The sequence below is a fragment of the Spinacia oleracea genome, chromosome 4 (genome assembly GCF_020520425.1).
Source record: "Spinacia oleracea cultivar Varoflay chromosome 4, BTI_SOV_V1, whole genome shotgun sequence".
NCBI classification, from domain to species: domain Eukaryota; kingdom Viridiplantae; phylum Streptophyta; class Magnoliopsida; order Caryophyllales; family Amaranthaceae; genus Spinacia; species Spinacia oleracea.
In genome coordinates, this window is record NC_079490.1 from 187229638 (window position 1) to 187288367 (window position 58730).

The 58730-nt window shown below is 34.5% G+C and overlaps 4 protein-coding genes across 8 annotated transcripts; 3 read left to right on the plus strand and 1 right to left on the minus strand.

Annotated features, from left to right (window-relative positions):
- Window positions 1–1146: 1146 nt before the first annotated feature.
- LOC110782673 (SH2 domain-containing protein B) lies at window positions 1147–18396 on the plus strand. 4 transcript variants are annotated; one of them, XM_056843346.1, is made up of 14 exons: window positions 1148–1556; window positions 2753–2929; window positions 3731–3940; window positions 4020–4109; window positions 5852–5929; window positions 6238–6402; window positions 7377–7751; window positions 8190–8467; window positions 8617–8779; window positions 10236–10579; window positions 15286–15363; window positions 15463–15546; window positions 16145–16224; window positions 17871–18396. In XM_056843346.1, exons 1-12 carry the CDS (start codon window positions 1407–1409, stop codon window positions 15488–15490), a joined length of 2136 nt encoding a protein of 711 aa, XP_056699324.1. In that variant the 5' UTR covers window positions 1148–1406; the 3' UTR covers window positions 15491–15546; window positions 16145–16224; window positions 17871–18396. The 4 variants fall into 4 exon arrangements, with proteins under 4 accessions (XP_021842571.2, XP_056699324.1, XP_021842569.2 ...); XM_021986879.2 differs by lacking the exon at window positions 16145–16224 and having other exon boundaries at window positions 1147–1556; window positions 7377–7613; XM_021986877.2 differs by lacking the exon at window positions 16145–16224 and having other exon boundaries at window positions 17860–18396.
- Window positions 18397–22175: 3779 nt separating this feature from the next.
- LOC110782674 (40S ribosomal protein S11) lies at window positions 22176–25505 on the plus strand. The gene is made up of 6 exons (XM_021986880.2): window positions 22176–22317; window positions 22432–22472; window positions 22570–22670; window positions 24805–24949; window positions 25041–25130; window positions 25227–25505. The coding sequence occupies exons 1-6, from the start codon at window positions 22306–22308 to the stop codon at window positions 25315–25317; spliced, it is 480 nt and encodes a 159-aa protein (XP_021842572.1). The 5' UTR covers window positions 22176–22305; the 3' UTR covers window positions 25318–25505.
- Window positions 25506–29676: 4171 nt separating this feature from the next.
- Window positions 29677–32146, minus strand: LOC110782604 (peptide methionine sulfoxide reductase B1, chloroplastic). 2 transcript variants are annotated; one of them, XM_021986767.2, is made up of 5 exons: window positions 31883–32146; window positions 30476–30581; window positions 30322–30387; window positions 30034–30231; window positions 29677–29877 (listed from the first exon to the last, which is right to left on the minus strand). In XM_021986767.2, exons 1-5 carry the CDS (start codon window positions 32067–32069, stop codon window positions 29838–29840), a joined length of 597 nt encoding a protein of 198 aa, XP_021842459.2. In that variant the 5' UTR covers window positions 32070–32146; the 3' UTR covers window positions 29677–29837. The 2 variants fall into 2 exon arrangements, with proteins under 2 accessions (XP_021842459.2, XP_021842458.2); XM_021986766.2 differs by having other exon boundaries at window positions 30476–30587; window positions 31883–32145.
- Window positions 32147–33617: 1471 nt separating this feature from the next.
- Window positions 33618–41343, plus strand: LOC110782675 (ribokinase). The gene is made up of 4 exons (XM_021986881.2): window positions 33618–34431; window positions 40011–40196; window positions 40286–40481; window positions 41017–41343. Exons 1-4 carry the CDS (start codon window positions 33763–33765, stop codon window positions 41106–41108), a joined length of 1143 nt encoding a protein of 380 aa, XP_021842573.1. The 5' UTR covers window positions 33618–33762; the 3' UTR covers window positions 41109–41343.
- Window positions 41344–58730: the final 17387 nt, after the last annotated feature.

Here is a 58730-nt window from a genome sequence, read left to right on the forward strand (position 1 = left end):
AGTAACTATTTATAAAACATAGTTACTGTTTAAATTTATATTAACATTTTAAGAAAGATAGTAACTATTTATAACAAATAGTTACTGTTTTAAAGTTATAATTACTTTCTAAAAAAGATAGTAACTATTTTAAACAAATAGTTACTGTTTTAAAGTTATGATAACTTTCTAAAAAAGATAGTAACTATTTTAAAAACATTGTTACTGTTTTAAACAAATAGTAACCTTTTTAAAAATATAGTTACTGTAAAAAACTACTACTAACATAAACACCACGAACATTCCAGTCACTAATAAAAACACTAAAAAAACTTCGTAAAATAAAGTAAAGTAAAGGTAACTATATCAAATATACACTAAATGTATGAAACACTAACCCTAATTTCAACAAAACCACAAACATTTCAATAATTCAAAATCAAAAACATGTAATAAGTTCAATCATACCAGGAATTATATCAGAAGCTTGATTTGGCCGTCTTCCTCGCCTTCGCGGACCTTCAACTGCCGTTTCTAAATTCGAAACGGCGACATTATCGATTTTAGGAACTTCAACCGCTTTCTTCACTACCGCTTTCTTCACCATTGGGTAATTTTATGGAAATTGATCGTGAAAACGCTGAAATTAAATTTGAAATGGAGAGAGAAATTCAGAGAGAAGTTCAGTGGGAAGTTCAAAAGCCGGAAAAAAAAACATATATATATATGGAAAGAAACAACACGTGGCAGTTATCCAACATACCAACACGCAAAGACTATAATACCTTAGTCCATAGCATGGACCGGGTTTATTATAGTGTAAATATATATATATATATGGTTAAGAAAAAAACATTTGTAAAGAGGTTAACAATAATTCTATTGGATTTCTATCAAAAATAAAATAATAATTCTATTTTTTTTTGTTCTACTACGAGTAGTTGGCGGTGGATTAATCCATCGCGGGAATTTACATGGGTACCTCAATGAGCAGCATCCAAGAGACACTTAACCGCTCATGCCAACCTCAATTGGTTAAACAATAATTCTATTGATTGATAATACTGTAATCGGCTACTCCGTATTACGGAGTAGTTGGTTAGTTGGGGTCCAACCGCCCAAGCAGATGGAGAAAAATAAAGAGACCCAACAACCGTTTTTAACAGCCGTGAACGTGATGGCCCGTGAAGCTGTCTAACCTCAAATACTGAAATAAACAGAAAAAGGCGTTTGTAAATTCCCCCACTCTCGTCGGCTACCAAGTAAGCAACCCGCCAAAGGAGTTCACTTTCGGAGTTTTCGGGTTCCAATCGTTGTGGGTATTTTCTGTTTAATGTTTGCAAAACCCTCAAAAATCAAAGGTTTATTTTGGGATTTTGAATTTTGAATTTTGAATTTTGATCGAGTGAAAAAAAGTGAAAACAAACATGGGTTCTGAAGAAACACTTGATAATTTGGGTTACTCGTTGTTAAAAGATCTAAGGTTTGAAATTGGTGAAAATCAGACTTGTTTTAATCTCTGTTTCTGGGTTTTTCTCCCCAGTTCCACCCCAGTTCCTTCCACAATTCTTCACCAGGTGAACTGCAGCTTCAATCACTAGTATATTTATTCTTTTGTTTATTTATTTATTTTTGGTTTTGAATGTGACAATGGTGAGCAATTATTATGATTTTATGTTCATAATTGTAGGTATATTGCTCATTTTAGGTGTTAATTGATGTTTATGTTTACTCTTTGATTGCTTAATTTTGTGAGTATATCTCAGTTTGTAATTGTGGTTGAAATGCCAACTAGTTTAGTTGCTTAAAGTGTTGGGCTTTTATCCGAGACCCGGGATAAACGACCATCTTCATCACTGAATTTTGTGGCTCCTGCTGACCCTAAACATTAATTGTGATCAAAGGAGTAATTCGTGTTTTGAATTGTTATAAAAATAATGGTTTGATGGATATAACTCCACATTTCTGTTTATAATGACAAGAGGATCTGTAAGGAGTAAATACAACTCCAGTTTTGCCTTTTGTTATACCTTGATTTGGATATTTGGTTTGTTAATTTCTGTTGTATGTTGTTCCTCTATTTTTTAATAGTTTTTCTTCACAATATGTAGTGTATGTTAGTTATCAATTGATCACTAGCTTTGTTGAGAAAATAAGGTGATGTATAGGATTAGTTATACATTTTCCATCCCAGACGGTGGTGTACCTTTTGCATTCTCCAGCACGCGTGGAGGAGAATGTAGGATGGACAATTGGACGTGTTGGCTTAGATATGCCGTTGAGCCAGTGAATCTTTTAGGTAACAAATACATTTTGTAAATTAGAAGCTGTACCTTGTTTTGATTGTCTTTGCATTGTTCTGATTTTGGAGCATGTCATTTTCTAATTACCTTCAAAGTGCCAGAACTGCTGATCCTCTATGTCATTTCTTTTTCTTTTCTCTTTTCTCTCTTTTTGCAGTTGAGCCTATTGCCTCGGTTACCTTGAGCCTTTTAAGACGTTGATTAAAATTTTCATTTACTGAATACTTAAATTTCAATTTGAAGAGAACAGGACTTATTTATGTGTGCTCATTCTCCAGAGAAAGTTTAGCTTGAAGAATTTCATTCTCTAAGTATGACAGGTTCCTTCATTCCTAGATTAGATCTTGAGACAGTGCTGGTTATTCCTACGTTTTAGTTTTTAGGGCGCTTCTGTTGTTTTGTCTCTTATGGAGCTGTGGTAGACAGTCCCACTGAGTCACTGACTAAAGCAATTTTCTTTCCACTTGCAGTTACACTCTAAAAATCCATTTCTTGCTTTGAAAGAAGACAAAAGGTTAGTGCTTTCGCCTTCAGTTTTGTTGCAAAAAGAATCTTCTGATTCAGAGGGAATTTCATCCGCGAAAGTTCCTTGTGCCGTTTCTGACGTGGAGTTTCCTCTAGCACGATGGGCTCATATCGGTTGCCAGGTCTGTGAAAATTCATAAAGTACCTGCTATGCGTCAGCCATGTCTATCCTTCAGTTTAATGCTGTTGAATATACAAATTCTTTTTATCTTCTTGTCTTGGTCAACAATGTGCCCCTTTTTTTTTTGTTGATATGCTTTGTTTTTAGCATCCAGGTTATATGGAGCTGTCTAAGATTCTGAGATCTGTTGTGTATTATTTATTGATAAATGTCCGATAGTTTATGTAGGGAAGAGGGAATGGTTCTCTGGATCTAGCTTGGCCTTTTTGTTTGATACACATTTTATCTGGCTGAGATTTATACATATGATATCTAGCTTTAAGAAATCAGGGACCTATTTTCTGGAATAATTCAGTATTCTGTGGCTCTTTGCCTTATATGTTGGTTCTTTGGCTTGGCCTTTTGGTTTGTTTAAATTGTTTGATAGTTTGGCATCATAGATCAGGCTTTCTTTTATCACTCATTTAGTCATTTGGTTTTGATTTATACGAAGTACTCCCTCTTTTATTTATTTATTTTAATAATTGCATCATTTGGATTTTAACACTATTCACACACTCTAACATGACCATCTTTTATTAATTTATAGGTAAAGAAGAAGATAGTCCTTTGGGGTCTTGTTAAATTCGTCACGATACATACTTTCAAAATATCAACTTTTAATATATTGTTTTAATAAAAAAATGTATAAGTAGAGATATTATCCCTCTGGTTCGGAGGAAGTATCTTCTTTGTATCTGACTACTTCATATGATATGTGATTTCCGGTTGATATCCTTTTTTTCTTTATCTCCAACCTAAGGTGTTCAACAACGTCATACGCATTTATCTTGATGGAAAAGTAGTGGGAGAAAGGCATTTAGATTCATCAACGGACAGACAAGCTGACCTTGAGAGTTTCACGAAGGTGACTATATCTGCTGTGGGCAATGGACTTAAGTGCCTTGATGGTTATGTACACAATGCAGTTGTTTTGCCTTCTTCAACATCTATTGAGGGTCATCATGTTAAGGTATATCTTTGACTATATGTGCATGTATTTTGGGTCCAAGACTTGCGTAAAACTTATTAATCATGTTTGCATGCTGCAGGATCCTCCTATGTGCTTATGTATTGATAGTTCATCTGTTTCTGACATCGAATTGGAAGGTGATGGCATTTGGAAAGTTTTTGGCGGCAAGGTTGATAGCATCTTTCTCAGTTTCTTCAATTGGTTATTGTTATCATTTGAGTCTGTGCTCTCTTAGGCTCCTTTTGGTAGGGCGTAGAATGTTTTCATGGAAAAGGATTTTCCCCTTTTCAATCATTTTACGTTGTTTGGTTGGGTAAGAGATGGAAAACAATTTTCCATAACTCTCCCCAAGGTGGAAAACCTTTTTCCATTTGAAAGGGAGGGAAACCACTTTTCCTTCTTTCTTCCTTACCTCCCTCTCCTTTCTTCCCCTCAATCTTCACCATTTTCTCCCATTTTCCTTTAAGGTACCAAACAAAGGAAAACTAGTTTGGAGTTGTGTTTTCCCTTGAAAAATGTTTTTCATTGAAAATCATTTTACAATGGAAACGTTGTACGCCCTACCAAACGGAGCCTTACTCTGTTTTAATTGTTTATTTTGCTTTTAATGGGAGGTGGAGGTAAGATGTGGCTCTGTCCTTAGTACTCTTTCTCTTGCACAACAAATGAAGGTTTTGTCCTTTTCAAATAAGCAAGTAAAAGAGAAAACAACCCCAGAAAAATGAGAAAGGTCTTTTATTTTCTTTACCTTTCGCCACTTGTTCAGGGTGTTTTCCGCTGACAATAAGCTATATGAAAGCCATGTTTTCAAATACAAAAGAAGCAAGCTTCTTTATCCCTCTTTTTGTGCAGGATATCTTTCTCGCTTGATATCTTGGCCATTACTAATGCTTAACATGACCACTTATTGCAAGTAATTCTCCCTCATATTTTCTTTAGTCAAAGAAAATCTCTGCATGTTATCTGAATTTTTTTTCTTCACCATCATAAAGCTTTATCTAGTCTGACATGATTTCACCTTTTTTGCGGCTTGCCTTCTTTTATTAAGAACCAGTCACATATCCCAAGACAGAGGTTGTTCGTGACCTAGTTGCATTGGGACACGATCCAGGTTGGGAACCCATCAATTTATGGTTCATATCTCTCTGTCCAAATGAATCTACCTAATTGAATCTTTGTATTAGAAACATCAAGATAAATGAATAATAGGAACAACCAGTTGTAATCCTACATATGCATAATCTTGTATCATTTGAGGAATAGGACGGACTATAGCATTTAAGCTTGTTTGTTGGAATGAGTCCAGTTTGCTCTTCTCCCAGGAGGGAGGGGAAGGTGGCATGCATGACTCAAGTAATTGGCATGGAGAATTCAAGTAATGGCTCTTTGTAAAATAACGTTAGAGTTGTAGTTCTTTCTCTCCCTCATAAGGCAGCTTTGTCCTTTTCTAGTTCATTTGTTTAGATGACCGTAAGTAATACTCATTCGTTATGTGCACACATACGCATGATTGTTGTACCTATAACTTATAGAAATACATATTACCCGACATATATTTCTGCAATATTGTATGCACATACGTATATGCATGTATGTGAATGTACATCCTAATACATGCAAACATATACGTACATATGTGTCTGTGTAGACCCAGCAATTCGATTGGTCTAACATTCTCTGCTCCCGTACCATACCATGTATAAGTCGTGTACTTGGTAATGCTGATTCAAGGTTTCTTATGTCTGAGAGTGTGGGATATGGAGAGATGCTAGGAGATCACAGTGGAAACAAGATGACTCTCGAATTGAATGATTTAGTGATTAGAGAAATTTGTCTCAGTCTCGCTGTTTAATGTTTTCAGAAATTTATCTTAGCAAATCTTTAATATCTACAATGTGTGACCTATGGCAGGCATCTTGTCGTAAAATGTTTTCATCGGATGTGTTACTATTAAATGCTTTCGGTGAGCTTGTAGACAAGGAATTGGAGGTATGTGGCTATCTATATTTCTACATAATTTATGGATTTGAAAACCTTACATAGAAACAGAAAAAAAACTCTACTATGAAACTGATTTTGGCACTCTACTAGTGAAGGGAATAAGAAATTGTGCTCTACTCACATGAGGTGTGCCAAAATCAACCAAGTGGTGTGCCAAAATCAATTCCCTTCTACTTACATTAGAACATGTATGTACAAAAGGGAGGCCCACTTAATTTATTGATCTAATTTTCTCTTTGTAGTACATGCCATTTTTCTTATTGTGAATTGGCATTCAAATATTCTGGGTTGTTCAGGTTGTTGCATCTCTTACCTATGCTGATAATCGGGCCCCTGTTGAGAAATCAAAAGATGACGACGCTCCACTTTTGACAACTTGTAACGGACTCGAATTTCCATCTGATGATAAACCCAGAAAATTATTGCGAGGACGTGCATCTTTTCAACTGAACGTATGTCGGGTACGATATTCTTAACTATACTATTTAGACATTTGATTATGTTGTGCATTAAAGGGTGGACTTTTGATTTAACCAAACTGGATTTATTGATTTATAATTAAGGGGCTGCTTTCTATTTGGGATTATGTCTCAGCTTTTATGAATTTGTTTAGGTTCTGATAAGTGATTTAGAAGGTAGTATCATGAAATTGAGTTGCGTAATTGATGTGAAAACGAGACCACTTTGATGATGTTCACGAGTACAACTAGAAACGAACCAATATTTCTCCTTGTTAGATCACTCCTAATCTCACAATTCGAATCACCATAGAATTCTAAACGGAAAAGAAGACCTGTGCCTTAAACAAGAAAAACCTGTAGGCTAACTCTAAGAAACCATCTAAACAACCGGACCATTGGACACGGCTCAGCCCATGACGGCACGTGAGCAAGTCCCTGGTCAAGTCCCTGGTCAAGTCCAGACCCTCTAGGCCCAAGCGCCCAAGTGAGGTGGTGTGTGAGCTCAGTAGCAGCATGTGGCCCATTGCAATCTTCAAAACAGCCCATACTTATTTAGGAGCTCGTTTTGCTCTAAAGCAGCTCGTACTTGGACTGAGGCTTGTTTCTAGTTCCACATGAGTCCCATTTTCTTAAATGCCATTAGATCCAAGATTAAAGAGACAGGATCTTCAAAAGAATCCCCCTTTGCATTCTCATCAGTAATGGAAGGAAAAGTGTACATCATGATTCAGACTGTTGGATTTAATTTTCTGTTTCAGTGAGTTAGTGCCCCATATGAGCAAGACTTTGTGTGTATTCTGTGGACATTGCACAATGCATAAGAAGTTATTAGTTCTCCTCATTTTCAATACATTGAACTTCGATTGTCAATTTCATGTACTCTAGTTTAATCAATATTACAAACATTTCTGATTGTAAATTTTGATCCTGATTTTCCGAAGTTCAATTAACTTTTCTTCTTTTCTCCTTGACAGCTTTCATCCGAATGTGATAATAAAATGTTCAGTATTAAGTTTCATCTTCAGAAAAGGAGAAACTTCCCTTTTTTTGAGGCATTTACTCCACCAATTCGCTGCATCTTAAAGACATGTGACACCAAGATATCTACTATCACATGGAAAAAGTTGCCATCAGGCTTTCATCTATTTAATGGATCCAGCTTACCTCATTATGGTGTTGGGCACTCAGAGCTACAGCTACAGCAAAATCCTGTATGTGAAGCAATTCCAAGTCCTCCATCAAAAAGAAAGAAATTAGAACAAGATTCTTCATTGCCAGTCACCAAGGCTGAGTCTAATCTGCAAAGATTTGATGAAGAATGTAGTTCACAAACCTTATCCGTAACTAAGGTCCTTTATGTTTTTCTTTCAACATTATTAAGTTCTTCTGAGTTCAGAATATGTTGAAGTGTATTTATCAGCATAAAGTAATCCTAATCATGATATTTTGATTGTTTCCTATCACTAAGATTACATGTTTGAGTTTATGTGGTACAATTCCTTTTTAGATGTTTATTCATGGTATTAAATGGTCTCCTTTATAATGTTTCATAAGTTAATCAAGGGCCGTTAAGTGTTTGTTAATGCTAATATGTATGTATGGTGGAAATGTCACACATGTCCCCTCAAAGCAAGGTCTTTAGTACTAAATTAATGAATTAAACAAATTTAAACCTACAATCTTTCTGATATGTTGAAGGCATGTTTACTCACTTTTTCTTAATCATTATGTTTGTTTTCTATCATAATATCTATATCTTACTTCTTAACTGCAAATACAAAGTGCAGAATGCTGTTGGGACCAGTTTGGAGAGTATCCAGGAAAACTATGGAGAAATAGATAATTCTGGTTCAGATTCCGAAAGTGTCGGTGCAAGAATTTCAGAGTTGAAGAGCATTCCTTGCATCAGAGATCTCACTTCAGATCTTACAATATTCAGATACTGCCTTGGAGGCTTATCTGAAAGGTCACTCATGCTTAAGGAGACCTCTCTGTACGCTTCTGAGCAAAAGATGGCTGAAATGGCAGAAAAGATTTCATTCTTTTCTGGATGCTCTCACCACAGGTACTAATTGGATTAGTTATTTGATAAATTCAAAAACCCTATATTCTTCTTGGAAGACACTGTTGGCACAAGACCTATTTATTTCTTAATCAACCTTTGATACATAATACTATCTTGAGCATGGAAAAAATTGTTTTGTTCCCTCTCAGGCAGCAAATTATGATTGCAAAAATACTGTTGGAGGAAGGAGAAAGAGCTTGGAATTTGATTTCACGAAATAGCCATCGTGTTCAATGGGATAATGTTGTTTTTGAGATAGAGGAGCAATTCATGAGGATTACTGGCTGTAGCACGAGATCTCTCACTCAACAGGTACTCCAATATGTTACATATAAGAGCTTTTTGCTACACTAAGTTATTTCATCTAAGTATTCCCTCTTAATATGTACAAAGTCATTGGAAGAGGAGAAACTTATCAATTTATTGTCTCTGAAAATCTTCCAAGATATTAAGTCAGGTAATGAATCTTTATAGGTTTAGGAAGATATGTGAACATCCTGTAGGAGAATAACTTTAACCCCTTCTCTTTCCTGTGTGCTCAGTATGTGCGTCTTGTCATGCTAAGTCATGTTGAAATTTGACTTCTAAAGGATATTAAAGAATAATTGTCTTCTGTATGTTTCTGAAGTTGCTTGCTCCAACTAGATTCACTCAAGTGGCTGCTCACAGTCCTAAAACACGGAAAACAATAGTCACTAAAAAGGACAAATTATTTTTTACCACCTAAAAAAAACCGAAAAATTGTTTTTTACCACCTAAAAAAATAAAACTTGGACCACCTAAAAAAAACATAAAAGTTATTTTTTACCACCTAAAAAGGAAAAAAAATTAAGAAACCGTTATGTGGGGCAACTACTCATGTGAATTGTTTCGACTTGACATCGGCTATTGCTGCTGCTTTGCATTTGCTATACTGAATCTGCTATTTGCTTTGCTTCTCCCAAAGATTTACACCATCATGGCACCTGATGAAATAGGCATAACTGATTATCATATTTCAAGATGAGGTGTTATTATTTGGACATGTATATTCATAAAGGAATTTCCTCAGCGACTCTAATAGCTATTAGCTTTAATTAAAGTAGACATTTGCATTATGTAGCCCATGGAATACAGCCTCAGGCCATCGTATGTCTCTGTACAATGCGTTTCTTGATGAAAATGCATAACTCCTTCTCCCAAAGATTCACAGCAGATAGCAGATTAAGCATAGTAAATGCAAAGCACTGAAGCAGTAGCAATAGCCGACGTCAAGTGGAAACTATTCACATAAGGAGTTGCCCACATAGCGGTTTCTTCATTTTTTTCCTTTTTAGGTGGTAAAAAACAACGTTTATGTTTTTTTTAGGTGGTAAAATACAAGTTCTATTTTTTTAGGTGGTAAAAAACAAATTTTCGATTCTTTTAGGTGGTAAAAAACAATTTGTCCCACTAAAAAAGCTGGTCCGGATTGCATACGATATATAGATTGGTCAAGCTAAAACTTTAATTTCTAATTGTCTGCTCCTTTCTAAACAAAAGCAGAATAATAGTTTTGGCAGAGAACTTCTGTATGCTTATAAATTTGTACTACGTTCTACGTAAACATTTAATATGTTAAACACTAGATGGGTAGTATTAGGCTGTTAGCATGTTGCCAAATAAGATTTGTAAGCTAATGCATTAGTATGCTAATTGTAGATTTCATTTTCATTGCCTGAAACTGCTTGTTAGGGTGAATTTGTTTACATGACACTACTTCAACTAATAGTATGAATTGACATGGCAGGACTTGAATTTTCTTAGGAGAATTTCGGGTGGCCATGAGTATCTCACCAAAGATAACTTCGATAAAATGTGGCGTTGGTTGTATCCGGTGGCATTTACCATATCAAGACAGGGAATTAATACATTGTGGGCTACTATGTCACCTAAGTGGATCGAGGGATTCTTTACAAAGGAAGAAGTAGAGTATGCGCTTCAGAGTCCGGTGGGAATTCAAGAGCCTGGAACATTCATCTTGCGGTTTCCAACAACCAGAAGTTGGCCTCATCCAGATGCTGGTAGCTTAATTGCATCCTATGTTGGCAGCGATTTCTCTTTGCACCATAAACAGTTATCTTTGGACTACAGGTATTTGTGGTTATTTCCTGTCATCTAACTTCATCAATTTCTCTACTGTTCAACATCAGCTGGCTTTGCATAATGTGGTTCTTCAGTGGTAAAATGGCTACTTCTTTTATCTGTAGATTAGCTTAAAAACCCTGAAATTTCCTTCCTTATTCTCTCTCTATATGCGCATCAATTTTCGGACTTGTTCAAACCATGTTACCTAATTCCCTTATCGCCCCACAAACCGAAAAAGCGAATTATAATATGAAAAATGGTACTCACCTAATTCCCTACATCCACATTACTTGTTACACTCACTTTTGCACAAAGTTTAAGGTGATAAGTGGTTGTTTGGTTATCAATTGTTATTTTATTGAACACGTAGATGTGATAGGATTTAGTGGGGTATTTTTTTTTTAATAGAATGAGAGAGGGTGTCCCAAACTTATGTTAGTGGGAAAAGAGAGACAATATAATAATTGTGGGTCTTTCCTAATTTGGAATTGAACAAGTAATGTGGGATGGATGAAAAAAGAAAGTGCAACAAGTAATATGGGATGGAAGGAATACATTTTGTCTAATTTAGCAAGTTGGGTAGTGAATTGTGAACCCGTTACCAATCTCGACTAGCGAATCAGTTAACAGTCGCTCAAAGGTACAAAGCCGAACATCAGCCCCGGTCCTGACAATTTAAGGGCCCTAGGCAAAATTGGAGAAAAGGTCCCCTTAATAAAGTGACCAATTTTTTTTTCCAATCAATATAATACTCCGTGGTACATAATAGATAAACTTAGACCTTTAGATTGAAAATTTGGATAGAACATCACAAAATAAACTCCAAAATACAATTGGGTCACCAATCTCAATCTGTTACAAAATATATGAATTGAAAAAAAAAATAGAATAACAAAATAACTAAAATGCAGCCTCCCCGATACAACATCATAATTCACAAATACTCAGTGCTAGAACTCGAGAATTGAAATTAAAATAATCGGATTGATTAATTATTTAATTGAAATTAAAAAAAATTAAAATTGAAATTTAAAGAGGCAATTCCAAACATAAAACTTTGATTGAAGATGATGCTACTAATGCTTCGGTTATTCCTAATGGACAATGCGGTGTGTCGCTTAACGCCCCAACTAATTGTATTGTGAACCTATTGGGTAACAGCTCTTCCTCACCCATTAATTAATTCTTGTTCTTCTTCTCTCAAAATAAAAACAAAAAGAATAACTAAAAGAATCGAATTCGGAACTACCAGCTGATTCCTCCTGGAATTGAAGGACAGAAGGTGCCAAGGTTGCTGCCGCAGCGCCACCTTCCGCCTCCATGCCGCGCCGCCACGAAGGTAGTTATTGATAAAAGAGCAGTAAGCAAATAATTTGATAATCTTAATAGAACAACCAGAAATAAGAGAGGGGAGAAGCCGAGAAGGATTGATGAACGATGAGTTATGAATAAGTTTCTCCATTGTTTTGATTTGGAGAGCTTGAAACTAGGGAATTGGAGAAGAAAGTGATTCAAGTAATTGATTGAATTTTTAGCTGTTGAAAAAATGAAAATTTTGAATTTTTCCAATTTGGGAACTGAAGAACAGAATATGAGAAGGAGGTAAATGGTTAATTAGATTAATTGTTGACGGAAGAATTGAAGCGGGAGATTTTAGTCGGTGATTTTTGCATTGGAAAATGGTAAATTGAACAACATTGACTTTTTCCTTTCCCACTTACCTATATACTAAATACAGATAACCTAATAAACGTAAAGAGTATTTTTTTTTTTCTGGGCCCCCTTTTGGCTTGGGCCCTAGGCGGTCGCACTCCCCGCCTACCCCTAGGGCCGGGCCTGCCGAACATATTGGAAGTAAAATGTCACATCTACAACTTAATGGAAGAATGGTGACTGTCTCTACTAGCTGAACGGATGTCATTCTGACCTGGCGTTTCAGCCTAATATTTTTAATACCACTAGTCCAAAAACTGTAGTCAGGACTCAGGAGTGGCTCTCCTTTTAAGAAGCAGCAGCTTTGAATTTTTCATAGTTGCCAGTTATTCAATGCTAAATTGGTAATAAAGATATACTTCATATTTAGTTTGCTCCGTGTAAAAAGCTTGTGAAATGGAGCAAATCATCTCACATATTTCAGTGTCATTTACAGTCATGTATCTCCTAGGCTCCTTGACTTTATTTTGATAAGAAGGCATTTTAAAAGTCAAATCATTATTGGGACTCATGCATTAGGCTTTATAGTTTACACGACTGACTAACTCTTTTAGGACTCATGTTAGTCTGTCAGGATTCAGGTTGCTTCAAAATCACCAAGGAAAATCTTTGTGATAGTCCTGTATCAGTGACCTGATATGTTGGCAAAATGATCCCAAAAGATACTCTAGAGTCAAGGCACATTACAATTTTAGGAGATGGTGTAAAGTTGCTTCCCATTACTTCTGCTGTTCCCTAATTTTGTTTCCTCTTTGTACTCTGTTATGCAGCGGAAACAAATATATGCAATGATCTATTTTCTTTTGAACAATTTATTCCAATAGACAGTAGGTAGAATCAAATACCTGAAATGCCAAGAAATAATCTTGTTTGAAGTTCAAATTTACGTCTCTTACCGAGAAATAAACCCCACTGTCAACCTTGACGATGGCTATGGAATTTTGAAGAACCTTATTTCTTGGAGCAGTGGAAAAAATTGTTTTCTTTTTTCTCTCTTTTTGTTTCTTCTTTTTTGGCTGTTTATTATTGAAAGAAAAGAGAACCATGTTAATTTTTACTCCCTCCATCCCAATTTAATCGACGCAAGGATTTCACGGAGTTTTAGATTTAATCGACATAAAAGGAAAGTGTGACGATTAAATTGAGACGGAGGGAGTATATTTTCTTTCGCACAAGAGAGTTTTCAATATTAGGTATTTCTTTCGTGCTGATAAAAATTACAATAACGTGGTTGTTTTCTTATAGGAATATGCTTTAGAAGCCGTAGGCTACTTATTAAACAATTCCCACTAAAGTGGCCACGAAAGTGCATGTGAGAGATATGAAAAGGGCGTAAGCCTAACCTCTTCAATGAAAACTTTATTGTTTACGTCCTTTCCATATCTCATACGAAATACTTCTTCGTTCTTTAATAGTTGCAATGTTTTGACTTTCACGCTTGCCAACACACATCTTTGACCATTAATATCTGAAACTCTAGATTTATAAAAATTATAAAAATTTGATATTGTGAAAATATACAACAAGATGAATCTAACATGACCCCACATGGCTGACTATGTTTTAACATAAGATTAAATCATTAAAGATGGTCAAAAAAGAGTATATGAGTAGTGTAAAAGTCAAACGTTGCAACTATTAGAGAACGGAGGAAGCATGTAGTTTTAGTGAATGTTTTGTCATAACTTTGTTTAATAAAGTAAAGCATATAATCTGGATGGCATGTTAATTTGTTTTGCTAGTACAAAAACTATAATTAATATTGGAAACACTCTTGTGAAAAATAAAAGAAATCAAATAGTTTTATTTTTTCAATAAATCATTAATAAAAAGGTAAATGATTTTTCTTTTACATTCTCTTGGACATTCAAACAATGAGAGAGAGAAAGGAGAGAAAAAGTTTTCTTCATCGTTCCAAGAAAGGTTCTTAAAATTTCATTCCCAGATAGCCAACATCTAGGATTGATACTTGATGGTGTGGTTTATTTCTCGAAAGGTTCTTAAAAAAACTTCAAGCTTCCAAAAGTCCTCGTGAGACTGTAATACCCTGCCTGAAGAGCTGATGTAGCAAAAATCATTCTCCTTTACTGGCCAATCTCTCATGGTCTCGCCATTTCTTATGAAGACCCCTTTTGTACTTGCTGGGATATTTCTTTCCCTATCCTTTCCAAGAACCACCAACCATCACCTTAACAACTGTACTAACACAAACAAGGTATATGTAAGTTCTTTTGGAAAAACAAGGCTAGCCTCACATATTGGAGAAACACGGAAATTCTAGAATGGCCTAAAGGAATGGATGGTTAGGGATAGAGAAATGTTGACTATTTCAATCAAGCTACCTTCGAGATTCGTAATTATCCAAGAGGTAGGTTGAATTCTGAGAAGTCTGAAAGAGTTTGCCATGCATCCCAGGAACATTGTCGGATCAATACATACGAAATATATCTTTAAAATTATCTACGATAAATTTGTGTAAACCCTCCTATGAAGTTTCCCAAATTCTATCCTGACCTTAGGCATGAGAATATCATTCCTTCTTTTCCCCAATTTAGCACATTGGAAGTACTTTGTCTTGAACTGTTGGAGTCACCCATTGTTCCATTTTCCTTTATCCCATTGTCTCCAGATTCCAGAAAGATAACTTGAGAATGGAAGTTTGAAAGCTTTGCTCACAGACTGACTAACCATTTGTATAGCATTATCATGTTCATAAGCTCAGATTGAACATTATTACACTAATCTGAGACATCTTCCTGTATTATGTTATTCTTCATTTTATATTCCTTACACACTTGTATGATACCCATGTTATAATGCTACTTAGTATATGTTAATCAACTTCACTGCACTTGATGCTTGACATAAGATTTTTTTCCCTTTCTGTCTACATGTACCGTACATCGTTGTCTTTTAACCTGTTAGGGATATCATCTTCTTTCTTTCTTCTATTTTCCTAAATATGTTTGAAGATGACCCAGAATTTTCAATTTCTACAGTTCTGACATTTTTTATTCAAGTGAAAAGCCACTTCAGGAATTGCTTTTGTCTGAACCAGAGCTTTCTCGAGTAGGAAGGTAAATAATGTTTCCCTTAATAGTATTGTCTGTTCAGGTTCTTTTAGGCATAAATTTCATTTGACATGATGACCTGAATTTGGCTAAACGTGTATCCAGGATATCAAGGAGTGATTTGACTGTTTAAATTGCGACTATACTTGTGTATATATTATCCATCCTTGAAGACACTGGTGGTTTGGAGTAAGACTCTTGTTTCTACTTTTAGTTTTCAGCTATGGACTTTCCATGTGCACCTTTTCTTTATTTATCTTTAGATTATAAAAATGTTTGGGCTATAATGTGTCTCAAGTCTCAATTGTATTCTCTTTTTTTTTGGCAAATAAAATAATTTTATTAATTACCAGGAATAAGCAATGATTACAAAGCCCAAAAAGCACACAAAACAACTCTAGCTAAAATAAAATGCATTAGTATAAGCTTAAGTCCACCTTCTAGGAAGGGTGACAAAAGCGACTTTTCAGGCTAATTATTCTCAAATGAAATTAGATTTCATAATTGAAAAATAAATAAATTATATAGGTAGATTGGGAGATTCTACTCTCCCCCCATGCCCTCCCGTATACCGCAAAATACAACAGTCAAAAGCAAACAAATAAGGAAAAAAAGGACACCAATATCAACAATGACTCTAAAAGTTTGTGGCACCATGTATGTGGTCGGTGCTTTTGATAGAATTGCAGTCTGGCAGTTAGGGTCCCTGTTTATTAGTTGGATCTTGAGTCTTGCAGTTTCAGTTTTTAAGTTCGAAGATGCAATAATGGAAAACTTTGATGGACAGGCTTTTCTTTGGTGGGTTTTGGCATGAGGCCACTGTTCAACATCCGAAGTGAGAATCTGAAGCAATTATGTCTACGTGAGGTACTCTAAGGGAGGGTTTAATACCCCTAAGAAAGAAAACTTGCTGATGATGTTGGGACATGATATGTTAAGACAAATTGGTGATTATTGAAGTAATTAGCAAAGAACAAATTGAAACAATTAAGAAAATTGAAACCAAGATGACACAAAATTTGGGAGGTGGGAAAATCCTTCAAGCAATGTGCTTTAAGACTATAAAATCCACCCTAAACTAGGAATTAATGTTGTATTGATTTAGAATTAGAGTTTACAAGAGTATTAAGCAAATCCTATCTCTAATTCTCACTCGCAAGCACAAGGGTGAACATATTGAGGATAACGTAGTTATCCTAGATGCTAGAATATTGTGGGTTTGTTGTGAGCTGAAATGGCTCAAGGGTTTGTTGTTAAGCTTAGATGTGCATTGCCCTAAAGCTATTAAGTTATTCGAAAGACACAGTTTGATCTACTTCTTTCCAAGTTGGGCATTTTTGAACCTCATGCCCCAACTTGAGGGGGGTGTTGAGATAGTAATTAGGGAAGTTGGAGTATTTCTGTAACTGTCAAAGTATTTATGACAGTAATTAGGAACATTGAAGTAATTCTGTAACTGTCAAGATATTGATGATAGGAAGTTTATTGGTACTAGGAGTTGAACATTTACTTCCTAATCAATGAGTTATGCATAGGTTACTAAGTGCTTGGTTGCCTAGGATATTTCTTGTATAAATACTCTTGAAAATAATAATATGTTCAAGCTTTGAGCCTTCACAAATCTTTACAGAACACAATGAAGAACTTCTTCATAAACCCTAGCTTTCTGTCTCTAATATGTGGGAATGGTATACAATAAAAGCCCCCAAAAGGAATTTAAACTAGTTCCTTAAATGAACAACAAACCCGGTTCAAACAGAGAGAAACCCGACAAACCCTCACGTGCGGGGCTCGCACACGAGAGTTGATTTATCTTCTGCATCGCTGGTGCGGGCGCACGGGTATCCTGGACAACTCTTCATAAAATTGACATAACTCTCGTTCTTATCCAAAACGAACTTATGATTAGCGTTGGAAAGCTATTGAAACAAGCTTTCACCTCCAAGTGGAATCACCTCAAACAAATGAGTAGATCATGAGAGAGATGTCCATTTTAAGATAACATTGAGTTTTGAACCTCTATTCTATTAACCGAGTCACCAATTCAAACATGATACTAGATAGATTTAGAGGTAGAATCCAAGAATCTAAACTTGACTTCACTTTGTATGTGTTAGTCACATCTGTAAATGTCCCTTCTTATCATTTGATGATATCTTCTGAAGGAAGGTTTAAGTATTTCTAATATGTCAAGTACATGCATTGTTTCTCACATGGCAATCTGTCTTTCTCTAAGAAAATATTCTCTTTTTAAAATTACGTCTCACCAGTCAGGTTGTAAGTTAAATATCTCCTCTATCCTTAAATGACCGTCTCACTTAGAAGAAATGTTCTTTTTATGAAAATGCAATTAAACAAGGGTTTCATCATATTTGTTGTGTTGTTTTCAGGAGTGAGGTTGTTATGACTGGTTTTTGTTTTCTTTGGGCGAAGAGTTGTGAAATTCTGTGTGCATGCGCATTCTTGCAATAGACAGACCTATAGTAATCTTACATGAGTTAGTTATGATGCAGATATGAGGTCCAAGTCTTCCAAGTACAGGACTACAGGAGGAGTTATGTTATTCATTCACGTCCACTGTGCTTGAACTACAGGAGGAGTTATGTTATTCATACACAAAGCACTTAATGATCGGCTATCTCAATCCTCTTCTTTCTGGAGGGTTTCTTAAATTCCTCTGTCTTCAAGGTTCAATTCAGCCGCAGTGTCTTGACATGGGTACAAAGCACTTAACTAGTAGATATCTCAGTAGATTTCGTTCTGGAAGGCTTCTCAAATTCCTATCTTGAGGGTTCAATTCAACCGCAGTTTCTTGACATCGGTACAAATCAAAGGTGGGTAACAGAAGAAATGCAGATTTGCAACGCTATGTCTAAGAAAACATTATCAGTCTCAGATATGTAAAATTCTGGGTGATCCTGTGATATCATTGTACAGTTTAGCAATTGTTAGTTGAGATTTCACAGGTATATTATCCGGCATTCAGAATTTTGTCCTAAAACAGAGATAAAGCAGTATATCAGTATATCTTTACAGTAATTTGACTAGTTTTGTAACTTGAGATTCTAAAGCCGGAACTGTTAGTGTCCATTTTACCATAATACCCGCAAAATGACAAAATATACGGTGTCTCATATTAACCAACATCAATCTCATTTGGAGCTTTACAACAAATTTTCAAAAGAAGAGGAATACACATGGTTAACTTACAACACAATTTTTTTGTATTACTTACAAATCATAAGAACATAAAGGCCTGATGTTTTACACGTTTGACTCTGTTTGGTTTACCTAAATTCGACTTATTTGAACTTATTTTTGCTCAAAAGAACTTATTTGTGTTTTAAATTGTCTGGAAAAATTGAAATAAGTTAAAACGAACAAACCTTTAACTTGTGTGACAACCTAAATTCAAGCACGTTACTTTATTCATTCAACCACTTGCACCAAATGAACATCATACATTCATAATTAAGCAAGTGTTGCATTTTAGGAAATGAGAAAGACACAAATCTTTCAATATATTTTTTTTAATATCTTTTTAGAATATATTAAAAATAACGATTTTTAACCATATACCCTTTACAAATTTTTAAAAATGGCGGTTTGACGTGTCAGGCCTGTCCACGTGGCTACCCATGGGTCAGGGCGCGTGATCCATGGTCCAAAACCATTTTTTCTAGGTTGAGTATAAAAGCATTCTTTCCCACTCTTTTCCCTATTTTCAAATCACTGTTCATCACTTAGAGAGAGAAAACCGTTCGACTTCTTCCATTTTATGAGAGAGAAAGCTTCTTCTCTTTGATCTTCTCTTCGATTGCTTCAATTTCTGTAAGTTTTTTGCATTTTTACTTGTTTTTCTTTGTTCGTCTCTTCTTCGTACTAATTTCGCCTTTTTTTTGTTCGATTTAGGGTTTCGAAAGTGTGATTGTGATTTTTTTCTGTTCTTCTTCAACATTCGGTAATTTCTTTCTATTTTCATCTACTTTTTGTTCAATTTTGTCATCATTTCATGTTTGTTTTTGTTTTCTTACTGTTTTTGGTTTTGATTTAGGGTTTCGTAACTGCGATTTGTGATAATTTCGGTTGTTCTTCATTTTCGACAATACTTTGTAAGTTTCATGTCATTTCTCCTTCTTTTTGTTCAATTTATTCATAATTTGAAGTTCGTTTTGGTTTTCTTACTGTTTTTGGTCTTTTTTTAGGTTTTCGTAACTGCGATTTGTGATTATCTCGGTTGTTCTTCATTTTCGACAACACTTTGTAAGTTTCTTGTCATTTCTCCTTCTTTTTGTTCAATTTTTTCATAATTTGAAGTTCGTTTTGGTTTTCTTACTGTTTTTGGTCTTTTTTTAGGGTTTTGTAACTGCGATTCGTGTTTTTAGGTTTTTAAGGTCTTTTTCTGTTGATTTAGTGTTTTCATTTTCTCAAACTTGTATTTGTTTTTATTTTTTCGTATGATTTTATCTACATGTAGATGTTTTAGTTTAGAATTTTGTGCATTTAGTTAAGATACCAGTATTTTTAGTTTTGATCTTTTTCATATTTCCCAATTTATTCTTGTTTAACAGGACACATGTATTAGTTTCGTATTTGTTGTTATTAGTTTAGTATTGACATTCGTTAGTTAAGTTTTTAAAAAAATTTGTGATTTATTTAAATTAAATGTTTCCTGACAAATTAGTTAGTTTGTTAACCAATTAGTTAACTGCACAATCCAATCAGTTAACTATTTTTACCAGTTAGTGATTCTTTCAAAGCAATTAGTTATACTCTGACATTCATTAGTTAAGTTTTTAAACGAATTAGTTATTTATTTAACTTAAAAGTATATTATTATGCATGGCATATATATATATATATATATATATATATATATATATATATATATATATATATATATATATATATATATATATATATATATATATATATATATAAATTATTTATATATGTATGTATAAATTATTTATTTGAGGGAAAATTTAGTGTCGTTTATTAATTATGGGACAAATTGTTCGATAAAATACACGGAGCAACCTCTACAGGACAGTGGTTCTCCCAAACTTTCAATACCAAAAGACACTAATCTACCGTAGACCTGATCAAGACAAGCCCGGCCCATCATCTAGCTAGATTAGATTGGTACATGGACTTGGGCCGGGTCTGGGCCTTATTTTATCGGACAATTTAGCTAGATTAGTGCCTTTTGGTACATCCCTCCCTTCATTCATCCATCATTTTGGTTTTTTTAAATTTTTGTTGTTGTTTGTTATATTACTAACACATCTTCTACTTCATATTTCTCATTCAACATCAATTCATCATTTAATTTATGTATATTCATTCAACCTTTTCCACTTCATCTCAATCAATATCAATATTCCATTTAATTTATATACATTATTTCAACCTTCAAATTCCACCTATACTATTTAAATCACACGAAGTATATTTCTACTAAAATTACAAGCCTCCAATAGCATTAGGACTTTAAAAGACCAATAAACAATTACTATATAAGGCCCGTTCTTTGAACGGGCTCAAGAGCTATTTTTTTAAAAAATGGAAAAAATACTAAGGACTCACCAGGACGTGACACATGTCATTCCTGATGTGTCTTTTAGTATATAGTAATAGATAGATAGATATATATTAGATTCTATATCCTCATCTCGTAGCTCATTCGCCCTAATGGGGTGGAACACGTTTATGTAAACGCCTTTCTACAGGTTATCATAATCTTGGTGGATCTCGATTTAATTCATTAACTAGTTTTTGGGCCCGGCGATGCCCTGGGTTAGTACATTAATGACATTCACATTTACTTATATATTTCTCTTTTACAATGGTAACGTGAAATATCTAATAGCTTAGTTGTAAAAGCTTTAATGCTTAAACTCAAGGTCAAGGGTTCAAACCTTACGCAAAACATGTTTGACATTTTCATGTATATGAAAGATCATATGAGACGAACGACGACTCATGAGCTGAGTACCACGTGTCACATAAACTTTCTTATAAACGCATTTTAGTATATAATATAGATGAGACTTCTCGGTCTTTTCCTCAAAAAAAAAAAAAAAAAAAGCACATAATGTTCATTAACAATCAACATATAAAAAAACCTAATAAAATTAAACACACGCGTCTGCATCTATCTATAAGGAGAATAATGTAGTTAGAATATTATGATAGGAAGCTAATGCTAATCACGGGTCTAAACCTAAGTGCAGATTTTTTTTTTTATAAGTAAAATGTTCTTTTATGTAGTATGGATTAGTAAGGAACGACTTGATTACTTTACATAATTGATGTTTCACATCATATACACACTCGTATTATATAACTAGAATTAAGCCCGTGCGATACACGGATCAATACATTAAAACTACAGAGGGAATGCATGTTTTGTTACACCCGTCGTGAAAGGGGGATTGGGTCGTCATAATTGACTACCTCATCACATATATCGATCATGTTAGTAATTATAATATTTCACTTAAAACACGGGATTTGAGCCATTCGTTAATGAGATTTTTTTTTTGTGTGTGTAATGTAGCTGTATTATTATATAGAACATGGTAGTTGACTCCTAATAAAATTTATCTATTATTATCTTTTACTAAGTATTTATTTACCTTTATATATATACCTTTAACAATACTAAATTTTTAGCGTAAGTTTTTTTAGTTTGAAATATATTTCCGAAGAATTACATAATATATCCACCAAAAATATAAATAACCAATTTCCAAACATGTTGGGCTTCTAGTTATAACAAATAAGAACCCTTTTAAAACTTGAGCCCAACTCGATCGCATTCTTTTTAAGCTTTGAAGCATCGAAAACTAGGGTTTAAGCTCTCCTATCCTTCATCTTCTCTCACTCTCTCCTACACGGCGCCTGGGTTGATTCTTTCGAATCTCGTCTTGCAACTACTCAACAATGGCGGAACAGGTACAATTCAACCTTATTGCTTCCATTTATTTATTTTCGATCTCAATTTTTAACCCTAAGTTTTTAATATATTATCGTCTTTATTAATTTACATTTCGTTAATTTTTGGTACAGACTGAGAAGGCTTTCTTGAAGCAGCCGAAAGTATTTTTGAGGTATTATCTTATTTTTAGATTGAAATGGAATGCGAATTTGGTTGATTATGAAAGTTTATTTTTAACCTACAATTGAAATTTTGTATTGAAATTGTAGCTCGAAGAAAACTGGAAAGGGAAAGAGGCCTGGGAAAGGAGGAAATCGCTTCTGGAAGAGCATTGGTTTGAGCTTTAAGACTCCCAGAGAAGCTATTGAAGGTATTTATTTATTTTTAAAAATATTTTTGTTGCTGATTTGACTGATTTTTGGGTTTATTAAGAATATTTTGCTAATGTCGATCGAATATTGTAATTTGAAAGTGAGTGATTAAGGTCTTAGGGCTTGAATGCAATTATGTTTTGTTGCTGGTAAAAAAATTGGGTGTCTCTACGTTGATGGGTTTCAGAGTTCGGGGGTGGTATGAATGTGTGAATGTGTGCAGTGTAATATTTTTTTAGCTGTCTTAGTAGTTTGTTTGAGATGATGCTCCCGGTTCAGAAGAAACTTGCTGTTGAAACTGGTCAGTTTTAGGAGAGGTTTTATAGTTTCTGGAATGGATTATGTGTTCTTCAGTGTTGTTGGCGCTCATCATTGGTGATCATTGTGTTCGAGGGCTGCATTTTCTTTATGCACTTTAATAATGCCTTTGAACTTATGGTGCACAAAGCTCTTGAGAGTTTTACTCTTTACGAGTAGTAATTGGTTTGGATTGAATTTGATTGGTTGACTGCATTGCATCTGCGGGAACTACAAAGGTTGGAGAGGTTATTAGTGTGATATTAGTCCATGTCTTGGTGTGGTTTCTGAGACCGGTTAGGTTTGGGGAGCGGTATTTAAGTTGGTTACCCATTATTGGTCTGGGATTGGGCAACTTGATGTGGAAACATATTAGAGTCTTTGCTGGTCACGGCACATAGGCAGGTTCATGTTGGTATCAGCACTTAAAAGACTGCAAATCAGCATAGTTAGTTTGGTGTTTAGTGGCTTGTTACTGATTTATTTGCTTTAGCATTTTTGGCGCAATCTGTCTAGTATTCGGAAACTAGCTTGTTTATGCGTTTGGTATTTACTTTGAACTCTTCATAATCTAATAATATTTTGAGAGTTTATAGTAGTGGATTTGTTGGCTGATTTAAACTTATCTAACGCGAGGGACATGACTTTTGTTATGGTTCGACTATTAAAGGAATTTAAATTTGTCATTTGCTTCGTGAACTTTTATTTGTTTATTGGATCTCAACTGGATAAAATTAAATTATCCCCTCTCTTCAACACAAACGTGCTGCTGTTAGAAACGACTGTAGATTTACTCATCAGACAGTACTTTATGGCGGAGATGAACTATTTTATTCAAAGGAGGCCTTACTGGACTCTTTAATATTATTGGAGTATATTTGAACTATGTGTCATTGTGGCATTAAATGAGTATTATGGCTTTTGGGCATAGTATATAGTTTACCCTTTATATAGGATAATATTCCACTCTCCCGGGAAAGTATGGATGTCAAAAGATGCACTGAAGAGATGTTGAAACCCATGGAGAGGAAGCTTAAACTTACCTCGGTTCCTGATAAATACAGAGTTCAGGTTTAAATAATGATAAGGAGGAAAAGATACTTCCTTTCAGATTGGTGCTATTTCTTCTGCAGTGCACCAATTTTTTTTGTTATTTGGTTATGGAAAAGTACACAAGGTGAGAAACATGTTAGTTGTTTCCTCTTGATTAGGACTTGAGAGAAATCTTATGTTCGACCGAAACTTAGAACTGTTTTGGATAGGCACTCAAGCTATTATCAAGAGAAAAAAAGTGGTGTCATAGAAAGCACTTGAATGTTGATTGAACTCCGTTAAACACCAGCTAATGCCACCAATTGCTTGGCATATATATGGTATATGGTGTAAAGAGCTCACAGGTAGAAGACACGTGATAGCGTAGCAGTCTATATACAAGATTTTGTTAGGAATGATGACAAAGAGATGAAGTAATAATCCTTTGTATATGCTTTTGTACTTAACAAGTGCTTTGTTGTGTTTCATTTGGTCAATGTTCAAGATTTTGTTTATTCTATGTGCTGGTCCTGCAAAAGCTATTTTTAACTCTTTTTTTGAAGGAAGCTATTTTTAATTGAGGTCTCATTCATTGTATGTTAATATGTTATCGGTTTAGGAGGTATATCTGTAGTTTCTGCATCATTCCTAGCTATGTTTCTTTAATCCTTCCTATCATGTATGGTAAGGGACTATTATATGTGTATCATTGTGCTTATTGATCTTCATATGCTCAATTTATTTTGTGGTTATTGTTGTGTGTTGTCAGTCAGACATAACAAGTGAACTTATGTTTGATGTCAGGAACATACATTGACAAGAAATGTCCCTTCACCGGTTCTGTTTCAATCAGAGGACGTATTTTAGCTGGTACTTGCCACAGTGCTAAGATGCAGAGAACCATCATTGTTCGCCGGAACTATCTTCATTACATCAAGAAGTACCAAAGGCAAGATATAGCTATTTCCCTCTCACACTGGCTATGGTAAATGTGATTGTAATGTATTCTTATTTTGTTTTCGATGGTTTTCTGTCTGCAGGTACGAGAAGAGACACTCAAACATCCCTGCACATGTGTCACCTTGCTTCCGTGTCAAAGAAGGAGACCATGTTATCATTGGTCAATGCAGGTTTGCTACTCATGAATCATTTATACTGCTATTTGCATATTTTGAAAACAATATCATAGTAGTGAATATTCATTTGTTATCCACATATTTATGCAGGCCTATCTCAAAGACAGTGAGGTTCAATGTGTTGAAGGTGATTCCAGCTGGAGCTGCTGCTGGAGGAAAGAAGGCTTTCGCAGGACTGTAAGGTGTTGTTTGGACAGATATTGTGGTGTAGCTAGGATCTGTTTTTGGGGCTTGAAATTTAATGATGTTTTGCAGACCCTTAAATTTTGATACTAGAACTCAGTTTTTATGATTACTGAATACTAACTACTCCATGCTTCTTTGTTAAAATCTTGGGAATTTTAGTTCAAATATCTTTATGTTGTCAAATGTTTTGTTTTAGGACCTAATGTATGTCATTTGGCAATGTTATTGCTGCAATCACTTCAGCTTTTCTAGTATCATTGAAAGATGATGCTATTCTGTATGGCAACATATCACTTAAAACAAACACAACTGGATTCAGAACCAATTTGAGAACTGTTGAATGCAAGATTTTCCATGAATTATGGTACATATCAAAGCTTAAACATGTAAATTTGGGTTATGTTATCGTTTGATTTCCCAAGCTGGTAGTTTGATGTCTGTAAAGATATAGAAGGGCACGACAGACCCGCCCCGATAGAGAGTGGACTTGGTGTGAGGCGGGCCCGCCCAGGGGCAACTACTAGTGATCATCCTGAAGCCCGACCTGACCCACATCCATATTTAGTCTAGAGTTCGTTATGTCCATGTTTAGTTTAACGTATTTCAGGAACTCATTTATTTTAGATCAGATCATATTAGAAAAATTAAGTTTAGATCAAATCAAATAGGAAGAAATAAGGTGAACCAAACGACGCCTAAGTTAGATTTCTACATAACACTAACTCTTCTTAGCTTTTAGAAATACCAATGTTTCTTGGCCGTGAGCGCTTCTTCAAGGTAATAATTATTTTGTTGGAATGTATAGATCACTACTTCCTCTGTTCTCATTTGACTTCTTTTTGTGATTTACATATAGGAAAAAACATAGTCATGTGAAATCTTATTAGATTCGTCTGGCAAACGTGCTTAAATAATTGTGTCATTTAAAAAAGAAGATTCGTCTGGCAAACGTGCCTAAATAATTGTGTCATTTAAAAAAGAACAGAGAAAAGTATTATATTGCAATCATTTAATACGTCCGTAGTTGATTATTGAAAATTAAACATATTATTATATTCAAGAATTGATTGAGCACTACTTAGTATACGAAATCAGTGTTTATCCTTTAAAAGTAAATTTATTTACCCCTAAAAGTATCCTCAACTTGTCGTACATAATTATACATATCAACTCGTCGTTAAATATATTACTCCTCCTTATTTTTTTTTACTTGTATCAATTTAACACCCACTATTTATATACTAAATTTGACTTGAAATTTTTATCAATATATAATAATCAACTGTTATTATGTAAAAATTTTAGATTAATTAGAATGCATATTTTTATGCCTATTATTCTGTTAGCTTGAGTCTACCAAAGGCTTATTTAAATTGTGCACTCTAAGATATTGTTAAACAATTCTATATTATGGTATTTGTTTCCTTCTTTGTACCGACTACGTTATTTATATATTTTCATAGTAAAAATATTTTAGTGACACATTGCCTATGGGACGCCCATATGTACCATTTAGAATCCAACGCGTAGGATTGCAACTAAATGTTGTCGCAACTTACGACATTTATCATCAACCTTGTTGTTTTGCTATTTGTTCTACATTGTATATGACGAATTTATTCCTAGTCGTGGCACGCATTAGTTATACGAAAATGATAAAGGTCGCAACATGCGACCTTTAAGCCGTGTCACAATGATGACATGACATGTTTATGTGTCATGATTTAAATTGAAAACTGAAATATTTAACTTATACTCCCTCCGTTTTGAAATAATGCGAACACTTACGCATTTAAAAACAACCAAGATAAATGATTGGAATGTAATAAATAAGTATGAAAAAAGTGAAATGTTGTAAGAAAAGAATAATAATAAAAATGAGGTTGAGTGAAGTGAAGTAAGAAAAGAAGAATTAAAAAATAGGTTGGGTGGAAAGTTATGAGTAAAAGAGAATATAAAAGTAGATTGAGCGGAATGTTATAAGTAAAGTGGGAAAAATAGTAGTGTGAATTCACTAAATAGGATGACTCATCTACCAAAATTAGAATAAAGCATATTGTCCCTACTATTTTGAAACTGTTATAAAATATATATTATGATGGATGCCCATTATACCCTTACCCCTATATAATATATGTATGTGTATATATTATATATCTGCCTATGGATATGGATGAATAAGATATAACTGACATACAGTTTCTCTCTTCCTCTCTCTCCCTTTCTCTCTACTTTCATAATACGTTATCAGCACCATTGTTAACCGTTGATGAAAATCAAAGGAAACCGCGATTGAACAACGAGAATACAACAAGAATTTATCATTATCGGTTAGTCAAATATTTTTGTATTATAATTATATTCATCAATTTCTTTTACAAGTATTATTATATAGTATTGATTTTAATTGTTCTCGGTTAGTAAAGTTATCAATATTCTAGACTTCACATGTTTTTAGAATTGTTAATTATACGTATATCATGATTAGTGCACCTATATATGATACTCTAATGATTTTTTTATAACCGTCAAATCGCATGATATTTACCAATGGCTGGCGATTTATTCAAGTTTAAGGAGATTGATTTTGTTTAGTATTATGAGGAAGTCGGCAAATTAACCGTCATGCAGTACATCTACTACCAATAATTAAGAGTTAGTAGTATGATTTGCATTTATAATTTTCATGATTTAATTTGCTTTTAAAGTAGTTATCATGATTCAACTTTCATAATGTTTAATTGCTTATCTAGACACCATATTTGTGATTATTTGTTCGTATGTTTTATAACACATACTACCTCGTTTCATAAAGTTCTTTACGCTTTGGAAAATGTGTTCAAAGTATGAAAACTTTGACCGTAAATTCCCACTATTATATACATCAAAATGTTACATATAAGATCTTGTTAGATTGATCTTGTTATTCATTTTCAGAATATCAACTTTTTATAATTTTTTCACATATGAAATTGAATATATTAATAGTTAAATATTGCATTGAAGTCCGTGCAAATAGTAACTGTAAATAACTTTATGAAACGGAGGTAGTATGTTATTAATTAGTATAATATTTTCCTTTAATTTCAATTCGTAATCTAGGATGATTACGGCAAGTACAACGACGTAGTTGCAATTTGTCCGTATGTTTAATGACACCATGTATGAATTATGATTGACAGAAGAACTAGCAATGATATTGTGTTTTTCTTATAGCAGGTGGAGTATCATGTTAACGATTCTATGTTGTTTCCCATTTATTAATTACATTAACAAATGCGTTGATTGTTGTAATTGTTAGTTTTGGAGTATTGGATTTGCATGATAAATATATTTAGGGATGTCAGTGGGGTGGGTTTCGCTGGAGACCCGCCCCGCATCCGCCCCAAGTAGGCGGGGATGGAGGTAGGTTTGGCGGGTGATGGGGCGGGGATGGGTATAAAAATCGTACCCGCCATGGGTGATGGGGCGGGTGTGGATTTTGTGTTGAACCCGCCCCATCCCCGCCCGCCCCGCCCCATCCCCACTCGCCCCGCTTCATACCCGCCATGGGTGATGGGGTGGGTTTGGATTTATTTGCATCTTTAGGTGATAATATAAATTTAGGTGAGATTTTTATGTTTTTTGTTTGAATTTTTTTTATGACGAGTATTTTTTGATTATATAGGTTACTTTAGTCATTAGTATTTTTTTTTTTTTTTTCTATAGTTAACTTTGACTAATCCGTATATATATCAAATATTTGCTAAATAAGAAAAATTAGGTGGGTATTAGCGCGGGTATGAAGCGGGGATAAGACGGGGATGGATACCCAATTGGATGGCGGGGCGGGGATGGATTTTAGCTTACACCCGTTGGGGCGGGGATGGGGATGAATTTTGTACCCGCCATGGGTGATGGGGCGGGGATGGGGATGAAAATTTTAGGTGAGGATGGGGATGGAGGGACCTACATCCGCATCCGCCCCGCCCCATTGACATCCCTAAATATATTCCTATACTTAATGCTACTTTGCGGTTATGGCCTTGAAATTACCTTTCTATTTAAGGAAACCGTCCCTATTATTTCGAAACGGATAGAGTATAACCTACTTCGTGTTATACATGTTTTAAAAAAAGGTTTGAAAATCTTAATATTCTAATTTGTTTCATTCTTTATATCGACTATCTTATTTACATATTTTCAAAGTACAAATATTACATTTATAGTAAAAATATTATGATGACGCATAGTCTACGTGACGCCTATATGTATCGATGAAACTTAAGCACATTAAATTGCAACAACATTTAGTTATAACATGGACAAAATATGCAATATCCAGTATTTTTTCAATCAGCCAACACAAATCTAATTGAGAGCATTACAACAATTTCACAAAACTATGGGAAATCACATTGTTACGGATTACTTTACAAATCATATTTCACCATTCTCTTAAATCTATAAAGATGTACAAGTACTTGATTCAAATCCAACAGCGTAGAGTTATACACAGCATATGTACACAATGCCTCATTCGGAGGAGTTCTTCGGTTTAAGCTTCAGTGCAGCACTGCATGATTTAGAAACCATAAAGAAGTTAAAACACCTGATGTACGTTATAGCCCGACATGAAAAAACTGATCGACTGAGGCAAGAAACAAAACTAGGCATCTGTTAGCTCTAGGCCGGTGAAGCTGAAAGATGAACGTAAACAATGAATATATACCTGTTGATGCAGTGACGCTTTCCTGTTGGTGGAGGACCATCATTAAACACATGTCCGAGGTGAGCACCACAGGCTGCGCATAAATCTTCCTCTCGGGGCATGAAGATGATTGACAAATCCAACTTTGTCTTAACATTGTTTCCAACAGCTGCATAGTAGGATGGCCAACCAGTCCCGCTGTCAAATTTTGTAGATGATCTAGCCCACAAGTAACAATCTTACCATTATTATAACTGATACAGGATCAATCTATCATTATAAGATCAACAGTTCAACACACACACTTACTCAAATAAAGGAGTATCACAGCATACACAATGATAAGTTCCGGGAGTTTTTGAGTTCCAGTATTCCCTGGTTAATTTAAGTCAGAATATCAAATACAATGTTGGCATTCCATATCACAATCACAAATTCACAAACATGAGAGTTTTAAGCTTACCCTGTAAAAGCCCTTTCGGTGCCTTTTTTACGACATATATAGAACTGCTCTGGGGTTAGGCGCCTTTTCCAGTCTTCTTCAGTCAGAGAAGAATAGTCTGTCTGACCTGTCTCTGGACAAGAAACCCAACAAATTAACCTTTTTTTTTATATATTTATTTATCGGAAACCCAATAATCTAATATCAATTACCCCTTTCCCTCTCTTCCCCATATATATGATTGCTAAACCATATGCATTGTTAAGCAAACAGGATTATTACATCAAACGCTGTCCATGACAGCAGTAGAGAAGCATATAAGCTGTTAAGCATCAGCACTTAGCAGTATGTGCATACTCCATAGGCCACTGTATCAATACTAATACTAATACTAAATAAACGAAAATGATAAAGGTCGCAACATGCGACCTTTAAGCCGTGTCAAAATGATGACATGACATGCTTATGTGTCATGGTTTAAATTGGAAACCAAAATATTTAACTTATATAACCTAATATATAACCTAGTAAAAATATTGTATTGATAGTAAAAATAATCTGATGACGCATAACCTACGTGGCGCCTATGTGTACTAATTAAATTATGACATATAAGATTGCGACAACTTGTGTAATGTTTCGAGTTAAGAATTGGTAGCCTGGGATTATAAATTAACTGTAAATCAATCTTATGTACATATCCTTATTTCCACATCAAACTAACATCTATTTCCAGAACATAACATTGACAAGGAAAAGAAACAACTATTCTCAACTCGAAACACTACACAAATTTATGTACTATTCCTGATCAAAACCTTTAAGAATCGCATTTCCAACTTTGAAATTTCCAGACCAAAAACTGAAAAAGAAATTCCAATTCTTTTAAAACAATAACAACACAAAAGAACATGATTTGGAAACAATCCAACTTTCTTTTGAAGGTCCAAAACCCGTGATAGTAGTGACGTAATGAGTTGACGTAGACAATAGTATTTGATAACGCTGATGGCTGATGCCCACCACGGCCACCGGGCCGGGCTACCACCCCAAATGACAAAACTTAATACAAGTAGTATGGATTACTCTTATACAAACTTTTCTATAAGGCGGTCTTACACAAAAGACCACCTTGGTATCATATATAAGTTAAGCAATGAAACCAATTAGTTAAGCACTGAAACCAATTAGTTAAGCACTGAAACCAATTAGTTAAGCAAAAAAATTAATTAGTTAAGCAATTGAATCAATTAATTAAGCAATGGAACCAATTAGTTAAGAAATGGAACCAATTAGTTAAAAAATGGAACCAATTAGTTAAGCAACTAAAGTGGTCTTTCCGGTAAGGCGGTCTTACACAAAAGTTGTCGTTACTCGTAATAATCTGCAGAAATGAACGGGGAAAGGAAAAAAGAAAAAAGATCAAACCTTGAACATTATCTGGTTTTGGAGAAGAAGTAGAAGAACCCATTGTACGAACTGCTAAAGTATTTCTATTCAAGTTGTTTATTAAAGTAAAAGATAATACTTTTATTGAAGTTTTTGATTTTGGCTGAAATTTTAATTGGGTTTTTAGAGGTACTAACGAATTCAAGCTCAAACTATGAGAAGCCATTGCCAATTTCCAACCCTCTTAAGAACAAATTGCTCAATTACGTTGTATTAGATTTATTATTTATTTATTTTTATTGAGAAAAAAAAAGAAGGGGTGACGAATACGAGAGGAATTTATTCAATATTGCCATATTGGATATTGGTTATAACATTGCCACGTCTCGCTCATTTGGTCCGTTATCTGTTAGTGGTTAATTCTTTCTGTCTCCTAATTATTACCTCCGTTTCGAAAAATCTTTACGCTCTCATAAATGTGTCCAAAAATTAAAACTTTGACCATAGATTCTCATTATTATATTTAACAAAAATTATCATGAAATATTTTGTTAGATTTATCTCGAATTTTTTTACCATACGAAATTGGATATATTAACGGTCAAACATTGCAACGGAGTCCGTGCAAATAGTAAGTGTAAAGATTTTTTTGAAATGGAGGTAGTAGCTCTTAAATTCGTTCAAAGATGTTAAACTCGTACTAAAATAGGAGAAAACGACTTAGCTTTTTGTATATTATTACAAGATTTTAGCCCGTGTGATGCCCGGATTCTATTAAAGTTAAGTTAAGTTCAGTTCAGTTCAATTCAGTTCAGTTCAGTTCAGGAGCATTCAATTCAGTTCACTTCAGTTCAGTTTAGTTTAGTTCAGTCCAGTTCAATTCAGTTCAATTCAATTCAGTTCTAAAAACAGGGCCTTACCTTTACAAAAAAATAAATATTCAGAATGATCTCCAAGACCCCAAGTAGTACTTTTTTAAACAGTGACAAAATGGGTAGATTATTCAATGTGTTGGATGAATTAGGTGTGGTTAATATATCCAAAATTTCCTTTTCAATTCGTGAAGATCCAAACAATCAATTTTCTAAAATATTAATATTTGAAATCATAATTGTGTGGTCTAAAAAATAGAGGCCCTGTTTGGTTAGGAGTTCTTAGCTGTTAGCTGTTTGCATTAGCTGATTTGACTAACTGGTTGCATTAGTTGTTTGTGTAAAAGTGTTTGGTATATTAGTTGATAGTTGTTAGCTGTTTAATATATAAAATGACCATTAAGGACATTGACATACTTTGTTTCTTATTAATATTAGAGAAATAGTTTATTATGTTAATTTTTTTTTTCTCTTTATATTTTTCCAATAAAAATTTACTAAATAAAATAAATTTATTTAAAAAAAAATTGTTCTTAATTTAAAATTTTAATAATATATATTTTTCAAATAGAGAAATATTACTAATTATATTTCAAGCATGGTTGCAATATACTCCAATTGCTTCAAAGTACTAATATACGTAGTAAAATTATTAAAACTCTCTTTCAATCCTCTCCTAACCAAACACTATCAATTAGCTTTTTCTAAAGGTCAAACATCTAATTCACCCCAAAAAGCTCTTTTTCAAAATCTCCTTGTAAGGTAAGAATAAGGGGTCAACTAGTTCAGATTAGATAGTATGCCAATACTAGACCTGTTCAACGGGCTGGAAGCCCATTAAAAGCCCGGATCCAGCCCGATACCAATCATATAAGATAGGATAATATGAGTGACAAAGTTACCTAAAACAGTCCTAGTTTATCTCAATTTGTTCGCCTTTATCTTTACCGAGCAGAGAAGAAGTTAAAACAATGCACTTCATAATCACATTAACATAAAAATTGGTGAATTAGCAGAAAGTTTAGATCTAAAGCTAGAAATACAAAGATGAAGGCTTTATCATTCATCTCACATTCAAAACAATCCCTTTTTTCTTCTTCACAAATCACCGCGAATCCAACTAATCTTTCCAAAACAGATGAATCCATCCTCAAATTCAACCAAAACCCAATTCAATTCAACCCAACATTCCCCCAAAAGAACCCTAATTTCCCCTCATTATCGGTAAACTCATCCCAAAATCCGGACCCACAAAATCCGGCACCACCATTAGTAGTAGTAGGATCAGCAAATGCAGACATTTACGTGGAAATCGACAGACTCCCAAAAGAAGGAGAAACAATCTCTGCAAAATCGGGGCAAACTCTTGCTGGTGGCAAAGGCGCAAATCAAGCAGTTTGTGGGGGTAAACTTTCATACCCAACTTACTTTTTTGGGCAAGTGGGTAAAGATGCAAATGGGAAGTTGATTTCTGAAGCTTTGGAAAGTGGTGGTGTCTGTTTGGATCATCTTAGGAGTGTCAGTGAGGCCCCCACTGGTCATGCTGTTGTGATGCTTCAATCAGACGGTCAGAATTCGATCATCATTGTTGGTGGTGCTAATATGTGCGGCTGGCCATTGGTTATTGGTGATAAAGATTTGGAGATTGTTAGGAATGCTGGGATTGTTCTTCTTCAAAGGGAGATTCCTGATTCTGTCAATATTCAAGTTGCTAAGGTCTGTTTTTATATCTTGTCTTAATGTTTTTATTAGACTTTTTAAGTTGTTTTATTTATGGAATGTAGGTGTGTGCATGTAAGTTTGTGTTAACTGACTGCTGTGTAAAGGGAGATATAATCTTGATTTTAGGTTCGAAGCTAAATGGTTCCTTGTTTAAGAATATAACGAATGCACCAATTGTTTGTTGGTTAAGTGGTGATTGGGGCTGAACTGGGTAGGGAGAACCCGTGTTCGATCCCCCAACAACAATTGGGAGGGGACTGGGTGCTATCACTAATTTATTATTAGGATCTTTGAGGAGTTGATAATATATAGGAGGGGAGGGAACTAGGGAGGAGAACTATTTTATTAGGATGTTTTAGTAGTTGATGCTAGGGGTTAACAGCATTTAACACCCGTAAGTAGTGGGCAAAAAAAAAAAAAAAAAACAGTGAAAATGCATTCCATTTCCATATTTCTTGGTTGTTTGACACTTTGGACCTTCATACCTAACAGGAAAGTATCGGATGAAAGTTTTTTAATATAATCGAGATGATTTGGGTCGCTTCAATTTTATATTGGAGGGCGTAAAGGTTGGGTTTTGATTTTTCTATAGAGTTTATGTCCTCTTAGTAGAAACGGATAATAGCTTGCAATTGATATTGATTATTTGTCATTCAAGATTAATTATTCTTTGCGATTTTATTTTGAAATACGTTATGATTCTAAAATGCTTAACAAATCAGAATTAATTATGTGAACACCAAGTATAAGTGAAGTCATCAAGGTAACTGATCCAGATTTCCCATGCTTTTTAGAAAACCGTTTTATGATCTTTAAGAAAGTTGATTCTGTGTTGAAAATAACGTGGAAAATTAAACTTGTAGTTGGCGTAATCCAATTATCAATTTCTTATTTGGACTTGTGGTTTTAACAGAATTCATACTTTATTTGGTAAATTGGTATTCTTTCATCTAGATAGTTAAGAATATCATTGTGGAAGGGTGATAATGAGTAAAAATTAGATGATTTTGGTCGATTTGGTAAGGGTTAATTTGGGTTAAATTGGTATTCTTCAATTTAGATAGCTAAGAATATCATAGTGGAATGGTGATAGTAAGTAAAAATGAGATGATTTGGGTCGTTTTAATTTTATAGTGGAGTGGTGCAAAGCTTAGCTTTTGGTGTTCCTAAGTAGGTTGCGGAAAATGGTTTCTAAAGTGATTTATTTTGGTGTTGCAAATAATTTTGGTTGATGCTTATAGTTTCAAAGTTTGGGCTACATAGTCCAACAATCTAGTGGTGTACTCCCCATTTGATTCTGATAATTGCGCATTTAATTCTAATAATTACGTTTTTTTGGATATTCACTTACTCTGTTTTTGGACATATGTCCACATTATATATTATGTCTTTCTCCACTTATGCTCCACTCTCTTTATTATTCTTTCTTACAACATTTCGTTCTTTGATTTATTTATTTATTTACAACAATGGATTTTTGAGTTTTGATGGATAATCCCCTCTAACGTGAAATTGGCTAAGCTAAGCACAAAGTAAGCAAGAAAGAAAACTAAGCTCAAAGTAAGCAAGAGGGTGTTTTAAATAATTCTTTGATTGCATAAAATGAGAAGTAAGCAAGAGAGTGTTTGAAATAATTCTTTGATTGCGTAAAATGAGAACACATTTGTGTTGCTTGAATGCATAAATGAGGGAGAGTGCCTATGCATGGGGAACTCTCTACACAAGTAGGTTTCTACACACTTCCTTTACAAAGGGGTCCTAGACACTCCTAGCTAGAAATCATCTACACAATACTACGAAGAGTGCACACTCTATAACCTTTTGGCAAGCACAACCTCTATGTTGTGCACCAACTCATATCTCCGGTCCTATCTCGGTAAAGTGGTCTGACCATTGTCTTCATTGGGCCAAAATTTGGTGGAACTCAAATCTTAGCCCACTTCGATCTCGTTTGACCTACAAAACGCCCATTATTATGTTAACGTCAATTGGATGTTTATTGAGAATTTATGGCCTTTCCAAAATATTCTTGTATAGGAGGGGGCTGCACCGGCCCCGAGTGCCACAATGCACCCATGTGATGCATCAGATGGCGAGGGAGACAAGCGGCGACACTATGCTCCCTTTTATATTTTAATAAAATAAACTGATAATCCTTTATAAGCTAGTCTATTGAAAAGAAGCGGCTGAGGTTCTGGTTGTTAGCACCTTACCATTTGGGAGGCTTGAGAAGGTACCTATGTCTGCCAATGCTAGCTTCACATAAAATAAGGGAATCCAATCAAGCAAAATGTGTCCTTAACACACAAGTGTGCTTCTAGACCAGGCGAGCAAAACATTGAATCATGCTACGACTCTACAAAAGCGTTTGGGATGGGATATGTTCACCACATGTATTATGCAAGCATTTGCCGCATGGTGCACTAGGGAGCATGCAGGGAATTTGTTCCTTGTTGAAGATGTATTTGATTCTAATACGTAATGAATTTGAACAGAAACCAAATTTAGAATAAAGTGAGCACACTTATGGCATGCCAGAGTCTATGAAAGTCCAAATGGACAGTTTTTCTTGGACGTTGAGAAGTATATTCGTGGTTAATAAGCTATATAGGGAAACCGAACAAGGGCCATGTTTATTTCAACTAATGAGCTTGCTCATTTGCATGGTGCTCTGCAATATTTTTTGGTCAACACTGTAGTCTTCTTGGGGGCCTGGGCAATATAAAACTCATCACCCAATTAATGATGTCCTTGTTCTGATTCTGCCTTTTGGAACTTCCACTATTGGCTCATATTGCTATTACATAACAATTGTTAGCTCAAAATAGTAATACTAAGAGAAATAAGGCATTGCATGCTAAAAGTTCCTAGATTAGTTTTTTTTTTAAAAAAGAGGCTAGCACTGAACTAGTGAATCACATTACTACCAAACTAAGTTTTCTTTGGAAATTTCACCAGTGCTTAAAATTCCTAGTTCTAGTGATGGATGTTATATTTTGGATAAAGGTCCTCTAGATGCGACGTCGCCTACGAGTGTCCCATCAGGACTTTGTCATGAATCAACATGGAAACAGCTGCATAATCCATATAGGGTGGTGTAAGAAATAGCTGCATAATCCATATAGGGTGGTGTAAGAAAATCACCCGACCCTCAATTTTCTGAAGTGTCTTTATTAAATAAAAATATATGTAACGAGGAGACATGCTCTAGTCCTTTCCATTAAATGTTCCCTTAATGTCTCTGTATGCAGCCTTTGATTAAGATTTGGCTTCTTTCCTTAATCTTGTACGGAGTATGTCCTTTGGTCCTTGTAGAAGCTATTGTGGTTTTTTATTTTTAGCACCTTACCCTTTGGTAGGCTTGAAAAGGTAACTTCAATTGCTAATCCTGCTCTTCACATAGAATTATTGAATTCAGTCAACTAGAATTTTGCTTTAACACAATGGTGAAGCAAACTTTTAACTATGTTATGTGTACATGGACCTTCTTTAGGGCAGAAATGCAGAATACTTCCGGTATCACATGTTTTCTGCAATCTGTGAGCTAGTGTCCTACGTTGCTCCCTGTAATACGCAGGAAGTGATGTGCGACTAGCTAATAATTTAATATGCTCCCAGTTGAAGATAAATCTGACTCTAATGCCAAATGAATCTGAACTAGTAATGACCTTGGTGATATACACCCTCAGTGTGATATAACACGATCCACCTTTCTGTGTTCACTTACTAAAAGTAGTTTGAAAGTGACTGCTTTTGTTTTACTCAACTTTTGATATTATCCTTGCATTTTTTCATTCGTTTAATTTCCCATATTATCCTTAATTTTTCCTCAAAAAGCAATTGATTTAATGCAAGATCATGTTAAAACCATGCAATTCAGAATAAAGTGGCCACACCTTCGGCATGACTTAAAGAGACAAATGAAAATGATTTTTCATAAAGTTTGTGAAAGGCAAAGTGGATATTTTTTCTTGTATGGTTGAAGCATCTTTGAAACAGACGACTGGATAAGGGTCATGTTCATTTTTTTTATGGTGCTCCTAGGAGCAATATATATGTATTCTGCAAGCTTTTTCGATCTATGCTGTAATCTTCTTGGGCAATATAAGAATTCAGCACCCTAATTAAACACTTTTGTCTATACTGTTATCTTTGTTCTTATTCTGGCTTTTAGATCTTCCACTTTGGGCTCAAAATGCTTTTATATGACACAACAGCTCAAAAAAAAAAATACAGGAGAGATGAGGCATTGCATCTTAAAGTTCCCAAGTTTTCTCTTTTTTTTTTTTCTTTTCGATTTTGTTACTAGAGACGGTTTCTTTTCTATCAAGTTAAGTCTACTTTGAAAACCTGAGCATCCTTTACGATACTAGGAGTTCTAGTAATGGAAATGTTTTAGTTTTGTAAAGGTGTTGCCAGATGCTACAGTAAAGGACAAAAGTCCTTTTTGAAGGTTTTGGGGGGAAAAACTAGTAATTTTCAGGAAATTGTCGATTGGAAAATTAATTTACGTCCCATTTACTCTGGCAGTATCATGAACTAATATTTTATACATCTACGTGATCTACCATTATGTGTATGAATGTGGACCTAGGGAAGAACCTATCGGTTTTCAGTATGGCTTATGTTTGTGATGTCATTTGAAGTGTACAAGGTCATATTTGCTTCTTTTTCAATATGTGGCACTGCACTAGATTCAATTTGTTATGAAACGAAATTGGTCGACTAGTTACATCCTTTTTCTTTAATTTTGGTAGTTTAGCATTTTGATTGCCAAATTGCATTTGATCAAGTGGTATACTGGTATCTGATGTTTACCCCCGCATTGGCTATCTGATTTTATTAGTTCCCTAATGCACATATCACCAGATTTACAGAATGATGGGCATTGCAGCAAACCTAAAACAGTACCATACCATTCATCATTCATCATTCTGAGTGTCGCGTACTTTTGGCTGGACTTAAGGATTTAAATAACTGTGCTTCCACCATTTTCATTTCTGTTATAGATTTCCTGACATTTCCAGGGATGATGAACATGTTTACGAAATGGTTACAGACACTTGACAGTGTAAGAGAAAGAAGCAATGGTGGGCACTTTTGGATTCTTTGAAACACTTGTTGCTTTTGTATATAAATGTCTCTTCCCCTGTCTTATAGTCTTTGTTTTTTACAACTATCCCAATAGTAACTGGTTACGTTTATTTAGTATTCCAATGTCTTTAAGGTTGGTGAGCAAAATAGAGAAAGTTGAAAAGATTGAAGCAAATAATCAAGAATATATTCCTGATGCTAGCTGGTGATGTGCATTATGATTATTGATGCTGATAAACTGAACAGATAAAATCATACAACTGACTTAACCGTGTAAGAGAGACCTCGTTCAAGCCTATCCTTTAGGTACCAGCAATGACAGATGTAATCATGGACATGGAATTAGCCTCGAATAATAATGCCTAATAAAATGTTGTTCATTCCAACTGAAACACTGGATACAAATTGGCATTGGACTTTTTGTTTATCGTATAAGTCTGCTGCTGATTTGAATTATTCTTTGTTGATTGAATTCCCAGGCTGCAAGAAGTGCAGGTGTTCCTGTAATATTAGATGCCGGGGGAATGGATGCTCCTCTTCCAGGAGAGCTGCTGGAATTTGTTGATATTCTGAGTCCCAATGAAAGCGAGCTTTCTCGTTTGACAGGGATGCCAACTGAAACATTTCAGCAAGTTGGTGAAGCTGTGACAAAATGTTATGAAATGGTGAGAGTTAGTTAGTTCAACATATTAGTTTCAAACCCGTTAATATATTTAATCATAGTTAGTTATTTGAGAGTGCAATATATTTGCAGGGTGTAAAGCAGGTACTGGTGAAACTTGGGGATAAAGGTTCAGCCTTATTTATAGAAGGTGAAGAAGCTGTGAAACAGCCTATTATATCGGCTCCAAAGGTCCTTGATACAACTGGAGCTGGCGATACTTTCACAGCTGCTTTTGCTGTGGCTCTCATTGAGGGTCAGTCAAAACAAGAATGTTTGAGATTTGCCGGTAAGACCCTTTCGCCTTTCCACATCTCCTTTTCTTTTCATCTTTGTTCATGCAATTGGAAGAATAAGGGCGTGTTCGACGGTAGCGTTTGAGGTAGCGGGTAGCGTTTTGACCTAGTCAAGACGCTACTTGTAAAATTTGTAAGTGTTTGGTAAAGTAGCGATTTAGGTAGCGGTTGAGGTAGCGGTTGAGGTAGCGGTTGAGGTAGCTTTTGTCAAACGTTAAAATTAGTAGCGTTTAAGGTAGCGGGTAGCGTTTGACAAATTTATAATAAAGTTTTAAATAATATTCTTGCTTTTATTTTTATTTTTATTTTTATAATATCAACCGCTACTTTTACCGAACACTCATATTAGTTACCGCTACTTTGACAGCTAACCGTTACCCGCTACTTTGACAGCTAACCGTTACCCGCTACTATTCACCGCTACTCGCTACTTTAACCGCTACCCGCTACTCAACCGCTAACCGCTACCCGCTACCGCTAATTTTGCCGAACAGGGCCTAATACTGTTTTCTTTTTCTTTTTCTGCAGCTGCTGCAGCTTCTCTTTGTGTTCAAGTCAAAGGAGCGATTCCAAGCATGCCTGATCGTGATTCTGTTTTGAATCTTCTCAGATCTCCATAGTCTACAAGGAAGGATAACAGCAACTTGCACATAGACAGCTTTTTCATTCCCATTTTCATTTCCTTTTCTCTCTGTTTATCAGAAATAAATATCATCAGAATTTCAGGCGTAGGAAGGAGTAACTAGGAATATCTATCGTAGTTCGTAGATTGATGAGCACGTAGCTCGGAAGGAGGTTAACTGTACTTGAAGTCGATGTATGAATTTTTGAGCAACTTCTATTCACTATTAGCTACTGACTAGTGTCCTAAAATTAATAAATATTCATATTACAATCAAATATTTATAAAATTATTATAATTATTCTCTATGATTTTCAATGGCCAGTGAAAGAGTAACTTAATTAAAGAGAGCAGATATTTAATTAAATGTTCTCTTTGATTTGAATTGTACTGGTTGTTTCTAAAGACTGGTATCTTAGACTTATCCCCATAGTTATACACAATGTCTTATGTACAAAGATGGATTTTTTAGTATCAACTAAGAGACAAATTCTAGATTATAATAGGTCTCTTAGCTCTCAGCTATCATTTTTTTTAATTTTTTTTTTACTTACCCCCTTGCACCCACGTGACTCCGCCACTGCTAGTGACTCAATGAGGTATCAATCAGGCATCAAGCATGTTGCATGCTTGCTCATGCAATGTTACATCATGCCATCCAGATTAAAATACAAAATTTGTTTGTAATTTTTCTTTTTCTTTTTAATAGGTAAGAAGAATGGACCATTTTGAACCAGCACCTAGTATAGATTAGCCACCACAACTACGCAGGTCATCGCTTTAGCCACTCTTAAATATTTCCCAGTTGATAGAACTCCACCATTGCTAGTGACTCAATGAGGTATCAATCCAGCATCGAGCATGTTCCATGCATACTCATGCAATGTTACATCATGCAATCCAGATTAAAATACAAGGTGAGTTCCGCACCAACTCCACCAACTTATGTTGGTTGTTTGCATAACTTTTTCTTTTAGAAACTATGTGCAATACCCTTATCATCGTATGTATACAATAAATATTTCCGACATGCTCAAATTACGTAAAAGTTAAATTTGCATGAAAAGAAATAATTGAGCCGAGCCTATCCAGCCCAAGACATGTGAGTTCAGCCCAGCCCTACATAACTAAACCCTATTCTTTTGAATAGAACTGAACTGAAATCTAGCTTCCCAATTTCCCATGTGCAATATAACGAACACCAATCATATCTTTTACACATGTACACATTTTACAAGAGTCACAAGACCCAGCTATCAGAAGAAAATGAAGTGGAATTAGCGGGATGGGGACCCTCATAAAAGATATAAACCCATCACAAATCTAAACTAATAATACATAAAATAATTAAGTAGTTGGAGCTCGTCGTATTCACCAAAGGACCTTTATATAAATCGGATGATATGTACAATTGGAGCACTGGCTTAATTATCTAAGTTATTTTTATCATTAAGGACCACAACTAACATCGAAAAGTACCCTTAATTTGTCGGACCAATATTTTATATTGTTTATAATGTAAGAAAATCTTTAACCAAAGTATATTCTCTCATAGTGTTTCACTTATGGTGATTTATTACACCTTAATGTTGATACGTAATTTGATCCAATTGGGAATTTATGGTCCCCAATTTGGTAACCCAACTATTCTACTCGTTGTTTCTGAGATTCCTAATGTTTGGTTTGGAAAAGTGTGATCAACAACAACAACAACAATTAGTCCCAAAATATTTTGGGTAGACTAACATGAATTATCGTAGGATATCGTCATTGTCACCAATCAAATCTGAAAGGAGTGGGAAGTTAAAAGAATAAACAAGGAAGAGAGAGAAAGTGTAATTAATAAAAGTAAGATAAGGGATATATATATATATATATATATATATATATATATATATATATATATATATATATATATATATATATATATATATATATATATATATATATATATATATACATTACAGAAAAAATATTATAAGGGATAATAAAAATAAGTAAAGCTTAAAATAAATAAATAAGTAAAAATAAGTACATTTCAAAAAAAATAAAAACATAAATAAATAAATAAAAGTAAAAGTAAAAGTAAGAAAAGTCAAAATGAAAGTTGTATAAATCAAAGGAAATCATCAATATATATTCTCTCCTCCACTCTATCCTATCCAACGTCATATTTTCCTCAATCCCAAGAAAACTCATATCGTGGTCAATCACCCTACTCCAAGTTTTCTTGGATCTTCCCCTACCCCTTGCAATTCTATCACGTTGCCACCCTTCTAGCCTCCTAACAGGGGCATCACTTGATCTTCTGCTTACATGCCCAAACCATCTTAAACGATTTTCCATCATCTTAAACTTAATCGGTGTAACCCCTACTTTCTTCCTAATAATCTCATTTCTCAAATGATCCTTTCTTGTATGCCCACACATCCAACGTAACATGCTCATCTCCACCACATTCATCTTATGTACATGACAATGTTTCATGACAATGTTTTCACTGCCTACCAATCCGTGTCGTATAACAACGCCGCTCGAATTGCCGTGCAGTAAAAGTTTCCCTTCAATCTTTGAGGTATGCCTGGATCATATATAAATCCCGTGGCACTTTTCCGTTTCAACCAACCTACTATGGAAAAGTGTGATCAAGGTAAATATTTTTACCCAAAGTTACAATTTTACACCTGAGATAAAGTAAGTAATGGGACTAAAGTGGTTGTGGCCCCACTCAAGTACCACTTTCTTAAATACCGTGTAGAGGGGTATGTTGCAACAATGAAGAATCGGATGAAGTACATTTTTCGAATGATGAAGGTTGACCCGAAATTCTGGGATTGACTTTGTCATACGCATCTTACGTGTCACTTAACCATTGCCCACGTGAGATACATCGAGCACAGTCAATCCCGGAATCTTGAATCAATGTCCATAATCATACAAAAGGTAGTATCTTACAAGTTACTCCGTACAACATAAAGTTTTTATAAAATAGTTAATTACAGCATTTTTTTATAAGGTAATTTTTCAAAAAATGAATTTTATAAGGCGGTTTTTGACAAATTTACCGATGTATAATTTATCTCCCTTATATATAAGATAAGATTATACCTTCGTCATTAATTAATCTATAAATATAATTTATAAACCACTTTGTCAACATTGTTGATGTGATGAATAACTATAAATAGACAATTAATCAATTTCCCAAAATAAGAGCAAACAAAGAGTGGCCAAAATCTTGAAAAGATGTATGATTGCGTGAGCCAAAGGAGAAGAAAAAGAAATAGGACCATAATTGTGGATTAGATTAGTCTAAAATTTCTAGCTTTATTAAAGTAAGATTCACTAATTCTTTTATTGGTGGGGCTCAACAAATCAAGGGTTTCATATAATTTTTTTTCTTCACCCTTGTGACAACATCACATGTCAATGTAAGTTACTTTGACACAATTTTATAAGTTAATAATTGAAAGACACCAAGTTCCTACCTCCCTAAATAATTACAACATTTATTTTTGTCCGAATTTTCTAAAAATTTAATACTTCTTAAGGTGTTTTATTTATAATATTTCACTTAACTTTTCTGAATTTTATCTTATTTGAACTTATCAGGTGTTATTAAAATTTATTATAACATATTTTAATTGTAAATTGTACTTGAGTAACGTATTCAATTTGAGTTATCTAAACCCTTTTTTTTTAACTGAAATAAGTGGAAATAAGATGGCAGAATATTGCCTTGTATAGTTTGACATAAGACCGCAATTATTTTATTGTTTATCTCTTGCTAACTCCACTTAAAGTATGCTCCATTAACCTAAATATTAATTTTTCATGAACTCATCTTATTACAATTTATTTGAACTTACATTAATGTATTTGAACTAATCTGAACTGTTAGAGCAACATTAGCGCTAGTTTGATCTAAGACTTCCACATCAACTTTTTATTAATTTTTAATTTTTTAGATTCTTGTCAAGACCTTTTCAGACTTATCCAATTTTTTCACTTCATATATCCCTCGTACTCATCTAAGACTTGCAAAAACTATAAAATTAAAAAAAAAAAAAAAAATGAGTTCAGATTTACTCTGTATTGCTTTATCGTCTGAGATATAGTCTTGATATACCCAGCTAGACTTTTGGCATACTCACCCACTTAGAGTGTGTTCTATTCACATGATTTTCACTTATTTTTCCTAAAGTTATCTTATCTGAACTTATCTGAACTTAATTAAACTTATCTAAACTTATCAAAACGTGTTTTAGTTATAAATTGTACTTGGTCAACCCTTATTTTCCTAATTTTATCTGAACTTATCTGAACTTAACTGAACTTGTTTTTCCTGAAATAAATGAAATAAGGTTAAAAGAACAGAGCTTAAATTATACTGTACTGGGATAACTCTTTTTTTTTCTGAACATATTTTATCCGAATTTATTTTTCTGAAATTAATATTAAAAGCGTACAATATATTAAAAAAATGGCAAAAAATAAATTTAAATTGATGTGTCTATTGCATTGAAAGTACTTGATGACATTCAGGTCGTGTTACACATGCAAAATAAGATTAGAGTATAGTGAAGAGATAAAATCAAATAATGGGGGCCCACAAAAGTAGATGTTAAGAGTAGTCAGTTGGTTTAGTCTGGGAAAATAGACTATATATTTATTTAGTTGTACAACTCAAAACAGCTAGCAGACTGAGATTGAGACCGAGACTGAGTTAGTAAAGATGAATTGTTCCCTACATTCCAAATACGAGTACTCCGTGTTTAGTGTTTACAGACCGCAATTTAGAAGGTGGACTATAGTGCACATAGAGTATGGTGCACCTTAAGAACATTAGTATATATAATTAAAAGAATATCTGATTACGTGAAAAGAACATGGACATATATTTTTTTATATTTTTAATAAATTGTGATTTTTTATAACAAAAAAGTAAAACATTATATTGCATGTTCTTTTGTCGTAATCTCATGTTCTTTTGTTTATGCACATGTGTTCTTTTGGTGCACGTGGTGCACCATGCTCTATGTGCACCATGGTCCATAGTCCACGGATTAGTTTACGGACTGCCACCAGCTTTAGGCTTTAGCTATCAATTCACTCACGCGCTACTTGATCAATTCCAAGTGCATTTTCACAGGGTTACCTTTTCAACTTTACATCTAAATGGATCGGATCGGGCCGGTCCATAGCACGATACGGTTAAACCCGATAAGAAGCTACGGCATGGGGTATGCAAGATAGGCCTTGACTTGCGTACGTATGGGTAATATTAAGTTCAAAGTAGATATAGAGTACTTAGACACCAATAGGGGTGTTAATGAGTCGGGCCGAACCGAGACCGAGCCTTTATAGGCTCGGCTCGAGCTCAAAACTCGTGAGCACAAGCTCGACTCGAGCTCGAAGCTCATCGAGCCTGGGAAATTGGGCTCGAGCTTAAAACTCGTGAGCACAAGCTCGACTCAAGCTCGAAGCTCATCGAGCCTGGGAAATTGGGCTCGAGCTCGAAACATTAAAATCGAACTCGGTTCGGCTCGATAAGCTCGTTGAGGTTAATTCAAATTAATTTTATAATATTCTTATTTTAAATTACACATTATTGATTTGACTATACGTCTTTACTCATGATTTAAGTACGGGGTACTTTTTATTTATATAGAGCTCAAGTTCTTCATCTAAATATTTTTATATAAAAAATGAAATGTATTAACATGAAATATAGTGTTAATATTAATGAAAAAAATAAAAAAAAAATTACCTATTGTATTAACATGAATTATTTTATTAATATTAACATGAAATATTATATTAATAGTAATATTAACATCAAATATTGTATTAATATTCTGATCGGACATGATATATTGATATGAGCAGATCGGTTATGATCTCGACATATCGATTTTGATCTCTACATGATATGGACATATTAGTTTTTATCTCTACATAATCTTGAAATATCGGTTCTGATCTAGACATGATGTAGATTGATCGGTTTTGATTTGTGTGCATATTATATGGACATATCGGTTCTGATCTTGACGTGATCTGTACTGATCGATTCTGATCTAGACTTGATCTGTACATATCGATTCAGATCTAGACAGATTGTTGCCTGTATGAACATGGTCTGGACAGATCGTTGCCGATCTAGACATGATCTAGGCAGATCAGTGTTGATCTATACACGATCTAGACAGATCGGTGCCGATCTGGATATGATCTGAACAGATTGATAAGATCTGGGCATGATCTGGACAAATCAATTTTGTTATTGACATGATCATTAACAATAATAATAAGGATAACAATCCAAGGTAATAATAATTATTAGTATTATCTTATCTGATCGATTTGGTCTGATATGATATGAACTTATTTTTTCTGATCTGATATAATCTAAATCTGAAATAAGTAATAAGGTTGTGAAATAATTTGAACTAAACAGGGCATAAGAGAAACAAGAATACAATTAAGATATAAAATAGTAATTCAAATAATTGAAAAACAAATGAATAAAACGTTCATAGACGTAGGTGGAAAGCTAACAACACTAGTCTCTCCTTTCAAGTTCTTTGGGTGTGGTTCATGCCGCATGGTAAATCATCATGATTTACGCCCTCTCTTAGAAACACTCCTACCCAACATGGTAGAAGTTGTAGTTATACTTCCTCCGATTTTTTATACTTGTAACATTTGTCACTTTTACGCATGTCAAACTTTGATAATTAATATAGCTAATTCTCTTTAAGCAAAAATTACAAAAAATTGATATTGTGGAAATACACATTGAGATTACAACATCTTAAATGACTATATTTTATCTTACTTATAAACCACCAATAATAGTCAAAGTAGGATATGTGAATAGCGTAAAAAGTTCAAACATTACGAGTATTAAAAATCGGAGGAAGGATTAGGTAAATAAATTTCCAAAGTTTGTGAGGTGGGTGGTGTAGCTAAGTTGGTGAGGAAGTATTTTCGGATATCAGATATGTGCTTGCAAATACATATCATAGCAAAAGACAAAATAGGAAAAAGGACAAAAAAGAAATTAAATAGTACTTTTTAAAATAAAAATGGTACTTTTTTTTACAGAATGGTACTATTTTTTACAGAATGGTACTTTTTTTTTACAGAATGGTACTTCCTATTTTATCTTTTAGCTATTTGTCATTTAGCTGATATGTGTGTTTCCACACATATCTGATATGCGAAAAAACAACCTCCTAAGTTGGTAGCACTTTGCATTGGCTAGCTAGCTAGGGTTCAACACTTGAGCAAGGTTGGCCATGTGATAGCTAGGTTAGGTTAGGTTAGGTTAGACTTATCGATAATATTCTCGATCGAGTACTAACACGGACAATCGAGAAGTATAGTGTTCGAAATTCTAAATTGATATATAATTACGTTGTTCTTTACTCGCTCGATCATCCTATTTGTTACTAGACCTGGTTATTGGGCGGGGCGGGTCAGGGTCGGTGCGGGTCAAAAGAGGGTCGGGTATTGAAAGGGTCATTTTTAGCGGGTCGATAATGGGCGGGTCAAAAGCGGGTCGCGGGTCAATAGCGGGTCATTAGTGGGCGGGTCAATAAACGAGCAATGAAAAATGAAAAACAAAAGAGCCATGTGCAAGTACAAGTAAATACGAAGCTATACACGTAATTTTTTGTATCATTACTATTTTAATTTTCAAAATAATTGTAGTATAAGTTTGACCCTATAATGACCCTGTCCAATAAAGGCCCTGTCCAATAAAAGCCCTACCCAATAAAAGCCCTATTAACTTGACCCTAACCCTATATCCATTGGACTACCCTGTCCAATAACCAGGTCTATTTGTTACTAGAACAATACTTCGTTTAACTAGCTAGGGGTAGAGTAATATTTTTATATTCTATAACTAGGTTAACTTTAAATCAAAGAACACCTCATTTGATGTCAATGAGCTAACCTATACGGTGTGACACATGACCATATTTTGTTCTTATTTTCGAAGTTGGACTCAAATACATAAACATAAGGTTTTGATGTGAAAGTCACATCGATCAAACTAGTAGTTTTTGGAATCAAGACATCTTAAAAAGATATAGTCAAAATAATCAAAGAACACTTGTTCACTTGCCCTCTCTAAAATATGTATGTCTTATAATGCAATACTACACACGTTTCTTAATGGTTTTTTTTTTTGTTATGTCTAGAATCTTGGAGCTATTTAGAAGTTGAGGCATCTATTCATTTTGTTCTCATTATATAAGAAAAAACAGTCACATGAGGTTTTGTTTGATTCGTCTAAATAAGTGACTTAAAAAAAGTATTTTTTTATAAATTTTACTAATACAACCTTAATGGTAAAAAAATATACATTGGCAATGCACAATCAAAATAGGAAAGTCAGTTACAAAAAATAGGGAATAATGTTTAATCTATACTATATATTAAAAGACGTTACTAGGAAAGTTTATATGACATCCGACGCTATGTTTATGAGTCATTCCCTCTATGTAATCTTCACATACATAAAAAATAAAATAAAAAGAGTCAAATATGCATTGTTTGCATAAGTTTTGAACCCCTAAGCATACCACTATGCAAATGTTATTCATTTGGCAACCCAGTGCATCGCCCGATCTCAAAATTTAGTTTTTTATACTCTTCGTATGATATAAATATACTTCGTATATGTGTAAATGTTAAAATAAGGACAAATCGTGCTAAGGGCACACCCCGCTTGTTAATAGGCAATGTCGGGTTATCTCAAACATTGTTTTTGAGAAGGAACAATGGGAGTAATTTCACTTGAGTCTATGTTTGATCACAAGTCCTAAAGTAGTAAAATAATGAAGAGTCATTGTTGAATTGTTTAATTGTTCAATTGTTTGTACGTTGTGTCTTGAGTAGAGTCTTGAGTCACCTTGAACATAATATACTAATTAACGTAAAGTGTAACCCAAAGAGCTTCAAAACTCTTGGAACGTATATACCTTGAGTATGAACAATGGGGGGAGTCTTGCCGGAAAACTTATACTCCTAGAATGATACAAGATGTTGTTTCATTCTTCTTTTATGCCGTTGTGCATTGGAATTCCTGTCGGTATGGCCCGACTGTCGGTAGTAGCCTGACTTATTTTGGTGTATGGTTGGCTCCCATCACCCTTTTCTTTCCTTTTGAGGATACTTTACTTTACCCGTTCGAAGCTACTTTTTATTAATCTGTGAGTCAAGAGTCGTGTCAAGTGTCGAGTCTTGTCTCCATGATTGTTTGTTTATTATATGGATTTTGCATGTGGATTATTTAATTTTTCGAGTGAAGCATGTTAGGATAGAATGTTATTCTAGCTTGTTCGTACTCAGCTTTTGCTGACCTCGTGCTTCATGTCTCCTAGTCATGGCCTTTGCCTTAATGACCCTAGCTATGATGATCCATCGATTGCATTTGCGTTGTTGGGGAGTAGATTTATAAAAAAACAGGTTTGTAGAGATAACTTGCGGGAGAAGTTATCATGGGATTCGAGTTGAGAGTTTTATTCTTCCGTATTTTATAAACTCTATTTTATTTATAGTCATGACTAATACTACTATTTAAAGTTAATGGATTTTAAATGATTTGATACTTTGGATTTGGGCCTCAACGGTTCCAACTTGTATTATGTTTTGAAAGTTAGTTAATTCCGCTGCGTAATTCTGGTAAATAGCCTTAGCCGTTATCACGGTGGCGATAATATCTTGGTAATTCCTGTGTTTTAAGTTGGAAAATGTGTTATAAAAAGCAAGGAATTATTAGGGTGTTACATCTAAACTATAATAGATGGCCCATGAGAAAAAGATGAATCACTAGTGGAAAAAATGCCTGTTGTAGCCCCCTTATTGAGGGGGGCATACATAAGTGAGCCTCAATAACCACTCAGTCAACGCGGGTCAAATGTTTTACTAACAGATTGGGGCGGGCTTTTGTGGTGTTCGCTTCTATAGATACTGTTGAAGGGGGCTTTTGATTGCCCGCCTCAATAGACACTAGTCTAAAGGGGCGGGCTTATTTTTGTTCGCTTCAACAGGTCTTCGCAACATTTAAACCTCCTCATTTCATCTGTTTCATTTCTCTCTCTTCTCTTCACTCTCCTCTCTCCTCTCCTCTCTCCTGGTTCAAAACTCCTCAAACCCGCTATTTCGTCAACAAATCGGGCTCCCTCTCGCTCTCCTCACAGTCGTTGGCTTCCATGGAAGCTTTTCCTCCGCCTTCCATGGAAGAGTTACAAAGCTAGGGTATCTCCGCGACCTCTCTCCCTCGACTCTTCAAACTCGTCGATTTGTCTCCCTCCTCAAGCTAGGGTATATCGATTCGACCGTCATCTACTTCGTATTCTCGAGGAAGACGGCGTCGTTCTCCAAATGAGGTAACTCTTTCATCTCTCTCCATCTCTCCTGCATTCTTCAATTCTTTTAGGTTTTTGATTTTTCATATTATTTTTTATTAACTCTTTTGATTTATAATTTAGGTTTTTGATTATTTTTGTTGATTTTAACGATTTTTTATTCTCTAAAGGGAGGTGGCGGTGGTGGAGGTGCGGCTCGGGTTTAGGTAGGTCGTGGGTGGTCGGATGAGGCGACGCAAGCAAGGTGATGGCTTGCTGGTGGCTCTGATCTTGCGGTGGTAAAGAGATCTTCTTCTTCTTCTTCTTGGAATTACTCTCATCAATTCCAATTAATGATTTACAATTGTGGTGAATTTAGGTTTTTTATTTTAGGTTTTTTGTCTCAAATTAGTTGCGGTGGTGGTGGTTTGTAATCTGAATTCATTGATGAGTTTGGATGCATGATTAATTTGTTCGGAAGATAGGGAAGAAGACAGTACGAAGTAGAATATGTGGGTATGAGGTTGGGAAAAAAAGCATATTGCTCTTCCATGATTAGCAAAACATGTTTTTAGTTGGTAGGAATTGCTGTTGATTTCTGAACCTGAACGTTCTTACTTTTTAGTCAGTTTTTCATTGTATTCTAAGTAGTCCTAGTAACAAGGAAGAATTGCGAAAGAGGTTGAGTGTTGCTGAAGATGATGATGAATATTTGAGTTGGGATATTGAAGATGATGATGAGCCAATTAAGAAAAGCTAGAGAAGAAGGGTATGATACTTAGTATTGGATGTCATGTAATTGTTTAGTTTCAAGTATATTCCTAAGTTTAATTCTTTTGTGTGGTTTTTAAGGTCATTGTATAAAGTATCAAAATATGCTTTGTTCTAATTGATTTGAAATTGAATACTACGGAGTACATTACATTACACATTACAAGAAGAAACGGCAGTTACATTGAATTCATTACCAAGTTGATTATTTCATTGTTAATACTTGTCAAGTCTAAATTGCTAAAATGTTGAATTTGAATGTTACGAGGGTCTATTTGAGGTTGTTTTGGCAATCCTTGTTGATTTACTAGATGGTTGATTGGTTTAGTTGTTGTGGAACAATACAAGTGTAGTTAGATGAGATGTAGAATAGATTATATAATATATAGGGTGGTAAAGGTGAAACATTTTAAGGTTGTAAAATTAAGTTAGGAAGTGTAGAGGGATATGGAAGGTGCAGCTTATGATGCCAAACGATCATCATCATTGGCTCATTGCTCATTGCTCATTGGCTCAGTGCTCGTGTCTTGGGTTATTACTTAATGATTCATCTAGCAATTTAAGCCTACTAACTGCACAACAAGTTGTTGTTAAGGATCATGTTTATGCTAATAGAAAATATGTTATGGCTGTCTAGTACTCTAGTGGAGATCAGACTGAACTGAATATCTGCAGTCAGTCCCTTGTCCATAAGCTTAATAGTTACTACTGCTCTGTCAAGTGTCAACTATCAAACATGTTGATAAATTATAAATCATAACAAATCACAGATGCTAGAAAAGGTATTTTCTATTTTTCTATTAATTTTATGTTAGTATTAAAACTTTTGTTTTGATTACTGATTACAATCTTGTTTCAATCTTGTTTCTAGCTAGTAGCAAAATATACAGAATACCATAATCGTGGCCTGATTTCAAGCAACTGTCGTAAAGGTTGTTTTTCTTCTCCCTCATTTCAGTTTCTTATTGTTAATTATTTTTAACTTTGTTCACTTTTGTATGAGATAGAGACTGGGAATAGGTAGTTTTCTGATGCTTATCAAGTGTTCTGTAATACATCTAATGCTTATTGATCTGTGATCTATTTTCTCCCTTGAGACATAGAGAACGGGCAGGAAAAGAATTTAATATTTGTCATCTCCGAATGCACCAAAACATCAACTGCAAAATATACCTGATTGAACTCCAGTAAAACAGAACTGTAATTTTGATGATCTTCTTCCATTTCTTTTCCTATTAAGCGTCTTTCAGTGTTCTCCTGAGAAATTTTTACCATCCAGATATTCTGATATTGGATTCTCATGTATGATTAGTAATGGTTTTTGGTTCCACATGCAACAAACATCAACTACAATGTATATTTTCTTAAAGTTCAGTAAAACTGAACTGTCATTTTGCCATTTTTGGTGAACTTCGGGCATTACTTTGTTGTTTAACTGATAAATTTTTACCATTCATATATCATACCTTGCTTTATCTTGGATTCTCATGTATGATTAGTAACATTTTGTGGTTCAAAATGCAGCAAACACAGCAGTACATTGCAGCAACAGGAGGGCAAGCAGCCATAAGCTCCATACAAAGCTCCATATTTTAACTCATCCAGACATCAAGGTATGTTCACTTTCTGGATTGCTGGTGTATGGCTTTAAGAATTAATATTCTGTGAATTGGGGCATCTGTGTGTATGAAACTATGAACCATTGCTGGGAAAAAAAAAGAAATCGTTTTGTTGGTTAAGCTTGATGCTGAGATTGTGTTTTAAAACTGCTTTTAGATGTATATGGTAGATGTATGCAGTTCTTATTTTCCCTACTGTTGCAGGATTGATATTGTACTTTAGCACTTTAATACTTTACTGCACTAATTTGTGTTTACAAAGGTCTGCTATGAGCATCAAATGCCCTAAAATGCCTCAAATGTTCCTTAGATATTCGCCTTGCCAAGAGCCTTTAAGACAATCACCTCCTTTTCACCGTGTAATGTAGTGCCTTAAGTGCTCCTTTTTGTGCAGTTATTTAGGTTTACTTTTTTAGGTTGTTGTAATAGTGAGGATGTAATCCCCCGCAAATTTATACATTTTATTAATATATTTTAACGTATAGTTATTTATATTTAAATAGAATTTACGAATTTTAGTAATAAATATATAATTAACATATATTTATTTTATTTAATTACATACTAAATATTTTAACGATGTATGCAATCAAAATGATTTTAGAATTTCATGTTGTAAAGAATTTGAATTGCGAAAATACATTTGAATTTGGAAAACAATCCTAATCAGTTTTGATTCAAACACTAAAGCTCAATCCTAATCCTAGCCCAACTTGGTAAAGCCCAAAGTAAATAAGCCCATAATTTTCCTACCCTTGTTTCAACATTCACGTGAAAACAAAAGAAAACTCCCAAACCCTCCTTATTTCTCCTCCTTCTTCTTTCACGTACATTTACTCAGCCTCCTCTTCTCCTTGCTCTCGAACACCAACCACCACCACCACCTGGTCGACGTCCCCTGCGCCCCTTGCCGCACCGTCAGCAACCACCGCACGTCAGCGTCGTCCAACACAGCAGCCATCGCTCCTCCTCCTCCTTCTTCCCTCTCGTTTTTCTTTTTCTTTCTTTTCGTTCCTCTGTTCATTTTCTCTCCAATTGAAATTGTTGGTTTTGTTTGCTCACACAGCCGCCGCCGCGCAACCACCGGCGAGTACACCTGACCGCCGTCGACCGTGCCTGCGGTCGTGCCCAGCCGCCGGCAACCCTTGCTTCCCGCACTCCCCTATTCGTTGCTTCTTGCTTTCTGCCTCACAAGCAAAACAGTCCCTGCACAACCACCGCGGCCACCAACACTGTGGCCCATTCCCGCGACCACCTGCCTTGTCGCCGCCGTCCCTCCTCCGGCCAGCACCCTTACTCCTCCTCTTTTTGGTTATTTCTTTAACCCTAAAACTATTTAATGCTTTAATTTTTGTTTTAGTAGTTTAATTAATGTTTTCATATTCTAAATTTATGGTTTTAATTATCTAAATATAGAATTCAAATTTATATGTTTGCATAGTGAGTTTATTAAATTTCAGATTTATTGATTTGGATTGAAATAAGAATTTTAATTATTAAAACATGAATTTTTAAGATTTTAATAGTTTTAAAATCATGATAGAATGGTTATGAATAATTAAAATTATTATTTTTATGTTCTAAGCATGATAATTTGGTTTTGGGAAAGCTTTAAACGATTTGATATTGCTGAAAATTTAAAGTATGACGTTTGCGAAGAGTTTTCAACGAATTTCAATCATTGATTCAATAATTATGATGCTAGGAAATCAAATGTTCAAGTTTTAATGTTAGGGAATGTCCTAAATATGTTTAGGATGTAGTTAGAATGTGTTATTATAGCTGTGAACGATTAGAAGTTGATTGGGAATCCTTGTTGGTTGTTTTTAGGCGGAGAATTCTTTGTAGGCGACTTTTGAATTATTAAAGTGGTCTTGCAGTTTGTTTACACAAGGTACGTACATACCTGCGTGCTTGGAATGTGTGCTAATTGTTGAAATCATGTTGATATTATTGTTGAACTTGGTGATGTTGATATTATAGACAAACTTGGTTATATGGAATGTGCATGTTTAATACTGTTGGACAAACTTATTGAACTTATTTTGCACTATAGGAACTGTAACATGTTAGTATGGATGTTTGATACAAACATGTTGGTTGGGAACACTAGATTATTCTATATGATTGGGTTGGATCAATTGGTTGTTGTTCCCTTTCTATCTTTTCACTACTTTATAAGGGCGGAGGACCTTGTTTAGTAAGTTGAAACTCTATGCCCATATACAGGGTTGCTCATGGTTAAAGGAAAGGTTGGTTAAGTTGGAATGAGTCTTGATTGATGCTTTTATGATCACTCACTTAATTCCAAGATAAAAACAGTTGTGAACAAATGTGAATTGTCTGTCTTATGTAATGGTTGAGTCATAACGGAATCTCAATTTGTAAATCATGTAAAGTGAAACTGAATAGCAATAGCTTTAGACTGTGCACGTCTGAAGTGACGGACAAACAGGAGTTGGGGTTCATGGTGGTAGCCCATGGCCTTTTCTGGGACCGGATTGATCACCGTGTCCTATTTTTATTTAAACGTTCCTCGATATCGCAGGTCACTGAGGTTACGGAGTCGCGCCCGTACCTCGTCTTCCTTAGTGAAGACTTCTGGATGGTCAACTCGGTCCATTGTCTATTTCAACTAAAATAATATTATGGTTATTAAGCCTAGCTTAGTCTAGTCAAGTATAATCGTCAATTTATTATGTTTTGTCTGTCCTTACTTATATTTATTAGTATCATGTTAGGGTTGTTGGTTTGATAGTATCATGCTAGGATTGTTGTTGTTTTAGTATGTAGTACTCAGCTTTGCTGATTACGTGCTTGTTTGTGTGTGTTGATCATGGCTATGCCTTATTGATCCTGTGATGACCCATCTTTGGTGAGCAGTCTTTAAGGATCAATAAGCGTTGACCATCTACAGGTTTGAAGATGATGCATCATTGGGATCGGGATTAGAGAGCTTGTAGTTCTATTCGTTTAATTAAGTGATTTAATTTGTTAACTTGGATTTGAAATTTGTCGTACCATTCGTATTTCCTTAATTCAGTTAAATGGGTTTGGACCTAATATGTAATAGATTATTTATGAACCTAAAAGTTAGTTTTATGTTTTCCGCTGCAAAATTCTGAATAAGCCGATACGTTTTCACACGGGCGATAATGCCTTGATAATTCTCTACGTTTTATATTAAAAGGTTATTTTAGAAAAGAGGGAATTGTCGGGGTGTTACAAAGTGGTATCTAGAAGCTAAGGTTTTATTTTAATAAATTTCTAGGCGCCTAACCATCTAGTTATTCAAAATAAATTTCTTAAAAATCGAGTTTCTACGGATTATAGTGTTCAAAAATTGGTACTTTTTTTTGGGGGGCCGATTTCCTTTTATCTTGTTTGAAAGTATACGATATTCCTTATTTACGTTCGAAATCAAATTATTTTTCCAAGTTAAAGTGATACTTTGGACATTTTTATTTTTTTTATTATTTATTATTCAAACAAATAAATAAAAATAATATAAATACAATTTATTTATTTTTTAAAAATGGAGTTCAATTTTTTTTTAGTTGGTTTAAAAGTTAGAATTCGTTAGTTAGGAAATATAAAATCTTTTTCGAATTAATAACTTTATTTTCGAATTTATTCGCTACGCATTTACTTAATTCATTTTACTTTATTTATTTTACATTTTTATTTATGTTATTATTCTATGTTATAATTTTCTTATATTATCGTTCTTTTACTTCGTCATTTAAATTATTTCAATGATTTAGTTTATGAGAGATGGGTAGTATAAGAAGGGCATATAAGATAGAATTATATGTGCATTAGTAGCTAGTCAACGCTAGCATTAGAAATTGATTGTTATGTACGTGCGTGTGCTAATTGTTTAAGTGTTACATTTACATGTGCATAAAGAATTGTTTGATTCCACCAAACTTATTGATTACTGAACCTTGTTTATGTTTTGGCTGGAAAATCGTTAGTGAGACCTTGAATTGTTTATTTCAGGAATAAAATGTTTCTTTCCAAGTATACCAATATAGGATCCTTCGAGAAACTTGATATAGAAACCCCAGATATTTATGTGAAGAAAATTGTGTTTGGATGTGAATATTATGCTAAGGTTCAAGGGCAACCTATCTTAATGAGAAAGGATATCATAGCAGCCACAATCATTAATTGCTTACCTAACAAATTTCCATACCTAGAACTCAAGGAAAAGTTTAAAGACATGCATTCTGATAATGGGACTCCAAACTTGACTAAGTATGGAACTTGGGATGGTAGATGGAAATATGATTCAGAAATTCTGACCACCATTATTGAAGCGGCAGAAAGTGGGTTTAGAGACGGTAAAATCGTAGGGAGTCATGTTGGAAATTCAGTTACAGAAGAACCTATGGGAATTAGTGTAAATAATGACCTAGAGGAAAATGATGTAGCTGTGGAGAATGAGAATGTAGGTGTTGAGGCAGAGTATCCTAACCCAGCGGCTCATGAGCCAACCATTGAGATCTCTAGTGATTCGGATGCAGAGCTCGAAAGTGAACAGGAGATGGCAAGTGAGCCTAATCAAGATGAAGACATGGGTGAAGATGCAAACCCTGAGGAAGACCCCGATGAAGACCCTGAAGAAGAGTTCGATAATCTTGAGATCTAAATTTCACTTCGCAAGTTTCAGGAGCAATGGATAGGCAAGAGGCCACAAATATTTTGAAGTCATAAATAGTTAATTTAACTCTTTTATGTTTTAGAGAATAAGTAGCGAAGCTACAATAGTTTAAAGTTAAAGTTTATTGAAGTTTGAAATGTTCTTTATTATTTTGAAGGATGTAATAAATATTTATGGAGTTAGCAATAAAAGTTAAAGTT

Bases quoted from the DNA above. Each gene is read 5' to 3' on its own strand.
- LOC110782675 (XM_021986881.2), top strand. From the start codon at position 33,763: ATGAAGGCTTTATCATTCATCTCACATTCAAAACAATCCCTTTTTTCT. The intron at 34,432-40,010 runs GTCTGTTTTTAT...TTGAATTCCCAG, and splicing joins TCAATATTCAAGTTGCTAAG to GCTGCAAGAAGTGCAGGTGT. The intron at 40,197-40,285 runs GTGAGAGTTAGT...ATATATTTGCAG, and splicing joins TGACAAAATGTTATGAAATG to GGTGTAAAGCAGGTACTGGT.
- LOC110782674 (XM_021986880.2), top strand. The intron at 22,671-24,804 runs GTATTTATTTAT...GTTTGATGTCAG, and splicing joins TCCCAGAGAAGCTATTGAAG to GAACATACATTGACAAGAAA. The intron at 25,131-25,226 runs GTTTGCTACTCA...ATATTTATGCAG, and splicing joins GTTATCATTGGTCAATGCAG to GCCTATCTCAAAGACAGTGA.
- LOC110782673 (XM_056843346.1), top strand. From the start codon at position 1,407: ATGGGTTCTGAAGAAACACTTGATAATTTGGGTTACTCGTTGTTAAAA. The intron at 2,930-3,730 runs GTCTGTGAAAAT...CTCCAACCTAAG, and splicing joins GGGCTCATATCGGTTGCCAG to GTGTTCAACAACGTCATACG. The intron at 8,780-10,235 runs GTACTCCAATAT...TTGACATGGCAG, and splicing joins CGAGATCTCTCACTCAACAG to GACTTGAATTTTCTTAGGAG.
- LOC110782604 (XM_021986766.2), bottom strand. From the start codon at position 32,069: ATGGCTTCTCATAGTTTGAGCTTGAATTCGTTAGTACCTCTAAAAACC. The intron at 30,232-30,321 runs GTAAGTGTGTGT...CTTGTGGGCTAG, and splicing joins TGTGATACTCCTTTATTTGA to ATCATCTACAAAATTTGACA. The intron at 29,878-30,033 runs GTATATATTCAT...TAAATCATGCAG, and splicing joins AAGCGTCACTGCATCAACAG to TGCTGCACTGAAGCTTAAAC.